This window comes from Panicum virgatum, chromosome 9N (assembly GCF_016808335.1).
Source record: "Panicum virgatum strain AP13 chromosome 9N, P.virgatum_v5, whole genome shotgun sequence".
NCBI lineage: Eukaryota > Viridiplantae > Streptophyta > Magnoliopsida > Poales > Poaceae > Panicum > Panicum virgatum.
The window spans coordinates 6328085-6397979 of record NC_053153.1 but is presented as its reverse complement, the minus strand read 5'-3'; the positions used below and the strand labels follow the sequence as shown (position 1 = coordinate 6397979).

Sequence of the window (69895 nt, the reverse complement as noted above, 5' to 3'; positions counted from 1 at the left end):
GCTAACAATCCAAGATAAGTTGCTGGCTTGTGGCCAGGTGGGGACACCCCTTCAAGCTGGAAGGCAGTTCGGACCCTTAAGGACCTGGTCCGGAGAAGTAGTACTCGTATCCTGGGGTAGAGAAGCTCTGCGTAGCTTAGCCTGGTAATGTACCCTAAGTTTACGTACTTCACTACCCTGTTACAAGTACTCTAGTATCCGAGAACTGCTGTCTTTAGAGGTCCCGAGGTCCCTTCTCGTATAAGGCTTGGTTCCTCGCACCTTACTCTCAGATCCGGTGATATATTTCATCGGATCGTCAGCAACGACTCAAGTCCACTCCGGTGGCCCGCTCCGGCGGAGACTGCTCGCCATGGTCGACTCAAGTCCACTCCGGTGGCCCGCTCCGGCGGAGACCGCTCGCCACGGTCGACTCAAGTCCACTCCGGTGGCCCGCTCCGGCGGAGACCGCTCGCCACGGCCGACTCAAGTCCACTCCGGTGGCCCGCTCCGGCGGAGACCGCTCGCCACGGCCGACTCAAGTCCACTCCGGTGGCCCGCTCCGGCGGAGACCGCTCGCCACGGTCGCCAAGAGCCGGGTCCGGGAAATGGTGCTTGCTCCCTGAGCAATCCGAACTCTGTGTAGCTGCTTAGCTTGGTTCCGCACCCTAAGCCTACACCTTCGACGCCCTGTGGAGAGCATTCTAGTACCTGGACCTGGCAATCGGTGTTCCGGCCTCCAAGGGGTCCGGAGCACCCGCTCTTGACATGAGCACACCGACGCAATCAAATTTGCGTGGAAACACATCGCGATAGTAGGCCCCACCCACGGGTTCGTACCTCTCCCGAGGTGGGCCCGGGGGCCACTGTCGGTACCCCAGGACTGGGGTATCCCCTCTTGCTGTGTCTAGGCAAGAAGAGCTTTGTAGTTATCCTTAACTACGTCCAGCAGCTGAACCCCTGCGGTCCGGAAGCCCTGTTCACCCGTCAACGCTCCCGGACCCGTCCTCTGGTTGGGAAAGGTCCGGGAGCACCACGTGTTCCGGAAGAAGCAGACGCTCAGCCCGAACAGCCGGAGGCTCCGGACCTCCCGTGGAGGTCCAGGTCCCCACGGAATCCCGGACCCCCTTTGGGGTCTCGGACCCCCGGTATAGTAACCGGACCCCTCGCCAAGGGAAGGAATCGACACTCCTTCTTGGGGAGGTCCGAAGCCACCACGTGTCTGCAAGCACAGACACGTATGTAAAGCCGCTTGGTCTCCATATTAAGGTTCACCTACCGCTGTATTCATTGCGGTAGGAGGACATCCTCATTGATGTAGCAGAAGCCGAGGCGATTCTTTGACCAGGGGGCACTATTGATCGCGTATTACCAAGATGCTTAGTGGGGCTGCTGGCGCCGCCCACGCCGCGCCTGTCAGTCTGCCATAACAGGTGGATACGACGGCTCGGCTTCACCCATTATGACGCCTACATAATAGCCTCAACAGGTCACGCCGCAAGCTACGATTCCCCAACGGGCACCTTGCTGACGGGACAAGAGAAGACCACCCTTCGTCAGAGGGCTAGCAGGGCATGGAAGCGTATCGGAGGAAAGATTCGTAACCACTGTAGCCATTTGACTACTCTGCGCAGTATGCTGCACAGTCACATTGGGCCCACTTGTCGGGCCCCAACGTCCTATGTATCCGCACCCCTTGGTCTATAAAAGGGGGCGCCCGCTAGAAGAAAAACTCAGGCTGGGTGAGAGCCAAGCCCCGGCAGAGGATAGATTCACATACAACAGAGATCAAAACTTCTCCCAGTGGATGTAGGGTATTACGCTCCGGCGGCCCGAACCACTCTAGATCGTGTGTTCTTGTGTGCCTATCTCAGAGCTAGATTAGCCTAACCGCCTAGTACCTTCCCGAGCACTCCCTCTCTGGGAATAGGCGGGTGCGTTCCGCCACCCGGCTGTGGGTACACTAGAAATCCCACGACAGTTATTGTAAATCGATAGTGTGGCCCATTGAGGCCTTGTGCGTTCGAGCCTTCGCTTTTGCTACTTAACCCCCATGTTCTCGTATGTGTCTTAGATAGGCTTCAGCGAGGAAGTTGTCATTCATAAGTGACTTAGGTGTAGGGAGGTGAGTGGGGATGTCGTATCCCGGAGGCGTAGGCGATCTCGCGGCTCGGCCGATCCCGTTCCTTAGTCGCTTACGCCTTGCGTCTACCTTTCTAAGTACATGAGAAACTTAGATACGGAAATTTTTCGAAAAAAAGTTGGCGATTTTCGGGGACGTTCGGGGGTTCCCCCCGTAGTAGCCCCCGAGGGAGGCTTGGCTTTGCCGAGGGTAAAGCCGAGCGTACCTCAGTGTTCGTGCGCATCCGAGCCCCCGAGAGTTCGGAGAGTTCCCAAATATAAATAAGTAAAGCATACTCCTTTATTATTTTGGAAAATCATAAATACGAGTACAAATGATGTACAAATAGCTTGGAATTCTAAGGATAGAAGTGACATAGCTGTTGAATGTTCCAAGCATTGGTGAAGACTTTGCCCTTCTCGTTTGCCGGCTTGTATTCCCCAAGGGTGGCCTTCGACGGTGTAGCCCCCGAGGGTGGCCCTCGAGGGTACACGCGATGGAGAGGGGGGCCTGCAGAAAGTCGGTGGCTCGTAGAGCCCATGCAGTCGGATTAGCAATTTACCTTGAACAAGTTTCTATGCGAGAAGACAGATTAATGTAAACCGACAGTGTTGGCCGCTCGAGGCCTTGTGCGTTCGTGCGTGCCATTTTTGTTACTAAGTTTTCATGCTCTCGTATGTGACTTAGATAAATTTCTGCGAGGAATTTCGCATTCATAAGCAACTTAGGCGTAGGGTGGTAAGTGGAGATGCCGTATCCCGCAGGCGTAGGCAGTCCTGCGGCTCGGCCGGCCCCGTACCGTAGTCGCTTACGCCTCGCATCCATTTTTCTAAGTATACGAGAATCATAGATACAAAAAATTTTCAAAAAATGGTGGCGATGCTTTGGGGACGTTCGGGGGTTCCCCCCGTAGTAGCCCCCGAGGGAGGCTTGGCTTTGTCGAGGGTAAAGTCGAGCGTACCTCAGTGTTCGTGCGCATCCGAGCCCCCGAGGGTTTGGAAGGTTCCCAGAAAATACATAAGTAAATTGTACTCCTTTATTATTCTGGGAAATATGAAATATGAGTACAAACTATGTACAAAGAGCTTAGAATTTAAGGATAGAAGTGACGTAGCTGCTAAATATTCCAAGCGCTAGTTCTAGGCGCCGTTCGTCGGTGGCTCAGCTGGTGAGTTCGCCGGTGGGCTTTCCGCATCGTTCGTCACGGCGTCGACCTGTTCCGCCAGCTTGATCATGAAGAACTCCCGGGTGAGATCGCAGTCTCCCTCGCTGGAGTCATCGGAGCAGGCGAAGCAGTAGTCCGCCGCAGCTTGAAATGCTAGAAATGCTTCGCGATCGCGAATTCCGGAGAAGTCCGGGGCGACACGTTCGCACATGAAGACGTACCCCTCATATGCAGAATTGGGGTACGAGCTGTCAGGTGGCGGTGCGATGAGCTTTCGGATCGAGATCAGATGATGACCCGGCGAGTCCTCGTACACGCCTACGTGGGGGCTGATGGATGAAGTGTGGGTCGCAGCGGGAGTGTGCATCCCGGGAGGAAGGGGCGAGGTCGCGATCGCGCCCTCCTCGGGAGGCATCGTCGTTGCAATGGGTGGAGGTGAAGCGGTGACGTCCTCCGCCACAGTGACGGGCTGCGACCCGCCAGCCTCGACCCATGTGGGGGAGGCAAGGCGAGCTGTTTCCCGCAGTCAATGATGGTGAGGTGACGACGTCCTCTGTCGTTGCGCCGGATTGCGACTCGCTTGCCTCGACCCATCCGGGGAGGCAAGGCGAGCCGCGCCGCGCCATGCGCACTCGCCGCGCGTGTCGGCGAGGGCACCTCCCGAGCCAGAACGGTGGTGTTGGTGTGTCGGGGCTGGCTCCATGTGGGAAGATGTCCGTGCCGTAGCCGTCGCCGGTCGCGACGAAGTCAAGACTCCCGAACCGGAGCGTCGTGCCCACCGAGAATGGGCGCGGCTCGTTCGCCATCCAGGAAAAAAGAGAGAACGAAGACAAGATGTCACGCAGCTGTCCCCTACCTGGCGCGCCAATTGTCGTCGTCCTGACCCGGCGGTCCGGCACTAACTAGTAAAGTGCTGTGTGGTCTCTCTTCCTGGATGGTTGATGCAAGAGGCAACACAGGAACGCACGGTTTATCCTTGTTTCGGCCGCGGGGGCGTACGTCCAGCAAAGGGGTGTGCGAGTGCACTGTACTGTCTTGTACCGGGGGAGGCTATAGTAGGGGGTACAGGCGAGGCGAGAGAGGGAGGGAAGCTCCCAAATCTCTGCTAGAGGAGAAGTTGGTTGAGGCGAGTGCCGATATCGGGGCTCAAAAGAGTGTGTGTGCTCTTGTGAGTGGTGCTGAGTGTAGTGTTCTGCCCAGATGAACGTCGATGGAGAAGACAGTGCCCGTCTCCCCCTTTTATAGACACAAGGAGGGGCGGTGTACATGTACGGGAGAAAGGAGAAGTCGTCGTTCTTCCCAGAACCGGGGGCGTACAGTGGCAGAATACTGTAGAAAGTACACTTTGCCGCACTGGAGAGTGAGGCGTCGGGCGTGCAGTTTTCCTGGGTGTCGTCCTTGGACCTGCGGAGGTCGCGTCGGTGTCCTGGCAGCTCCAGCGGGTGGCATGGTGGTTGGTTTAGAGGGTACTGTCCTCTGCGCTCATCGTGGCAGTGTTTCGAGGGTCCTGCAGGCGGGGGTCTTGATCTGGTCAAGGTCCGGACCGCGCCCGAGGGTCGTGCCCACTCCGTTCGAGGGTTCCTGTGGAGGGAAAAGCACGAGAGAAGTACGGGGAGTTGGCAGCACAGTGGTTGGAGCAGTGCCGAGCACGTCTCACACAGCATCGCAGGTTCCCGCAGTGGCGCCGCAGCGTCCGGAATGGCGGAGCAGTGACCGGAGTTGGCGGATGAGACTCTGGTCACAGCCACTGTGGGGAATGGCGGCCTGACGTCGTCTGACCCAGGCGTTGCGTAGGAGTGGTTGGCATTTAATGCCTCCGTGCGGCGGGCAGGCGAGCGGAAGGGCCGTTTGTCCTTTCCGTCGAGGGGTGGCCTCGAGCGAGGTGTAGTCGATCTTCTCTCTCGAGGGTAGGCTCGCTACCCTCGAGCGAGGCGGAGATGCGGGGCGCCTTCGAGGGTCTCGGCGGGAGGCCCTCGAGCGAGGCGGAGATTGCCTCGCGGGTTCGAGGGGGGTGCGGATGGGCCGCACTGTGTACTTGGACCGTGGATTGGGCTTCTTTGAGTCCTTTCCTTTTCTTTGGATTGGAGGGAGGCTGTAGGTCTTCGTGGGCCCGATCGCCTAACATATGTTTTGTGTTTTAAGAATCATTTAGTCCTCTGGTTAGGGTGCCCCTAATCATGGTACCCGACACTATCTAATTCATTCTTTGCTTTAGCAAGACCTATAGTAAAAATTCCATGCTCACTGGATACATGATCCAATGAACACGAAACTTTTACTACAGATCAAGCGTATAATGATTAGCCCGCCATAAAAATTTCACCATAATTAGACTACGAAAAATACCGATATGAATTAATTACAGAAAAATATATATCTAAAAGTAAAAAATAGTTTTTATTATATCATATCATATGTTCATTCTAATCATGTGGAGTCCTAAAAATTGGATTTTCTATTTTTTAATTTTTTTAATTAATTATGTTTGTTCAATGATTCATCCAAAAGAAACATAAATATATCCGTGAATTAATTTCATTGCCTCTCACATATGAAGCCATAATGACGCTGATCGGTTGGCTTGCAGCACCGGTGCCCGGTGGATATAGAGCCAGTGCGAGTTCGTTTCCTCAGTAGTACACTCATGTTTCTCAAAGTTTATCCCTGAATAAAATTTGTTACCTCTCACGTATGAAGCTATAATGGAAATTGACGTGCCCGTCATTCTCAAAGTTTATCCCTTAATAAATTTCGTTACCTCTCACGTATGAAGCCATAATGGGAATGTGATGTGCCCGTTGTCAACGAAGCTATGAATGGTTCCGCTTATCTGTTTAAGGATGCGATCTTCTGAGCTGAGTGTAGTACTTGTAGATTTGGTCATTTACACGTGGGTGAATATGGTATGCGTGCGTAGAGTTAGCGTGAGTTCATACATGAGCAGATTCTACTAGATGAGAGGCGTAAAACAGAAAATTTTAGCAGGGGAATAGGGGATGGATCCCCAACCTCTTTTGGGGAAACTTGGATTTTTGCAGGCCCTGAATGCAGCCCATTAAACAAGTGGGCTACTAGGGCCCCAGAAGTGAGCTGCAGAGGAGTCGTCCTAGAATCTATTGGGCTTCAAGAACTCATCAGAATCAAGGCCATGAACCAATAAAAAGCAGATTCTACTAGATGAGAGCCGTAAAACACAAAATTTTAGCAGGGGAATATGGGAACTTTTTTCTTTTTTATATTTTTAAAAAATAAAAATTTCAAAAATATATGTCCGTTTTGAAATATTTCAAAAATACCCCCCGGTCGCCCCCCATAGGGCGACAGGCCTTAAGTGTAATTTTTTTCTTCAAATTCGCAACGAAGTCCTTGGGAAAAAAAGGGCATGTCGCCCCCGCCCATGGGCGACAGGGGCCTGTCGCCCACCCCTGGGGCGACAGGGGCCTGTCGCCCGTTGGGGGGGGGGGGCGACAGGGTCCCCTCCCCCTATATAAGCCCTGGCCGCCATATGCCGCCATTCTCTTTGTCATTTGAGCCAAAAAATTCAGGAAAAAAAAAGAGGGGTGAGGAGAAGAAAAACGGCGAAGCTCTGCTGAATTGCGTACTTGTAATCTACCGGTAACTTCCGTATGAATCCATTGATATTGTATAACAATTAAATTTAATTAGCAGATTAGCTGAATTAGATTTGGTGCTTTAGAACACTCGTTTAGTATTACAATTTCAGTACTATTACATACTTGTTTTTAAATTAATTATGAATTAGAATAGAATTATGAAAGTACCTTATTGATATTGCAACATAAGGCAATGGCTGCCTCCAATTGTGGAGGATTTTCATGGACCGAAGAAAAATCTAGTATAATATTTGATATCATGACCCATCTTGTTATCAGTAAGAAGTTGGATCCGTTAGCGGATGGTACGATAGAGATGGTGTTGTCCAAAGTAGTAGAGTTTAAAGATTTCATATTATTTCGAGGTATTACGACGCAAGATGTAAAGGGACACCTGCTAGAACGTCGGAAGATATACATGAGAGTATGTGAACTAGCGAATCATCCTAATATCATTGGATTCTTACAAAGTTCTTGTAAGATATGGATGCGGCCAGAGGTGTATGGGATGCACATTAAGGTAACTCTCATTCAGTTGTAATCCCGTCCGTCATTTCGAATCTATATTTATGAAACAGTAACATTGTTTTTTAATTATATGCTAGGATTACCCCGAGGACACGGAGTTGATTAACAAAACGATACCAAATTTGCGTAAATTGGTATGTATCTTCGGTGGACTTATGCCGCAAACTAGACGAAGGAGGCGGATAAGATCTTCGGGTGATAGTACTTGGCCTGCGCAAGAACAGATGCCCGGAGGTTCGTCGAGTCATGCTTCAGCACCTCAACCACCAACTTGTGTTAACTGGGATGACGACATGGATGACTTCATGCCCCCCAAACCATGGCCTCCAACACATGATGTTCCTCCCCCTGTACATGAACCTAGAATCAGAAAGGAGACAAAGGGAAAGGCAAGAGGTTTGTCAAGTCATGTTGCACCACCTGCAGCACAAACTTGTGTTAACTGGGATGACGACATGGATGACTTCATGCCCCCCAAACCATGGCCTCCAACACATGATGTTCCTCCCCCTATATATGAACGTAGATCCAGAAAAGAGAGAAAGGGAAAGCCAAGAGGTTCGTCGAGCCATAGTACACCACCTGCAGCACCACCATCTGTCAACTGGGATGACGACCTAGATGATTTCATGCCATGATCTATAACATATGATGTTCATCGGTTTAAGATGTATTCGCATTTAGTATTGTTAATGTTGTATTATACTTGTATGTATGTCTCGTACCAAACTTGCATTCACTGGACATGTACATAATATCGAGTTTGAATCGTACTTAGTCGTAATGGAGCATCGAAGTATAAACATACCATCTATTGTATGTAATGGAAAATACGAGAGTGATCAGAGGCGAACGTTGAAGTGTATAAAAAGTACTAGGGCGTCGGACACTCTTAGCCCTCTGCTGGGCACGGACATGGCCCTCGGAGATTTTCATGTGACTAGAATACTATAAAGCACACATTTAATTAATATAACGATAAGAAATAAGAACTAAGAAATGCATTACATAATGTGAACCATCAAATTTTACATCATAATACAACGATAATGAAACAAACATCACACATGCAGTGGCATGGCAGAACCCGTTGCAAACTACGGTAAACAGATTCCGGACTAACCTAACATGCCTTAGGTAATTTTTAAAAAATAGAACAAACACAACGATGCAGCAAGTCACTAGCACTAGGGTAGTTCTAGTAGCCGTACCCCCACGTAGCAAACTGCGTTGAGCCTTCTCCGCAGTATGCACCCATTGCAGGTGGTGCAGGCGGTGGTGCCGGAGGCGCAGGGCCCTTCTTCTTGTGACAAGGACAGTTGCAGTAAGGAATAGTGCATGGTTCATCCTGTGAACCGGCAGCATTGCTGGTATCATCAACTTCGTCATCTTTGTTACCCTCGCTCACTTCCTCATAATGGTTCACCTTGCATTTCAGATCAAAGATCTTTATCTGGAGGTACTCGATGAACTCCTGAATAGAATCAATTGGTGTAGGATCGACCCACCTAGCAAAACCACAGTTTTCTGGAGCATCGGAAGACTGCAAAACAAATTTCATGTAAGGTTGTAAGCATCTAGGCCCTCAAGGTATGTTTCGGTGATTAATGACAACCATTATTGTGACTAATGAGTTTGTGCAGCTTAATAGATCATTATCGCTCATTTGGTCATATGTCAAAAGAGGCCCCTCAATTTCTTTATTCAAAAAAGGCGATCTCGGTATTCAACTCTTATATATGTCAAGACTAAGGATCTTTCTAGTCGTAAGTGTCATAAGGTTGAGAAGGACACTTAGGTTAGTATAGGTTTTATAGTTTTGTAGTGATCGCACTATTAAGAGGGGTTAAGGCTAAGTAACTTTAGCATGGACATGGTCATTTGAAAATGGATGCACACAATGGTCACTCAGGTTTCTAGAAGTTCAAATAAGTGGTTCTCAAACTATATCTCAAGAATATTTGGATTTCATTCAAAGACTCAAATCAGAAAAGACAAAATCAGAAAAAGTCTATACACCGGTTTAACCGACGACCTCAATTTTCTATACGTCGGTTAAACGAAGTCAGCAGAGTCTGGACAAGTCAATACACCGGTTAAACCGACGTGTTTGAATTTAACATCGGTGCATTAGTCCAGAGTTGGTTTTTCCAGGGTATTTCAAGTTCTATACACCGGTTAAACCGACGATGTTTGAAATGGGACGTCGGTGCAATTGACCAGTGAGATGGTTTTTCCAAGGACTTCAGAAGTTGTCCTCACCGGTTAAACCGACGATAGGTTTGAGTTAACGTCGGTGCAGTTGTCCAGAGACTTGGTTTTTCAGTTGATCAGTGGACAACTACACTCACCGGTTAAACCGATGATACGTCGGTTAATCTGCCCAAGTCATAACGGCTAGTTTTCAGAAGGGGCAGTTTACATTCACCGGTTAAACCGACGATGACTGTTGGAGGGACGTCGGATTAACCGGCGCTACGCAGTTTTCTGGCAGCTTTTGTCCAACGGCTCTATTCGTGTGAGCTGCCTATATATACCCCTCCAATGGGTCATTTTGCTACTCTTGACACCAGGCAACCTCCATACACTCATAATATAGTCAAGAGCCACCTTGAGCTTCATCATTCACATACTTGTGCATTCAATCAATCAAGAAGCAAGATTAAGGACTTGAGTAGAGAGAAGCTAGTGTGCATCCGTTCTTGGTGATCGGTTCTTGCTCAAGTGAAGGCCTTAGCTTGTTACTCTTGGTGATTGGCATCACCTAGACGATCTTGGTGATCGAGGTGTTTCTCGCGGAGCTTGCCAAGGATTGTGGGAGCCCGGAGAAGAAGATTGTACGTGGCTTGATCTCCACCACGCCGGGATGGTGAACGGAGACTCTTAGTGAGCGCCCTCGTCTCGGTGACTTGGGAGGTGACAAGACTCTTTGTGAGTGTCACAACGTGGATTAGGGGTGTGTGCCAACACATCGATACCACGGGAAAATATCTGGTTGTCTCTTGTCCACTCTCTTTATTCAAGCATTTTCTTTCATGCAATTTATTCATGAGCTTGACTTAGAGATCATAACTTAGCTCTACCTTGCTAGGCTTTACTTCTCTTTTTTATCTCTCTTAGCTTGTGTAGGTAGCTTAGTTATCCGGTTGGTGAATTGGTGCCTTACTAGCATTGCATAGGTTAAGGTTGCTTTACTTTGTTTTAGAAATTGAAAAAGGCCCAATTCACCCCCCCTCTTGGTCCATCGATCCTTACAATTGGTATCAGAGCCTCGTTGCTCATTTGGATCATTAGGCTTCACCGCCTAGAGCTATGGCCAAGATGGGTGGTTCGCCTCCTCACTTCGAGGGCAAGAACTTTGCCTATTGGAAAGTTCGCATGGCCGCATATCTTGATGCGATTGCCCCCGAGGTGTGGTTGGCCACAAAAACCGGGTTCACCGGAACTCCCTCCACGGAACAATTAAAATGGAATGCCAAGGCTAGAAATACAATTTTCGAAGCCATTAGTAAGGAAGTCTTTGCTAGAGTAAATGGCATGGACTTAGCAAGTGATATTTGGAAGGAGCTCATTGAAATTCATGAAGGCTCCACTAAAGTTCGTGAGCAAAAATATCACCTGTTTAGAGCTAAGTATGATTCCTTTAAAATGCTAGCTCATGAAAATTGCAATGATATGTATTCTCGCTTGAATGTCATTGTCAAGGACATTAATGCACTTGAAATATCCAAAATTGACAGTGCCTCCATCAATCGCAAGATTCTCCTGCTCCTCCCGAAGCCCAAGTACAACATCATCAATGCTATGCTTCAAAAGGAGAATCTTGACACAATGGAAGTGGGAGAACTTGTGGGCGAAATTCGCGCTCATGAAATGAGTATCCTTGGTATGTCCGAAGAGCCAACTTCAAGCAAATCAATTGCTCTAAAGACCAAGGCAAACAAAGCCCGCAAGCTCAAGATGATCAAGCAAGATTCAAGCTCAAGCAATGAAGAAGATGATCATCATGAAAACTCATCCAATGTTGAAGATGATGGAGAACTTGCTCTCATGATGAGAAAGTTCACACGCTTGAACGACAAGATCAACAAGAAGGGCTTCAACTTTGACTCTAAAAAGGGAATGTTCCGGCCAATGGATGTCAAGAACAAAATTTGCTATAATTGTGGAGAGAAAGGTCACATCCGTCCAAATTGCCCCAAGCCGGACAAAAGAAATAAGGATAACAAGAGCAAGCATCGCCATGATTCAAGCGATGATGAAGAAGAAGAAAGCAAAAACAAAAACAAGAGACTTGGGAAGAAAAAGAGCCATGACAAGAAGACCAAGCTCTTCCCAAAGAAGAAAGGGCACACCAAGAGAAGCTTCTTGGTGGAAAAACAAGAGTGGGTAACCGATGTCTCATCAAGCGAAGATTCAAGTGATGAAGAAGACATCGTCACCATCGCCCTCACAAATGAAGAACCATCACTACCTCCACCTCTAATGTGCCTCATGGCCAAAGGTAACTCTAAGGTATGTGAGAGTGAAGATGATAGTGATGATGAGCTTGACCCTAATGAGTTTGCTAACCTCATTAATGAGTATACATCCGTCATCAAGAGGGAAAAGGGCAAAGTCAAGGTTCTTGAGAGCACTCGTGCCAAGTTAGAGCTTGCCCACTCCGATTTGCTTGGTAAGTACAATGACTTGCTCAAAAAGCACAATGAGTCACTTGTACTTGCTAAGCAAGTTGAAGAGAGCCACAAAAATCTTAAACAAGAGCATAAGGAGTTGGCTCACAAATATCAAGAACTTGAATTTGCCTATGAAGCAATTGACCCAAGTCTTGAGAACTTTGCTCATGAAACTATTGAGAAGGTCAATGCTTCTACTTCATGTGATGACCTACTCATTAATGCAAATGCTACTAATGCTTTGCCCGAGCTTGTGCCTTCTAGGGAAAAGGAATTGATGGATCAAGTTGCAAGCCTCAAGAGTAGTGTGGAGAAGCTCTCAAGAGGAGAATACATCCACAAGGAGATTCTCTTCAACAATGCCCGTGACTATGGCAAGAGAGGTCTTGGTTCATTTCCGGAGCCAAACATAGCTACTACTCCTTCTCCGGAGATCAAGATTAGCTTCATCAAGGAAGTTGGTTCATATTGCCAACATTGCCAAGTCACCGGTCACCACACTAGGGAGTGCACTTTACCATCGCGTCCTCTTCCTAATTTACCCAAGAATTACTCATCAATGTTTCAAAATAACCATTTTCTCTTGAGTAAAGTGAAGGGCAAGGTGAAGGCCAAATTCATTGGCAAACTCACTAAGGAGTCAAAGAAGAAGCTCCCCAAGCAACTTTGGGTCCCAAAAGCTCTTGTCACACATGTGCAAGGCCCAAAGCTTGTTTGGGTTCCTAAAACTCAAAAATGATTTCTCATGTGTGTAGGTGAACTACAAAGCCGGTGGAAAACATTGGGTACTTGATAGCGGTTGCTCTCAACATATGACCGGCAATGATAGCATGTTCACCTCTCTTGAAGACCCCGGCGATCATGAACATGTCACCTATGGTGATAACTCAAGGGGAAAAGTTTTAGGTTTGGGTAGAATAGCAATCTCTAAAGATTTATCTATTTCTAATGTTTTGTTTGTAGAAGTACTTAGTTTTAATCTCATTTCTATTGCTCAATTGTGTGATCTTGGACTAACGTGTACCTTTGACAAGAATGGTGTTGTAGTAACTCATGAAAAAGACAAGTCAATGTTATTCACGGGGTTTAGGCATGGCAACATCTATTTAGTGGACTTCTCTTCAAAGCAAACAAGCACCATGACATGCCTCTTCACCAAGTCTTCTCTTGGGTGGCTTTGGCATAGAAGAATTGCTCATATTGGCATGAGCAACCTCAAGAAAACCCACAAGAGAGGGATGATCACCGGCTTGAAGGATGTCACATTTGACATGAACAAATTATGCAAAGCATGTCAAGCCGGGAAGCAAGTAGCAACACATCATCCCATCAAGACGATGTTGTCTACCTCCAAGCCGCTCGAGCTTTTACACATGGATCTCTTTGGTCCAACTACATACAAGAGCCTTGGTGGTAACCTCTATTGCCTAGTAATTGTTGATGATTTTTCACGTTACACTTGGGTTATGTTTCTAGGCGATAAGGGTGAAACTCCGGAAATCTTCAAGACTTTTGCAAGAAGAGCTCAAAGGGAGTACAACTCCCCAATTGTGAAGATCCGGAGTGACAACGGCACCGAGTTCAAAAATATGAAGATTGAAGAATGGTGCGATGAAGAGGGCATTAAGCATGAGTTCTCCGCTACCTACACGCCTCAACAAAATGGAGTGGTGGAAAGAAAGAACAAGACACTCATCACCCTAGCAAGAGCAATGTTGGATGATTATGGCACGTCCGAGAAGTTTTGGGCGGAAGCAATCAACACGGCGTGTCATGCATCCAACCGAGTGTATCCTCACCGACTCCTCAAGAAAACTCCATATGAGCTCATCACCGGGAGGAAACCAAATATATCATACTTTCGAGTCTTTGGTTGCAAATGCTTCATCTATAAGAAGAAAAGGCTCGGTAAGTTTGAGAGTAGATGTGATGAAGGTTTCTTTCTTGGTTATGCATCAAACTCCTAAGCATATAGAGTATTCAAATCAAGGGAAAATTCGATAAGTGCCACCACAACTCCGTGAAATTGGGTGTCACGTTCAAAATCATGCCACTCAATGGCATGGATTTCAACATGAAATCCAACTTCAAGAAATTGTAGTGGCATGGATCAAAATGACCCTTCAATCAAACCTCCGGGTTAGTTGAAGAAACATGTGATGTGGAGTTTGATGAATCTAATGGATCAAAATGAACCCTTCAATCAACTCTTATATATGTCAAGACTAAGGATCTTTCTAGTCCTAAGTGTCATAAGGTTGAGAAGGACACTTAGGTTAGTATAGGTTTTATAGTTTTTTAGTGATCGCACTATTAAGAGGGGTTAAGGCTAAGTAACTTGAGCATGGACATGGTCATTTGAAAATGGATGCACACAATGGTCACTCAGGTTTCTAGAAGTTCAAATAAGTGGTTCTCAAACTATATCTCAAGAATATTTGGATTTCATTCAAAGACTCAAATCAGAAAAGACAAAATCAGAAAAAGTCTATACACCGGTTTAACCGACGACCTCAATTTTCTATACGTCGGTTAAACGAAGTCAGCAGAGTCTGGACAAGTCAATACACCGGTTAAACCGACGTGTTTGAATTTAACGTCGGTGCATTAGTCCAGAGTTGGTTTTTCCAGGGTATTTCAAGTTCTATACACCGGTTAAACCGACGATGTTTGAAATGGGACGTCGGTGCAATTGACCAGTGAGATGGTTTTTCCAAGGACTTCAGAAGTTGTCCTCACCGGTTAAACCGACGATAGGTTTGAGTTAACGTCGGTGCAGTTGTCCAGAGACTTGGTTTTTCAGTTGATCAGTGGACAACTACACTCACCGGTTAAACCGATGATACGTCGGTTAATCTGCCCAAGTCATAACGGCTAGTTTTCAGAAGGGGCAGTTTACATTCACCGGTTAAACAGACGATGACTATTGGAGGGACGTCGGATTAACCGGCGCTACGCAGTTTTCTGGCAGCTTTTGTCCAACGGCTCTATTCGTGTGAGCTGCCTATATATACCCCTCCAATGGGTCATTTTGCTACTCTTGACACCAGGCAACCTCCATACACTCATAATATAGTCAAGAGCCACCTTGAGCTTCATCATTCACATACTTGTGCATTCAATCAATCAAGAAGCAAGATTAAGGACTTGAGTAGAGAGAAGCTAGTGTGCATCCGTTCTTGGTGATCGGTTCTTGCTCAAGTGAAGGCCTTAGCTTGTTACTCTTGGTGATTGGCATCACCTAGACGATCTTGGTGATCGAGGTGTTTCTCGCGGAGCTTGCCAAGGATTGTGGGAGCCCGGAGAAGAAGATTGTACGTGGCTTGATCTCCACCACGCCGGGATGGTGAACGGAGACTCTTAGTGAGCGCCCTCGTCTCGGTGACTTGGGAGGTGACAAGACTCTTTGTGAGTGTCACAACGTGGATTAGGGGTGTGTGCCAACACATCGATACCACGGGAAAAAATCCGGTTGTCTCTTGTCCACTCTCTTTATTCAAGCATTTTCTTTCATGCAATTTATTCATGAGCTTGACTTAGAGATCATAACTTAGCTCTACCTTGCTAGGCTTTACTTCTCTTTTTTATCTCTCTTAGCTTGTGTAGGTAGCTTAGTTATCCGGTTGGTGAATTGGTGCCTTACTAGCATTGCATAGGTTAAGGTTGCTTTACTTTGTTTTAGAAATTGAAAAAGGCCCAATTCACCCCCCCTCTTGGTCCATCGATCCTTACAAAGGTGTCTCATTGAAGATAAAGAAATGAAACAACCGAGTATTACCCATGCGTGTGGACATTTAAAGAAACGCCGACCGCCATCCATCCCGTCGGTGCATATCTGCACTAAGCAGTCCTCACCATGTCTGTATTTTGGCCACGGTTCTCTACGGTTATCGTATTGTCGAAGAGGAGTTTCATTGGTAAATTCACTCTTGTGCTGTGGTGGAAACTCAAACACTGGTTCCGGAAGGAAATCAGGTCCAAGAGGCCCCTCCCATATTATGGGGTCTCCCTTTCTTCCCCCTTTTCCTTTCCCAAAACCGTAGTAATTCTTCCCGCTAGACCCACCTCCAGACATTGGGTATACAATGAGGTTTGGTGTTTAAGTACTACTGGGAGTTCACAAACTTCGGAGTATTTATAGGCGCACAAAGGTCTGATACCCGGAGTGTGGAGTGTAAATGCACCTAAAAAGCCTACATGACAACACAGTGAAGAGGCTAGCTGACCAAACACTGAAAAGGCTAGATTCGATTCTCGAAATGACTACTCGATGCATCTCTGTGCATGCAGACTCACAGCGCTGCATTGCTGCCGCTCGGTCGATCGCGCCTAGATGCCGCCTTCCCCACTACACGCCACAGACCTGCGCTGTAGAATGACAGGTCCGTCGTCCTCGACAGAGAGACTGCTTTGAAGGTGAGCTGGACTCCGTAAAAACTAAGTATGAAATTCAACTACAACGTATAAGTATTCATAACTACGTGATGACACTCAAATTCTATACTGCATATGCCAAATTCTATTCTAAATCATAATTGGTGGTATAGTTCTTTGGATTTGAGTTATATTGAATGGTTGAGCCTACTATGTAAAGTGTTGGAAGGCTCAACCTACTAGCTTGTCCCTCCGGGGCTCTAGTGGCCTCCACTATCGTTCCGGTCTTACCCTCCCTCGAGTCCAATCTCGGGAGGGCGCTTAGGCAGGTGACCAAAGGCACCACTAAAATAGATGATCCAAGTATCCGACCAGAGGGAGGAATTCCAATTATAGGTAAACCCTCGATTTATCGAGGTACTGGTTAATTTATAAACACGTCTCTAATAGTACTGCAATTGTAATAATAAATGTGTAGTACTAATTTTCTAAACTAATTTACTACTACGTAACTACAAACTAAAGTATCATTAAACTCCTACTTAAATGGTTCTACTATAGCACTAATTAAATTAAATTACTCACCCCTACTTAAATTACTCCTACTTAAATGCGTAAAACTTAAATAAAAAATTATATAAACTAAATGTACTAACCTGCAGATCACAAGTGCTGAATCCGGCAGGGCTTCGCCGCTTCCCTTCTCCTCACCTCTCTCTTTTTTTTCTAGATTTTTGGTGGAATTTTCGGGCTCAAATGAGGAGAGAGGGGGGTTGGAGCTTATATAAGGGGTTACCCCGGTCGCCCGTGGGGGGGGGGGCCGACAGGCCCCCCCTGTCGCCCGCGGGGGGGGGGGCGACAGGTCCCCCTGCCGCGCCCGTGGGCCGGGCCCAGCGGTCGCTCGAGGGGGGGCGACAGGCCCCCCTATCGCCCATGGAGGGGCGACATGCCTCTTTTTTTTCTAGGGACATCGTTACAAATTTGAAGAAAAAAATTACACTTAGGGCCTGTCGCCCTATGGGGGGCGACCGGGGGATATTTTTGAAATATTTCAAAACGGAAATATATTTTTGAAATTTTTATTTTTAAAAAATGTAAAAAAGAAAAAAGTTCGGAATAGGGGATGGATCCCAACCTCTTTTGGGAAAACTTGGATTTTTGCAGGCCCTGAATGCAGCCCATTAAACAAGTGGGCTACTAGGGCCCAGAAGTGAGCTGCAGAGGAGTCATCCTAGAATCTATTGGGCTTCAAGAACTCATCAGAATCAAGGCCATGAACCAATAAAAAGGAACAAAAAACCAAGATTCCATTGTCGGGATTTGAACCCGGGTCTCCCCTGGGTGAAAGTCAGGTATCCTAATCGGACTAGACGACAATGGATTTGCGGTGGATTCTTATCTTTAGGTTTTATAACAAAAGTATTGCTTTGCGTTTGCCGCCATGAAGGCAGAATCATAAACTATCTTTGCTTCGCATGTGCCCATCACACAGAATATTTTTTAAACAACAACAACAACATGAAACGCTCATGGCATGATATATATTTTTGTTGCGAGACGAAGGCACGATTGGTTTTGGACAGGCTGCGTGCTGCGCTCTCTGAAAGGAACGGACGAATCATCCATCCATCCATCCATCCATCACGTTTCACAGATGACACCACCCGCACAGCCAAGCGCGCAAGAGGGGCAAGAGTAACAAGACGGCGCATGGGCGCACGGGCGTTGGGCGGCGTCGCCGGCATGGGCGGCACGGCAGTCGGCAGCGGCACGCAAGCAAACAGGGCACCTCCTGGCCTGTCACCGCTCCCAGGTTGGACGACGCGCGCCGGCCGCGAGCGCTGTGGCACGCGCCCGTGATGCCGGCGCCTGCACGCCCGCGAGGAGATATCCCGATCGAGCCGAGGACAGAGGAGAGCGGCACGCGGTGAACGAGGACGACAAGGAGCACGGGTGCGCCGCGAAATCATGCCCCCACCTGCTCGCTCGGCTCACCCGCCGTACGCGCCAGGGCCGGAGGGCCCTCCCCGCCTCCCGTCACGCCAGCCGTCCCTGCCCCAGGTGTCTCCCATTCTGCCGGTGCCGGTTCAGGTTTAGGTCCAGCCATCCTGCCCGAAGAGCAAGCACGGGTCGCACCATTTACCATTCCAGAATCCAGACTGGAAATGGGCGATGAAGACAGTCCAGATCAAACAATCTGGTGGTGTGACAGAACCATCAAATTAAACTGGTTTAACTAAGCATAATAATCATCAATTGAACACATTAGATGTATTAGCTTGATTAAATATAACTTAACAGACTGTTTCAACTCACGGCCCAATCGAAACGTCACCAATAATCCCGCATAACGGCGAGCGCAAATGATGCCAACATGATACAATTTTACAAAATAGATAATAACATAAATATTTACAAAACAATATTAAATTTAGAATTTACATACAATAGATGACATCATAGGAAGAGAATAAAACCTGAGAGAATGAAGTTTGACAGAGAACTAATAAAACAAAAAGACAACTGCTAAAACTGGAGGACATCACATCGAGCCCACCGATGTTAATCATGGTTAACTTCTATACCTGAAATAGGGTAAACAACAAACCTTGAGCAACTAATACTCAGTAAGATTTACCCGACTATGGGTATACTTAGCCCATTATCTAGACATACAAGGCTTTTGGCTGGTGGGTTTGTTTTGCCAAAAAGCGACTAACAATGGATCCTTATTTTCAATATTTTAACTCAAGATTCTATATAGATTAACCATTATCTAATATTTGCATAAGTTAACTAGAGCAAACATGATAGAATATTTAATCACAACTTAAAGTATTCATCCTCATATATAGTCCTTATTCCATATCATATCACTTAAGGCTCTCATAACCGTGAGACACGGCGAATTGATCTGATTTAACCTTGCAAGGTGGACCTAACCAACACGGCCCGTAATTGCCCCGTCGGACTATATGAACCAACCATTCCCCTCAGTGCCTCAAACTACAGGACCGCCCCAATTGCATATGGTCAGTCGAGCCCTACGAGAGACCACCAAAAGTAAATATATGCATCCCAATTCTCCGCGGCCACTCGACTACCCTAAAGGGTGGGTAGAAGTTCTGTACTTTCGAAGTGAAGCAGTACTCAGCTTACCGGTTTCGACTACCTCCTACTCCCGGCATGCGGTTAGTACAGTTCAATCCCCAATAGCACAACCAATAACGGTACAGTCCTTAATCGACACAGACAGGGCTAAGACGCCCAGGAACTCTGTCTTGTTGCCATACCTACATCTCATCATCATTTCCTGTCCGGTCTCAAATTTCTGTTCGTTCCATCTTAAATATAATAACTCATGTACGGAAATATAAATACTTATATCTCCTGAGTAATAGAGAATTTCTCGACTTATAAAATATCATATATCTCGCGAGTGACAGGTACTTACTCGACTTCTACCAAGACCTATTAAGCATAACAGTGCTACTGACCTATCCATACTAGTATAACACCAAGGAACCTAGAGATCATGCAACTATGTTTTCAAACAATTCCTAACAACGTAATGCACACATACTACTTATATAATGATTCATAATTTAAAATAGTATGTTATGCACCGGGATTGCCTGGGGTAACATTAAGTTAGTAGGCATTGGGCCTTTCCGACTTTTGGCCAGGTCTTCGGTTGCTCCAGCTGATCCTTCCATCATCTGGATATGTCCACCAAACATCGTCTTGTCATTCGACTCCAACATCGCGTGCTTCACGTTCACACGTTGTACATCTAGCGCATCTACATGAGATGCATATGAAATGCTGATTACTGCAATGCAAATATTAGGGCAGCGGTGGCATGATATGATGCATAAGTGCTCATGATGCAAGGCAAACTGAACAATTTAAGATCTATAAACATACACATAGCTTATGAACATGAAATTTTTTTACAGTGAATTACACATACAAAGATTAGGCTCTTGCATAAATTTCATAATTTTTGGACTGATACAATAGCAGATATGAGAAATATAAAAGCTACAAGCTTAAACAAGCATTAATCATAACTTTACAACACATTATAGAAACATTAATCAAAAAACATATTTAATATTTTTTCTAAGTAATACATGTCAAAACAAAGCTAATCCAACTGGTTTTACATTTACAGCTTTGCCCTAACTCCAGTTATGCATTTAACAAGCTATAAAAGCATTTCATCTAGCATAAATAAAACTGCATAGAAAAAGTTGTCTGCGTAGAAAGCATTTCATAGTTCTATCATATAGAGAATGAAGATACGAAGCTAATAAAATTGATTTTGTATTTTTTTGATTTTTCTACAATTTTCTATACATTTTACAAGCATTGAAGGTCTGTGCTGATCGGAAGTTCTGACTCGGGGACGGAAGTTCCAACAACCTCAGAAATTTTGAGCTTCTTCCGACAAGGGGTGCTCGGCCTACCCAATTTAATTGTGTCGGAAGTTCCGACCAAGTGTCGGAAGTTCCGACAATCAGAAAATTGGTAGCTAACCGCGCACGCCATGGTGGGTGGCGGCACACAAAGTACGACCGCTTGCCGGCGCTCCGGCGAGGGAAAGGACGGGAAAAATGGTGGGGAAGGTGGAGGGCTCACAGGAGACTCGATTTCGGGGATTGATGGGCGAGGAAGAGGGCCGGAGAAAGGGGATCGACGGCGGCTCTAAGCTTCAAGCGGGCTCCAATGGTAGTCGGCCGGAGGAGGATCGATTCCAGTCGACTCGGTCGTGGAGGAGCTCAATTGAGGGATGGGAAAGGTGGAGGAGGTGGTGGGGAACATGCTCACGGAATGAATCGAGGCATGGTGGCCGGAGGAAGGAGATCGATGGCGGTGGTGGTGGTGAGTCTGCTCTGCTCGGCTCGGCTCGGTGTGAGCAGGAGGAAGAAGAAGGAGAAACTGAGCGCGCGCGAGAGAGAGTATCAGGACATCCAAACATAGGTCTATCAAGGCAAATACCCGGACTATCCTGAGCTATTACCGGTCAGACTGGTCCGGCTAGGCCAAATAAATCTGTAGTAATATTTGTTCAAAAAAATTTTGTGAATCCAAATTTTTATTTTGAATTTCAAAACTGTAGTGTTTTAAAATAGAATTCCTCATCCCATGGGTTAACATGCTAGCAAAAATTTAATTTCAAAACTTTATGTGTCTGTGATTAGCACTAATGAGTAATGATCATTCACCCTCTTCTTCAGTAGGTGGTCGCCTCTTTCAGCAGAGAACGGAATGGTTCGTTCACCCTCTTCTTCCACCTAGAAAAGTGTTCGGTTTTATTTGCTGTCAACGGATCCCATCCAATGGATTTTATCATCTCAGCCGTGAAAAATAGTAAGGCTGAATGCATCACTTCACCTAGTCATCCACCTAATGCATTTCAGTAGACATTTACAATTTTTTCTCCTGGCACAAATGAAAAGCTGGATTTCGCGCCTAATTAATTGATCGGACTTTTCGAAAAGCGAAAGGCAAAGGCGAATTTTAATAATGGCGCCCAACGAAAGCCCAGGTCGCCAGCTGGGCTGGAAGCCTGGAACCATACGGTTTCAAACTTGAAAACCAAAAGTTCAAATCCAAGAGCAGCAGCGGCCAGTGTGCCCCAGATTCCGTTCCCATGGTCCTTGTCTGTAACAATGATCAAAGCGACGAGAAAAGGTTTCAGGTTCGAACGAAAAGCAGAGACTCAAGGCTGGCACCAACCTTCTGCTGCTGGCCTACTATCAAATCGAAACACCGGAGAGGATTACAAACTTGGCCTGACGAGAGCTTTAGGCCAAAAGAAGAATCAAGACTCCACACGCTGTGACATGCAGAATCGTCGTGCTGTTTTGAGTTTTGACCTTCGATGCCGCGAAGCATGCCGTTGCGTGGATTTGAACTGGGGGTCAAACACAAACGCATCGGTTGGGCCGTTCGAGCACGCAAAACACGCTGCCATCCCGCCGTCCGATGGCACGCAACGCAAGCCGTGCTCTCAAACTGGGCTTGGAGAGGTACTCTAGTCTCCAGCACGCAAAAGCACACCGAATCCGTTCCAAGGAAAGCACATCGAATTCGATGCAAATTTATCATTTGGTCGAGGAGGATCCGAGAGCAGACGCCAGGCTCCAAGTGCTAGCCCCCGTACAGACGAGTGCGGTGAAAACCAAACAGGCAGTTGGCCTTCTGTGGCGTGTCTGCAACACTCGAGCGCCACCACTGTCTCCTCTGCGCTCGCCTGCTTTGGCTTTCGATAGCCCTTGGATTTCCTGCTGGCCCTCGCGGTTCCCTCCTTGCCAGTGTCCTCTTCTCGTCCTACGACAGTCCGGTCTAGCGCTCGGTGTTGCTGCCCTACTCTGCTTTTAGCAGCGGGGTTTGATGGGTTTTTTGAGTGGGTTTTAATATAGATATTATTGAATGGGTGGAAACGGTTGATACTATGAAATGGATTGGGACGGGTTGAGTTGATGACACAGACGGGTTGGGATGGGTTGGGGCGCTATGGTAGTAGATCGACGCGTAAGTCACACATCATCTTCCGTCGTGACTTCGGGTGGGAACGGGTTGTGGCATTGGACTGACGGGGTGGGTCGGGACAGGTGATAGTTAGGACTCTTGAAATATGGGTAGGGCGGATTTGGGACGGGTTCGACCCCATTAGCAGGCGTATGCTGCCCGCTTGCCCCCCTACTCTGTACTTTAGGTTAGATTCAAACATGGGCAACATTTTTTTTTTGAAAAGTAAGGCAACTTAGATCCTAATCCAGCCATTACAATTCTCATGCCAAACTAGGTGTCTCCGCACCTCTCGAGCAGACGATCACTGACACTCCAAGCGTGTACTTAATTGGCAAAGAGGAGTGGCCTTTACTCAAGGAAACGCCATCAGCTCGCGTACTCCACTCCGCAGATTGCACGAGGAAGCAACACACCCCTAAGCCCTAGGCCCATGATGGACCATTTGAACGGGCGAGTGAGCTGGGCGTGTTCGTCGTTCGTCCTCCTGTCCTGATGATGAGTTCCAACTCACGAAACCGTGCCGACATGCTTCAAAGTGGCCGCAAGAAAGAATCTCCTCTCTAACATCAGTGTTGATCTGGCGCGGATCGTGTGATGCGCTGCACACCTGGCCTGAATTTTAATCGAGGGGCGAGGAGGAGCACCTGGTTCCGGTGATTAAAAACTCGTTTTAATGCTGCAACGACTCAACGAGCGGTAAAATCAAGCGCGTCGCAGCACGAGCTATCTCCACTTGTCATACTCTAAATTCATTCTCTAAAAAAATATTCTATCCTAGTCATCGATATTCTCTACTTCATATTCAGTATCTCCGCACCCATTCATCCTCTATAACTCTCCTCTATACAAACTACCAAGCTATAGCTATAGGTCCCACATATCAGATTTGTCCCGAGCACGTTTCGTCCCGTGTCGCAGGTCCCACTGTGTTGCCACAGCGTCCGGGATGGCGGAGCAGGGACCGGAGTTGGCGGATGGGACCCCGGTCACAGTCACTATGGGGAATGGCGGCCTGACGCCGTCTGTCCTGAGCGTTGTGGAGGAGTGGTTGGCACTTAATGCCTCCGTACAATGGGCGGGTGAGCGGCAGGGCCGTTTGTCCCTTATACCGAGGGGTGGCCTCGAGCGAGACAGAGATGCGGGGCGCAGTCGAGGGTCTCGATGGGAGCCCTCGAGCAAGGCGGAGATCGCTCCGCGGGTTCGAGGGGGATGCGAATGGGCCGCATGCTGGGCTTCTTTGAGTCTTTTCCTTTCTTCCAGATTGGAAGGAAGCCGTGGGCCTTCGTGAGCCCAGTTGATTAATGTGTGTTTGCATTTTTTAGGGTGACCTTAGTACCCCGGTTAGGGTGTTTCTAATCGTGGTACTCGACATAACTCTAATTATTTCGTGCGGGAGCACGAGTTGATAGGCTAGTTAGTCCATAATTAGATATTAATTACTAAATAACAACAAAAATGCTACAGTATCCAAATCTAAAAAAATTCATAAACTAAACACAGCCGCATCATCGTAGAGTGGGGTTACTGTAGTACTAAGGGTCTGTTTAGATCTTTACATGTAAACGCAAAAAAACCGTAAACGCATTAAAGTGAAACGAAATCTTGCTAATTTGAAGCACTAAATAAAGTCTATTTATAAAACTTTTTGCATGGATGGACTGACTGTAAATCGCGAGACGAATCTAATGAGACTACTTAATCCATAATTTGCAATAGTGATGCTACAGTAACCATCCGCTAATTATTGATTAAATATGGATTAATTAGCATCATTAGATTCGTCTCGCGATTTACAACCCATCTATGCAAAAAGTTTTGCAAATAGAATTCATTTAATACTTCAAATACCTTATTTACATCTTTACAAGTTTTTGCAAAATGAACTAAACACACCCTAAAGCGCAAGCCTAATCGGACGTGACTGGCGAGGAAGAGACGTGACACTGCCGGTGGGTCCCGCGCTACGCGCCGGGCACAAGTGAGAGCTCCTCGCGAGAACCGATGGGGACGGACAGGGGTGTAAAAACCACGGGATGGCTTGTTTGGATAAAACCATGAATTTTTTTGCACAAAAAGACAAATGCATGCATGAAGTACTAAACGAAGTTTATTTGCAAAACCTTTTTAGGAATGAGTGTAATTTTTCGAGACAAATCTAATGAGCCAAGTTTCATCATGATTGGCTACAGTGATGCTACAGTAACCGCGTTCAATCACCCTCTAATCGTACAGTCAAATGCCTCACTACCTAGAGCAACTGCTACAGTACCACAGTTGTGGAGGTAATTTTATAATTAGATTTTATTTAATACCACTAATTAGTGGTCAAAGCTTCATTCCTCTCTCATCAAAACTTTTCTACACTCTAACCAAACATGGCCATATGGTAGAACCTCATGCCCAGTTAGGATACTGTTGGGAGTGAGGTGTCCGGAGCACACACAAAGCAGCCGCCGCTGCAGCGGCAGTACTCCGCACGCAGTCGGTGTCACAGCGGGATAAAGAGGAGGGGGAACGCCGAGCGGGAGGAGGAAGAAGACGAGCAGAGGTGGGGGAGGAGGAATCCGAGAAGAAATTCATAGAGGGGAGTAGGGAGGGCACATGATGGCAGGTGTGGCGTCGTAGACGGTAAAGCGAGGACATCAGGTAAAGCTCAAAAGAAGCTGCTGCTGCTCTCCCCTTTGCGCTCTTTCCCTTCCGTTGCTTTTTCGCTGCCTCCTTCCTCGTCTTTCTCCGGCTGGCTTTGGGGGGAAAGAGATGATGTGAGGTTCCCGTCTCTCGCGCCCGGCTGGCTGGATAGATTGATGCTGCTGCAGCAGGAAGGGCCACGTCTTTATTATGGCTGCCGCCGGGTGAGGAGGAGGGTTTCCTGCGCTGGCCTCTCGGTGGGTTTCGCTCGCGGATGCTCCTGACGGGTTGAAATTTTGAGGGGATTTTGTTTCTGGTTTTGGATGAGAGATAGACTATAGAGGAGGATCGTTTTGGTGAGGTATGTATGTGTGGCCTTGTTGGTGGTTTTTCAGTTTTTGCCCTACTGGGGGTCTTGGGCGCGTCAGTTACTGATTTTTTTTATTTTTTTGGTTTGGCGACGTTTTTTGGGGGTGTTCTGTGATGAACGCGACAACTTGGTGTAGAGGAATTTGGTATCCATGTATCGGGTTATAGAAGAGCAGGGACGTTTAGTCTTGTTGCATGTTCGATTCTATTCCAAGATGGTTTTGCTTCTGAATTTCCGTAGTAATTCCTGATACTTTTGGCAATTTTCTTCATGATTCAAAGATTTGGGGAACTGCATAATTTGGCACTCTAGGTGTTTTGGTTCATTCAAAATTGCAACTTCAGTTTCGTCAGTTTAACTCCTGCGCGTTGCTGCTCAGGTATATGAAGGACTCCTGCTTTTGTACTTGGTATCACAACTGATATTAAGGGGATCCCGATATTAATATTAAGGGGATCCCGATATTAAGCTTCCGAAGGAACATGGCGGAATTGAAGGCTGCAACAGCGAGTCTCGATGCCCGAACAACAAAGATCAGAAATGTCCCCATTGCTGTAACCCCAGAAGGGTTCTGGTGCTGCCCATCCCAGGCCGTGCTCCAGAAGACGGCAAAGAACCAAAACCAGCAGGCAAAAACCAAAGGCGGTGCCTCTCCTCCTGCATCAAAGGCCTCGTCCATTCAAAGGGCACCAACAATCTCATCAGAGAGACGAACACACTCAACTCCGATAAGGTCCAAAATCAATTCAGAGGAGCAGAGGTGCTTGTCAGGGGAGAATGCCGCGACTAATCCGCCAAAGACAGTGAATGAAAGGCCACAGAAGCAGCACAAGGTATCTGTTGGATTTGGCCAGCTTGAGATGAGTGACTTGAAGGTTGTGCTGTATGGTAAGGATGGAGTTGTAGTTAAGATGAGTGTCCACAAGAACACCCTAGCTGAAAACAGCACCTTCTTTGCTGATAGGCTCTCAAGGCAGTCTCCAGTGTCGAGTGTGGAGGTTACTGATTGTGATGATGTGGATATTTATGTTGAGACTGTTGGGTTGATGTACTGCAGCGATGTCAAGCAGAGGCTGATCAAGCAAACTGTTCCGCGCGTCCTACGAATCTTGAAGGTTTGCTCTTTAAACATTTCATCCTGTAGTTTTAACCCTACTACTGCTGACTAAAGTTAGTATGATTTGCATATTTACTGTCATTATTCAGTGTCAAGGCACCACCCTGGAATTTAGAGTTCAAAGTGTCATTATTCACTTTTACAAGTCTAAAGGCCATTTATATTTTACTGGAGGCAGTATTTGCCTTAAAGGCAACTGTTTTTTTTATGGAAACTGTTAATGATAAACTAACAATCCTCAGATATAAAAAGAAGCCATTATTCAGTGCAAATGAATGGTGCCTGCATGTCCGGTTCATGCTGTTACATCAAATGGATATTGTCTGCTATACCCATAATACTACAACATGCCACTTAATTAAAGGAAGCCGACAAAGACTGCATCGTCCTATATATTTTGCACATACCAGTTGGTGGGGGTTGGGACAAATTTCGAGCTAGGCAGGCTGTCGTGCATTATGTGATTGCTTTATGGAGCACAAGCGGCACAGAAAGATAATTGCACCAACACCAACAGACCCATGACTAGATGGACCCTGGCCATACCATGCTAGTGTGGTGTCTTAAATTAGGATCGACCAATCTCGAGCCTTCAGAAGTCAAAATCAATGATCCTTTTCTTCTACTTATATTTTACTGTTCTCTTAGTGATTTTTTCCCTTTATGCTTTGCAGGTTGCGGAGTTGTTAGGTTTCCGAGCATGCATCATTTCATGCTTAGATTACTTAGAAGCTGTCCCTTGGGTCGGGGAAGAAGAAGAGAATGTGATCTCATCTGTTAGGAATCTGCAGAGTGAGAACTATGGTGTTAGTCCTGTACTGAAGAGGGTAGCATCTGATCTAACAACCCCACCAAATGACACATTTTCACATATCATTGAATTAGTTTTGAGAAGCAATGAGGATAGGGGGCGGCGTGAGATGAAATCCTTGGTACAGAAGCTTCTGAAAGAGAATAGCACTACCTGTACTAGTGGATCTTCTGACTTATGTGCTGAGACTCTTTACAAATCATGTCGGAACTGCCTGGAGTCCTTGTTGACCTTGTTTCAGCAAGCAACTGACAGTGATTTTGCCGAGCTATCTCTGAATATTAAAGAACCAGTTTTCCGACAAATTGCATTGGAAGCAGATAATCTTCTATGGTTAGCTGAGATTTTAGCTGACAGGAATGCTGCTGATGACTTCGCGGTCATGTGGTCTAGCCAACGTGACTTGGCCGGGCTTCACTCCAAGTTACCAGTCAAGTCGCGTCACCTTGTCAGCTGTGTGACGGCCAGGCTTTTTGTGGCGATTGGGAAAGGAGAGATGCTTCCTTCAAAGGACACACGACGGCTTCTCTTGGACATCTGGTTGCAGCCTCTCATGGATGACTATAACTGGTTGCAGCACGGATGCAGGTCATTCGATCGGAAAGTGGTGGAGGAAGGGATCGGGCGGACCATCTTGACGCTCCCGCTGGAGGATCAGCAGACTATCCTGCTCTCATGGCTTGGGAAGTTCTTGAAGGTTGGGGACAGCTGCCCAAATCTCCAGAAGGCCTTTGAGGTTTGGTGGAGGAGGACTTTTATAAGGCCTTGTGTCGAGCAACAAGGTAATCGATCACAATCGGGTCGGAGTTGAATATCAATTGGTTGCAAAAGAAATAGCCTTGTTTCCTAATGTAGCATATTGATCAGAAATTAGAGTGCTAATTTCTTACAAGGCAGGCTGTTTGGGAGATCCCCAGTATGTGGAAGGAAATGGGGTGTAGGGTAGGATTAGTGCTTTTGACTTGTAGGGCTTGAGAAAATGTGTGCATTGTGCTTGGGATGCTTCATATGCTTGTGAAGCTCTCTGAATTCTGGGTACAGAATTTGTTCTCTGGTCTGTATATCACCAAGCATGCCAAAGGGCCTCCACCTGAGATGGTTAGAGGAACCCAGCGGCACTCCTCAGGTCCTGGGTTCGACTCCCCGTGGGAGCGAATTTCAGGCTGAGGTTAAAAAAATCCCCTCGTCTGTCCCATGGCCAAAGCACAGGTCTAAGGCCCGGCCCCGGTCGTGGTCGTCTCACATGGGCTACGGTGCCGCTGTGTAAGGATGGGGCAGGGGTTCGGGGGTTTTCTTGACCTGCGTGAGAAGGTCTTCTCTTAATGCAATACCCGGGGGCTGTCTTACCCCCCGCAGGTCAAGTTTATATCACCAAGCATCTGTTTGTTGCTTCTTACAACATCGTGGGATATTAATGCTGCTGCATTAAGGTGATCTTATGTACAAACTCAATGTCGTTGATGCAATCATGCAACTGTAAAGATTTTTGCAGAGATTGTGTTCTTCTAAAGTGAAAACATATGGGTAATTGTCTGCACGCTTGCCCAATTGATATAGTGAGCTACCAAGCCACTTTCTGTTGAGTCCAAGTCCATGATCATTTCCACATAAGAAACACATGACCTATTTGAATCCAAGTTCAAGATTAGCGTGAAAAAATATAAACTTGAGCAGTAAAATTATATAAGTATCTTTTATCCACTACCTTACGCAGGTGAAAATTCTGGGGAAAAAAGAGAGATAATTTGAAGTAGTTCTGAACAAATATCAGTGCTTGAATTGCAACTTTACTGATACACTGGTGTGACACACCAAACAACACAAGATGAGACAGCAAAGTTGCTTCAGGCAAGCAGGTCATCCAAGTAGATGACTCCTTTGCCTTGTAACAACTTGCATTGGCTTTGGCTCATCTGGATGCAGACTTATGAACAACCCTTCCATTCTTCAGGGCTCTGAAAGTGGGACGAGCCTCCTCTGCAGTACTGCAGGGGGTCTCGTCCCACTGAAAGTGAAGACTCTGACTATATAAGCTGGTTTCAGTTAGCTCATCATCCTCTGGAACTCGTGGAAATCGAGGCCACCGTCGCCATCGACGTCGTAGGCCCGGATCATGGCCTCGCAGTCTGCGACAGAGCGTTTGTCGCCGAGTTGGGCGAGCACCCTCTGCAGGCCCCTGGCGGTGATCCTGCCCGCGGACTCCACGGCGTTGAACACCTCGAACGCCCGCCGCAGGTCCTCCTCCTGGCCGCCCTCCCTCTCCATCAGCGCCACGAACCCGGCGAAATCCAGCATGTAGCCGCCGTCGCCGCACGACGACGGCATGTCGTCGCCCATGGACACGAAGAAGGCGCGCAGCTCGGCGCCGGAGATCTTGCCGTCGTTGTCCCGGTCGAAGTGCTGGAAGATCCGCTGCAGCTCGGAGTGCCTACTGCTGGAGCTGGAGCTAGACCCGGAACCCCTACCGAACGACGATGAGGACGACCGCGTGACGGCCGCGCTACGCGGGCTGGCAACGTCCGACTGCCCGCACATGAAGGGCAGCCTGAAGCTCCGTTTGATCGACACCCGCTTCGCCATTGGTGTGCTCTCGCAACTCAACTCTTGCAACAACCAGGAAGATATAGTCCTGTACACTTGCTTGTCTGTGTCACTTCACTTGTGCACTGCAGGTATACAGGAAGCAAGTGCAGCGGCCTCCTTTTATAGCCGAGCAGGGTCAGCTGCTGCCTGCTGCTGTTCGATGAAGAAGAAGAGGCTGCCGCCCATGCCATGCATCTTTGTGTGGGGGGTTTGACCGGTCTTGATGAGAAGTTAGTTGGGCCTGCCGCCTGCGTCGCAGCTACTGTCAGCTTGGCATTATCTAACTCCCATCAGACAACGTGACCATGTGCTCACGATCCCCGCGCTGCCGCCCACCGAACAACGATATCTCGGAATCCGTGTGATTTAGTTATGGGCTTCGAGATCCCGGCGGTGGTTCAGCATTTGAATTTCCCGTTTGGGAGCGCCTGGACCTGACAAGTGATGGGTCAGACTTAATTTCAGAAAACTTCGGTGTTGGCAGGCATGCAGAAGCTGCTGGCAAGATGCAAGACAAGTGATGCAGCGAGGCAGTGATCTTTGCAGCAGAATGCAGACATGGCATATGGCATGTCTTCACGCTTTCAGATACAAAGAACTGAGAAGAAATCTGAAACTAGAAATGCAATCATCTTGGAGTTCAAAATGATTGTTCTTGGTCTTGCAATTTTCAAATGCCAAGTTCAGATTTCCATTGCAGATACTGAGATTCCAAGAGAGATCTGGCCATGTTTCGGGGAGAAAAGGAAATAAGTAATCTCGATATCACTCAAGAACGAGCAAAGAAAAGTTTTCCTTTTCAAATGCAGAGCTTCCATGTGCCTCTCATGGAGGTTACCAACAACTTGAGCATAGGAATTGCCCACGCCACATGTTTGTGAGGCATCACCACATGGCAGTAGATGCTACTGGCTGTTTACTTACTGATAAATGACCCACCTGAAACTCATCATTGGGTTCGGGCATCGAAGATGACCGGCAGAAGCATCTTTCCTGTTAGTTTTTGTTCATCCTTCTGTTTGACGGACCAACAGACTGACAAACAGTTTGACACTCCAAGTTCACCACACCACCGACCACAACAGTAAGGACGACATGAATGGAATGGAATCTGCATCCTATGCGACGGAGGCATTGTTTTCATTTTCTCTTTTTTTTGGGTGTACCAAGTTGTATTTCTGCACTCTGGGTCTAGGCTACATGTTCTTTAGGACATATATATGCTACTTATTTGCAATAATTTTGGTCCGATGCATCCTCACTAGAGGATGGCGGTAGCTGGAAACTTTCCATTATCTGCACACAAAAAATACAAGGGAGGAAATTGCCCACACACAGATCTCAAGAACAATCAGTCTGATGTGCTTTTGAATGATTATGTATTTTGAATCGTGCTCCCCCAAAAAAATTCAGTTACACAACAAAGGCTACAGTTTTTCACTTTGTTCTAATGTATAGCAATACAATGAGCTGTCAATTATACTTCTTTCCAGCAATAACAACAGAAGCCTTTACCAGTGTTAAGTTTGTACAGGATCTTCTGATTCAACGATGTACTGAGACTCCAATTGCAGCATGAGCTATCTTCTACTGAAAGGTAATATGAGTTCTCTAATCTTGAAGGCTCTGTTTCGGGAATTCAAACTTCGGCTCACCTGAATTGAGCATGTGCATCTTCAGCAATCTCAACAGGCAAAATGTTCTTATGTAGCAGTGGATTTGCTATCTACTACGTTCTCATTATTGGCACCGATCAACTCTGGTACTTTATCGAGTAACTGGTTCATCTCTTCAGAAAATTCAAGTTTGGCTCGATTTGTCTTCCCTCCAACAACTACTGTACTTCCATCTTGCAATGCCCATATCTAGTGCCGTGGAAAGAAAAATAAAAATTTGCAACAGTAATCAAATTATTGTGTACAAGCCCTGTGGCAAACAATTCCACATATGCACATACCTGAGAGTGCGAAAGATAACTAATGCAGGTCGTTAGCATGAGTGCACCAAATCCAGCGTACACAATAGGAACTCCTGGATCAGTCTGATGTAAAGGAAAATGAAAGACGTGGTTAATTTTACTACCAGTACCAAATAAGTTCAATTGTCTTCAAGTGTAAAATTTGAAACAATGAATCACTAGGCCTTACCTTAAGATCCAATCCAGTACTGCCAATAGCGTCTTCAATGAGTATTTCATTACCATTGATCTCAATGGGGAGTTTCGAGCTTGGCCGACGGACCCCTACAAACTTGCCATCTTGATCATATAGCACAATAGACTGCAGATCTCGAGCAAGCATTGATCTGCAGGGCACCAGGTAGGCAAAACAAAAAATTAAAACAACAATTTGATGACCCACAGTTAATGGTTCAACTTTGTTATTTAAACCAGAAAAGAGAAATATTAAACATACATTCCTTTGACACTCGGATTCGAAGAGTCTGAATCTTCAAGTGGCAAGAACGTTCCAAAAAGCTTCTTATCGCCATTCAGCTTCAAGGGGGCCATGGCTAAATTGAAAGGTCCTTCGCCATTTTTCCTCACTTGCAATGCTGAAAATCCCCAGTCCGTTTGGTAGATTGTGATTCCTCCGTACCTGAGGGGATCATTCACTTTGATAGTCTTCCTCATCACCTCTTTACCATCAAGGTTAAAAAGTGAAAGATCGCTATAAAATTGTAAGACCTGACAGTTGAAAAATATTTGCTTGCCAATCAGACAAGTGCACATAACTGCACAAAATATTTGAAATCTGGCAAGGAGTCTACCTCTCCACTATCATAGTACTCCATGTAGAACCGGTTGACATGAATTTCAGTATTGAAAACATCAGGCGCGACGGAGAGGACCCCTCTGGGTTTCATAACATCCCCTATAACAAAATTCAGCCCTTGAGGCACATCCACTGAGCCTTTGAAGCTTCCCGTTGCGCTAAGCGTGGCTCCAGCCATGATGAAAAGCATTGCTAAATGCACGCCTATAGGCGCATACCGACCTGCCAGCCCTTTGAAAGCATACAAGGACGGCCCCTTTGTGAATACCTGCAACAGATCAAAGTCAAACACACACACACACACCTAATACAAATGCCAAGGATGCTAGAACAGAAATTGGAGCAGATCAAGTTCTGGAGGTGTCAATCACCTCATATCCGGCACCCATCAAGATGACCCCCAAATCCTGAATGGATGCTCGGGGAAGAGAATCCGCAAACTCCTGCTTCTTGATTCTTTCTCCGGATTGTGTGAACGACCATCTGCAGCAACACGCCGGCACTTGATGTGTGTCACACGATTCTCTGAGCGGACTAGCAAGCAGTGGCCTACACAACAGCAAGAGCTTACCTTCTCGCGACCTTGACCATGGGGAGCTGGGTCGTGTAGGTGCAGGCCATGAGGGACAAGGCGAGCAGCGCGAGGAGGCCGAGGAAGACCGGCGAGGAGAACATGTGGTCGAACCCGGGCGTCAGGATCCACCTCCACGTGATGAAGCCGAAGACTGGGTTGTCCTCGGGGAACTTCTCGAAGTAGTAGCTCGGCGCCTCTCCCTGGTCGATCACCGTGCCTGCGGTAGTTGCAGAGTTCGCAATGCCAGCACAAGAAAATGAGCAGGATTGCAGTTGCAGTCGGCAGTCGGTACCTAGGGCCATGAGGGCGGCGATGGCGAACATCTCGGAGATGGCGAGCGGGAGGTTGGACAGCACCGCGAGCGTCTTCTTGGTGGCCCTCCTCAGCAGCGCCAGCGCCGCGTTGCCGCTGCCTGCCTTGGTCGTCGCCTTCTCGCCCTCCCCTTTCTCTACGGCGCTCCCGCCCTGCTGCGGCTGCGCCACCGGCGGCGCGGCGTCGAAGAATACGATCTGCTTCTTGGCCTTGCTGGCGCCGGCGGGGATGGCCTCGCGCCTCCCGCCGCCGCCGGTCCTGCTACCGCCCCCACGCTGGGCGTCGCAGGAGACATGGGGCCGGCGGGCCTGGAGGCGCGGGGACGGTTGCGGGTGCGAGAGGCGGCGGAGGGAGAATGACTTCGCGGGGTTGAGGAGGAGGAGGTAGGACGCCGGGGACGGCATCGCGCCGGCCGGCGCGGGGGGCGTGGTGGGAAGGAGCGCGCGAGCGGCGAGGGACGGAGTGACGCGTCGTCGGGTTTGGATATCCCGCCTCGCCGTCACGACACCAAGGACGGACGGGGTGATGTGGATAAGAGGCGTCGTGTCGCGCGCGCTGCACACAAGTGAAGTGACTCCGCGGTTGGGCTGCTGATCTTTATGCAGATTCGTCGGGCCGGCCATCCTAAGGGCCCGTGCGAAACTGATGGGCCATAAGACGAACGGATTGCGTGTATATGGGCTTATCAGCAGTTCCCAGTCGACCGTCATGGCCCAGTTTAGGCCTGATATATTGCCAGGGCTTTTTCGAAGCCAAAACGCCTAAGGCAGGGTTTAGTTCCCAAACTTTTTTTTTACAGTTCTTGTCACATCAAGTTTTTGAATACATGCATAGACCATTAAATGCAACGAGAAAAAATAAATAATTACACAGTCTAATTGATTCATACGAGATGAATTAGTGATGTTAATTAATTCGTGATTGGACATTAACTAGTCTATCAACTCGTGCTTCCGCACAAACTAATTAGAATTAATATAAAAATAAGGTTAGTAATTATAATTAGCTATCTCACGCCCTTTTCATCTATTAAATATTATAACACATACTCTAAAATATATATTTTTATTATTTAGTTACAATAAATTTTATTTTGTACAACTCCATATGTATTTAATATATTTTTAGTTGAAATATTTGTTTGTGAATTGATATTCTTATCTCTTTCATCATATATGAATATATTGTGAGATATATCGTGAGTATTATTTTTATATAAATAATAATATTAATAATAATAGAAATAGTAATTTTAGAATTTTTATATTGGTGCACTTTAATATATTATTATAATTATATAATTTAGATTCAGATGATTAGTTTAACTTGTAATAATAATGACATAATTAGATAATTTATATACAAATTTAGGGGGGTATTTGTATTATTTTTATAATGACATAGGTGTGTAATTTACATAAAAATTAGGGGTTACTTTAATTTTTTTTATAATGGTAGAGGTGGGTAATTTAGATACATGTTTAGGGGGTTACTTTAGTCTATTTTTATAATGACAGAGGTGGGTAATTTATTAAAAAAAATAACAGATCCGATGGTTATTATAATTAGAGTTGTTGGATTGATAGCTGGATGTTTCTGATTTTTGTGAGAATTTATAGGATTTCTCTATTTTTTAAAGTATCCACCTAGAATTCTAGGATAAATGTGGAGAGTTGGAGGCAGAAGGGAACATTTTGTTCTGCAAGGGGGGAGACACGCGGCACCAGGCATGTTCACACGAAGGCCCTCTGGCTGACGTAATTTTTCTCCCGAAACATCCAGCACGCACGAGCTCTCCAAGAAAATTCCAGGTCCGGAGAACAGAATTCAGAGGCGTTTTTTCGTCCGACAACCAGATAAGCACGTCGCCCCCCTGATACCCTGACTGATCGTCCCTGTTACAGTATATGAACGCACGCATCCGAAAGAATCGTCCTCCCTCCCTATTACCAACCGATGATGATTGGTTGGAGGGATCTTGCGCGCGCGCGCGCCTTCTAGAATCGAGTCATCGACTGGTGTGGTGAGTCAGCAGCACCACGAGTAAATCAGTGATCTGTTGCCTGTTGGTCCGTCCGGCGGGCCAATCGCCGCCGAGCAGGCTTCCAGCGCGCCGCGCATCATGCTTCGCACGCGAACGCCAGCCACGCGCGGTCGGTGGCCGGCGGCTGCCCGGCTCAGCAAAGGCTTCCACTTCCACGTTGGCTCGCCGTGGCGCGGCGATTGGATTTGGATATAGTCGATGCCAAACGGCGCACCGCACGGGGCGGGTAGTGCAGCTCCCTTGGACTCCTTTTGGCCCGCCGTTTTCAGAAGCCGCTAGCTTGCTCCGGTGCACGACTGCGCACGGCAACACCAAAGCTGAGCGCCTGAGCGAGACGTCGCGCCGAAAGCCGACGGAGAATCGAGCACGCGCGGATCCGGCTTCCCGTGCGGAGAATTCAGCTGTCTTTTTTTGTTGCATCGCAACAGTCCTACAGTAAGTAGATTATTTGTTCCGTTTAGCTAGCTGTGGTTGGTAGCTAGTACTGATTTATTATCAGAGAAAATACTATTGACTAACTGGTGGCTGATGATGATAATAATTTGGTGTGAGAAAAAATCACTATTAGCTGGTTGGCTGACAGACGACACTGTTGTGCATAGATGGGTGAGGACTTTTGTTGCCCGAAGAGCAGGTGACAGGGCATAATTCGTGTCTCTCGCGCTTTCATTCCGCAAGGCGCGCCTGCACATGAGCCGTTGAGTTCTCCGATCCCCAATCACTTGCACACGTCAGAAACACATGAACGGACAAAAGAACGACGAGTTTCCGTCTCTTTCAGAGTCAGCGAGCTGGAGTACGCTCCACTGCACGTTCCACGGCCACACTCTGGTTTTTTTTACTCTCACTCTTCTTCTAGAAGGCCAGCGCGAGCCGCCGAAGCGGCGAGTCTTGCCGTGGGATCGCATGAAGCCGCCCGCAGCTTTGGCAAGCCAAACCCGCAGTTTCCCCAGGCTGCCCGCGCCGACGTCCGTCACGTCGCCTTCTCCTCCGAGCTCCCGGCTCTCACCCACCTAACCGCGCGCCGGAGGGTCCCCGACCCCCGCCAGCAAAGATTTATATATATACATAGGACTAGGAGGCGCTCACCAGAAACGCTTAGGACTCGAAACCACTCCACCATTTGTTTTCAGCAAAAGCTCCGCACCGAACAATTCTCCAAGCACTCCGGCTGTGCTTGCTTGCTTGCGATCGCTGTGCTCCAGCCGGCTGTGGTGGGGGATGAGCCGCGGGTGCAGGCTGCGGTGGCTGTGGCGGGCGCCGGCGCGGGCGCTGGGGCGGGCGCGGGACCTGTACGTGCGGGGGCTGACGGGGTGCGCGCGCTACGCCCCCTCCGACGCCGCGTACGGGTACCCCGTGTTCGCGCCGGCGGCGTCGCTGTCGAGGAGCCACAGCGCCGTGGGGTCCGACTGGGGCGCCGGGTCCGCGGCCGACGAGGACCTCCGGGAGCTGGTGCGCGCCGCGTCGGAGCGGCGCGCGGAGCAGCGCCAGGCGGAGCTGCGGGCCGTGGCGCGGAGCCAGAGCATGGCCGCCGCGCTCACCATGTCGCGGATCGACGAGGACGCGCCCTGCGACTTCGGCGACGGCGCCGCCGCGCTGGGCGCGAGGAGCCAGAGCTGCGCCGGCGGGGACGCCGGGAGGAGGGCCCGCGGGCACCGGAAGGTGCCGGGCCTGGTCTGACGATCCGGCCGTCCGTGCCCAGTGCGCCCGATCGTGTCACGCACATGTCTTTAGTGCCAAGTGTGATCATGTCAATACTGAAAAAACTGGGATTATTTTTCGCAGCCTGTCGAGTGCGCAAAGCATCTCGCATCGTTTCAGCGTTGGATTGCTCCGGCGGTTCATGCACTAGCGGCATTCTCACCTCATCAATTTTGGGCTTTTTGGCATCACTTGCCACGCTCGGGTTTATGCAAGGAATAGCTAGCGCGTCATCATTCGCGCGTCGAGGTTGGCCAAGGACCGCGCTCAGGCGTGGAGTTTGGTCGACCGGTGTGCTCGGTTGGTAGGTCGTCCTCTTCCTCCCGCCGAGGATGCCACCAGCCCGGGCTCAGGCCCCGTGGCGTCGCACTCCAGTGTACGGAAACACTTTTGGAGTATGAAAGCAAGCAACAACAAAAACTAGAAACATTGGGGGTGCGGCGTTGCCGCGCCAGTTTGGGTTGCCAATTGGATAACCTGTCATCGTGTGTATGTATTGTACAATTTATCTTTCAAGTTCAATGGTTGTCGTGGACCATAGGTTCCCTTGTGGTAGAAGTTGTAATAATGCGTGGTATATATTGTACCATTTAATTATGTTCTATGAAACTTTGTTTGATACATGGAAAAAGAATGTACTTAGGTTGATACATTCTTTATTTTTTTAAGTTTGCAACGAATGTGAGGCGAATTGGTCAATTTGTTTTCTCGGCGTAATTTTTTTTGTTCGCCGGTTATCCTGCGCTGGTCATACTATATTTCTCATTCTCTACACCAGCTACCAGCTATGGAATCCACGTATAAGGATTTTTTTTACCCTCTCCTCCCAACGCCCCCCTCCATCCCTTTCATGTTCTCTCTCTCCCCACGCCTCCTCCCTGCTCCCATCCGGCCCCCCCTACTCCTCCGCGCCCTCCCGACGGTGCACCCCATGGCTTGCGAAATGGAGATTTAAATTTCTTCGGTTCATGCCTCATATTTTTTAGTATGTAATTGTCCGTGTTCTATTTTTTTTTACTGGATTGTGTCTTTTAATAGACTTCCTGTTTGACATAAGATCAGTTTTTGTATTTTATTTACTATGAAAGATGTCGAATCACTGCAATAACATAAGATTAGTGCAAAATTCTGGTGTAACCCTAAGTTTTCATTATATATAATCAAGTGACGCAAAATACCTTTTGGATCAAATATAAAGAATTTCCATGCATCACTTTTTTATCGTATAATAATATACAAACAAAAAAATGTAATTAACTGTGAAGACTTGCCGGCAGAACTGAATCTCAAAAAACATTAGTATGAAGTTCTTGGTTAATATATTTCAAATTTTCCTCAGCAGCTTCTGTATCCATGTAAGTGGCTTCTTCATGGTATATTTGACAAATATCCCGCTGGCCACACCTGAAAAGTGCACAATATACAAGCAGGATGGTAAGTGGGCTTGTTGGACCCCATTTCTGTTATCACGGGCATAATAGGATGAGACATTAAATTTGCAATGGCAAATTTTCATAAATTAGAGAAAAATGATCATGACGAAAGAAGCAGCATATATAAGAGGGTAAAAGCTTGAAGGAACATTGTCAGGGTGTTGCACAGACTGCCTCCTGCAAGGAAATGACAGTGTCACTATTGAAATAGCACAGAGGGAGCCTAGTTTCACTTTTGCTCGATCATGCTTGAAGAGAGGACGAGATTAGCTGAAATTATAATCAAGAGGGGATGGGAATTAGCTGAAATTAGAATACCAACAGATACCTGGATTGCTCAATTCAATGCAACTCAGAAAATGTTAAAACATCATCAGTTCTCTCCCTTGCATTTTATCTCTTCTATATGACATCCTAATCCTTCTCACACTGTTCATCCAAGTGTCACTAAGGTGGAGAAGACGATTAGTAGAAAGGCATACAGAAGGCAACATCAGCGAAAACAGATAGACGCGTTTGATGTGGTGGCCGTAGCAATCACAGTAGAAAACAAGTTTTAATTTCATGCAAACGGAGCAGTTATAATTCATGATACGTTTTTGTAGAAGGCTTTTCCATAGGAGCACCAGTAGGCTGACATGAGCTTTAATTCCATTTTCTATTTAGTCTTGCACAATGCATGTATCAGTTTGCTTGTGTTTATCTTCAGCATGAATCTTTTTCACTTCAATTTCTTATATGCCTTTAGCATACTGCTTAAGTGTATCTGTTCATTCGCTTATGAAAAATATGTAAATACAGGCAAATATAGTATAATAGGTACAAAATGTTATTATATATCTTATAATCTATGTCATTATATCTATTTGCTAAGATCTGCACTATATATTTTCTTTTTACTCCAGCTAGTAAGCCTAGAAAAGAAGCATTTCACTGCTCAACTATTTCGAGATAGTTTGGTGCTTGATAAAGTGATATAGTTTGCATTGAGGGAAATTGTAGTTATAACTAATTTTCAAACTTCTGACTTCTGAGATCAATAGACGCCATAATTCGTTTGAAAAAAAACAGAGGTGCCCTATGTAAGTGGTACATAGCATGATAAGATGCTGAGTTTCGGAGATAAATATATAAAACTCCAAAATAGCTTCCACTCATCAACAGTTTTATAATAATCTATTCAATGATTTAGATTGGCTTGGTGTCAATACTAAGAGTAATGTCCTAAGGTCTAAATCATGGATAAACATCGTGCTTAGCAGTTTAATGATTTATTGGACAAAAGATGTTCCATACTTATGGTTGGCATTTTACCTAGTGATCTCATCTAGATGGATCAATGTCAGAAGGCTTTCTTCCTGCAAATCACAAACAATTGAAATAGAAGAAGCTTGTCTATTTTACTTGTCAGTTTGGAAATGTTTCCCCAATAGCCCAATACACAATATGGATAAAGAAACAACATGATAAATGGCAGCTGTTGGAGTTAGAGCACCGTAGAGTAAGGAACAGAAAACTTAAACCTTGCATGTGCACTCCGCTTGTCGGTGTTGCCCTCCCTCTACTGTCTCCTTTTCGCCTGTGGCCATCTTGTCCTCATCAGGCTCTTGGGGTATTGTCATCCTCCAGAAGCAGCATCTTGAAGTTGAACATTGCTGCCATCTGAAATGCAGCTCGGGGTGGCATGCGGCCGCTCAGCGCGGCATTTCGTCGAACATGTCGTGTGCACACGAAGTGCTATGCCTTCGTACGGACTGGGCACTCGTGGACCCTCTCCACCTTCTGCCCGGGGTTACCCGTGCCGGAGACGACCCGGCCGCGGACTCCCCCCGTCGTCGCCGACCGAGCCGACTGCCGCATCCGTCCACGCCGACGGCTTCTTCGACGCGCGCGAGGCTGAGACGCTCACCAAGGGCCGCCTACCGTTCTCCTCCCCGAATCCGCTCGAGGCGTGGGAGCTCGTGTATCAAGACGGCCGCGCCGTCCCCACGCCGACAGGCGACCCTGTCCTCGACCCACTGCTGGACTTCCTCGCGCGCAAGGCCGGCGGCGGCGGGCCTCCTGCGCGAGGAGCAGGCCTCGCGGCGCGCGGCGCCGTTGTGCTCTGCGCCCTCCCCTCCCTCGGTCCCTCCCCACTCTCTCTCTCTCCGGGCTCGGCCGCGGTGCCGGTGGGCGCGAGGGCGAGGACGGCGAGGACGAGCAGGCGGAGGTGGGCCATCTCGCTGGCAGGGTCGGGCTCCCCTGCTCCCTCCATCCCCATCCCCTGCACGGCGGGCAGGCGAGCGGCCTGAGCGGGTCGGTGGGCCATACGGCGGCGGCCGGCGCGGGCGAGGGCTGCACGCGCCGTCGTTGTGCCCTGCGCCCCTCTCCTCTCTCCGTTCCTCCCCATTCTCTCTCTCTCTCCCTCCCCGGGCTCAGGCGCGGCGACGGCAGCCGTGAGGGCGAGGACGAGCAGGCGGCGGTGGGCCATCTCGCCGTCGGGAGGCCATCCCCTACGTGGCGGGCGGGCGGGCGGCCAGAGTGGAGCGCGGCGGCCGGAGCGGAGGCGGCAGCAGCGGCGCGCGTGCGGTGGGGCTCGGGCGGCGGTGGAGGGAGTTTCCAGGGCCGTTTGATGGCCCGATCCAACGGCCGTTCTATTTCCGGCGACGTGGCGCGCTCACAGGCATGGGAATCGACCCAGGTTTCGATTCTTTAGATTAGATTCCTGCAAGAGTGTCCCTATCCTGGGTATTTAGATAATGATTGTAAGAGTGTCCCGTAAGTGGACGAATTGGCCTTGGATGGGATGCATCCAGATATAATGCGCATTATAATTTTGAGGTTGCACTGTCTAAACCGTGCATATATATCCATGACAAGAAAGTAGAACCCAAACTTATATATACCAGTGTTCATAATAGTTCATGGTTTTATATATTACATATAGATATATTTCATAAGAGGTACATTTAGTGTTGCAAGTATCACAGAACCCCACTTTGAAGGGACACTAAGCAGAGTGGCATTATATATACCACAATGAGAGGCACTACAGAATTGACGTGGATATGAGTTGTGTTTGGCTGTCACACCAGAAGCCACAAAAGGCAGCGCTGTCACATAGCGAATATCTGGGAAAAAAAGAGAGAGGATGCATTGTTAGAACAATATATGTAAAAAATAGACTACAGGATTGTGGCAACTAAATTTAGAAAATCTAAGCTGAAATGTGATATTTTAATGTGGAATGCGGAAAATTCAGCAATTTAATATGGCAGCAAAGTTTTATATGTATTCCTCTTGTATCTTTCAAGTAGCAATAGACAAAAGTAGAAGACCCTGTTTCATATAATATGCTTATCAACTTTTTTCTAGTTCTCTAATTTTAAACAGTAGGTATGTATAAAGTATTAATTATTGAAGTACCTGTTGTAACTTGTTACTTGGAAGAGTGGCATTATATACACCAAAATGAGAGCCACTGCAAAAGTATTGTGGGTATAAGTTTGTTTGGCTGTCACACAGGAAGCCACAAAAGGCAGGTCTGAAGAGAGCACCAAAATAGTTGTCACATGGCCAAAGGCGTTGTTGAAACAAGTTACTTGGAAGAGTGGCATTATTATATACACCAAAATGAGAGCCACTGCAAAAGTATTGTGGGCATAAGTTTTGTTTGGCTGTCACACAGGAAGCCACAAAAGGCAGCTCTGAAGAAAGCACCAAAATAGTTGTCACATGGCCAATATCTGGAAAAAAAGAGAGAAGGCGCCGTTGAAGCAATAGATGTATTCCTCTTCTATGTAAGCTGAAATGTTATATTTTAATGTGGAAAGAAGATTGAACAATTTAATATAGCAGCAAAGTTTTATATGTATTCCTCTTGTATCTTCCAAGTAGCAAAAGTAAAAGATTCTTGTTTCAAATAATAAGCTTATCGACTTTGTGTTTAGTTCTTTAATATTAATTGTCTGTGCAATAATATGCTAGTTCTAATGATTTTATTTAGCTAACAGGAATGTAGAAAGTATTAATTATTGTGTTACCTGTTGTAACTTGTTACTTGGTTGATGGCTGCATATGAGATTTCTTGCCTTTCTTAAACACCTGTTTGTTGTCATCATCCTCAATATCATCATAAGGCCTTCTTTTAGCTGCAGATGGTGTATCATCCCAATCTCTGTATTGGAGATGAAAAATATTTAATTAGATTATGTATTATTAAGTAGAGGTATAGATAAGAATATTCAAGTGAATGTTTACCTTGGCGACTTATCAATGTCCATATCATCAAATTCTCCAAAGGATTGAGTTAGCATTGCAAGTTCCTACAGTGTAAATAATATATTAGCAATGTATGAATATGCTATTTGACTATGGTATAATTAGCGCTTGTACAATCTTACCTGATCTGTTGGTGTTTTCGAAGATATAGTCATTAGTTCAGGTAGATCCTTGGTTGGAAGTAAATCTGATGATGTTCCTATTTCTTGTGCTGATGATTGAGTGTTTAACAATGGGAGTACTGCTTGCTTTCCATGGCGATCTTTTATCAACAGAACCTCAAATGATGGATGTTCAGTCCTCATACTCTTTTTATATAAAATCCTTACAACAAATGTGAACTTGTGCCCAATCCATTGTGAAATTTCGTTTGGAATTATATCTGGGTCATTGTATTTCCTTAATGTTTCAGCACTTTTACCAATAAGTTCGGTAGCTCTTCTTTCGAACATCATGAACTCAAGAGTATATGTGCCATCTGCAACTATAAATGGTATTTTGTACCTGTACATGAAAGATTGCACATATTTGTATGATTATTTTAATTTAATAGAGTGGCGAAATAAGTGCAGTTTTATGTAGGCTTAGTATTTCTTACTTCCATTCAAATTGTTTTGAAGGGCAGCCTCCATCCTTTGTACACTGGAACCCATCAGGTGCTGATATCATTTTTGATGAGCATACACGACAAGCACGATAGCACCAATGTTGTTTCTCTGGTATTCGTATGATTGTTACAGTGCACTGATATCGTTCATCCTATAAAATAAAGTATTTTAAGATTATAGGCTTGGATATGATATATAAGATGGAAATTGTACATGGCAATGAATTTGTCAATACGTACCTTTTGAGTAAAAGGATCTATGTCGTTCAGTTGTAACAGATTTCTTTCTTCAAAAGCTACATGAGTCTGATCTTCATTTGGTAAATCAATTTTTTCAACAGGTGTTGCGTCTACTGGTAAGCTGGAAAATAAATAAATTAAGTATAAGTATTTAGAAATACCTTGTATAAATAGAGGCGTAAATACAAGTGCTTTTAGTACTTGAAGGGTAAAAGTATTTCTGATTTAAACTGAACACAGGAAAGGCTTAAAAGTATATACAATTTTGGATGTATCACCCTTGAAGTAAGTTATTAGAAAGGAAGTCTTTGTTGTCGGCACTTAGACATACATGCGAAATGTCTGTATGCTCAATATGATATACTACTTATGATTGTTTGCTGCAATAGTTTTTATATGAAAGATACATCACATTTTTATTGACCTGAGGTATAATTGAACTTATTGATCTTTTTTTCCATAGAGATTGTACATGGCCTAATAGCAAAGTCAATAGTTTATCTGAATTGTGGTTAGTTTGAAGAAAGTAATTAAATATACGTGCAAAATTCTAGGGATATAAAAAAATAGTTGTAGAGAAAGTGTGTACCTTCTTTGAAATGCTTTTATAGCAGGTATATCATTCTCGTTGATGTACCAGCGACAAGCTGATGTTCCGCTTAGAAATTGTGTTCCATCTTTATACTGTTTCATTAAGGTGCCAACAAAGATAGCAATTATGTGATTCTTTTGTCCAATTTTAAGGACAGCGTCACCATCGAACTCTAAAGCCCGCATGCCAGATAGAGATAAATCCATTGTATTTCCGCTGCATAAAATTTGTTTGATACTTGTATGAATGATCATACGTGGGGTGGAAATATTAGATATCAAATATTGATATAGACTGAAGATATACCTTAGGTTCTGGAGTTTTATTATTCTTCTCATCATGAGGTCCCCTGCAGTGTTGCGCACTACTGCAGGATTTGATACAGCGGTGATTTTTCCAAGCACATCTGAAATAATATTTGTATGTCAGTGAATTGCAGTTGCATAAATTTATAGAATAATTATAAAAGGGTTATTGATGGTGAAAAGAGAATATACCTAGGAAACGTTCTTTGTTTTTAACAAATTGTGGCAATATTTCGATTGGAGTTAATGAGAATGTGTACTTTGGAAAATCCAAATCATTAGCATTTGATGTGGCAATAGTAGTCCTTCTGTTAAGCCTCAGCATATATGGGTTTTGAACCACTTTATATCCAGGTTTAGCTTTTTCAACTATAAATTTGCCAACGAATATGATTAGTTTTTCTCTTAGTTGAGGCTTCAAAATTGGTATGACATCTGGTGGTATTTCAGCATAGATTGCATCACCCTGCATGTGCAAATTTTTGTGACATTGATTAGGAATATTGAAATATATACATACTTTGGGTTTCCAATAATAGTTGTATTGATAAAGAAAATACCTTGAGGTCAATGAGAACCAAGTCAAGGTGTTTTATATTTCCTTTCTCATTTCCTCCTTCTCTGAATTCCCACATCCTTGAAACTCTTACATGTAAAACAACATTGGTTGTTGATAGACGCAGATCAGATATTGTAGTTAGCTCTCCCTGTATTGGTATCATTGTCAACGAGCTACTCTGCAAAATAAAGTTAGAGATGAGTATAGATTATGCATGAAAACATTCATGTATTTTTGTTGTAGAAAAGAATTGTTAGACCATTTCTAAAATTTCTTTATATACAATATTTGTTGTTGTGTTTCCACAGGAACCATCACTATTCTCTATTAATATTTTTAGGCCTTTTTATTGTTTACTCTTGAGATTGCAACATATAGTTGGCCATGTGAGAAAACAGGCCTTTTTAGGTATAGTCCAACATTTGTAAGTGTTTGTCCCTGGCTTTTATTTATAGTCATAGAATAACTTATTTTTATTGGGAATTGACGTCGGCACAATACAAATGGCCAGTGAGAATTTTTTGTAGTAAGATTTATTCTTGGAATATGCACCTTGTTACCTATGTGAGTGCCTGTTATGATAACTGCTTCAATAATATGGTCTGCTAAGTTTGTTACTATAAGTCTAGTTCCATTACATAGTCCTAGGCTTTGATTTAGATTTCGTAGTAGCATTATAGGAACGCCAATTTTAAGTTTTAGTCTATGTGCTGGAAAATTATTAGCATTTAGAGTATTTAGATATTCAGTTGGATAAAGTATTTGAGCATCATTAATAGAATCCATACACTTAGATATTGAATCTGCGCTAAGATATTCTTTTTCGGAATTCGGTATTAAGTCGACCATGTAATTATTAATGTCTTCTACTATATCATTTGTTGTAGCTAAAATTGCTCTATTTTTTATATATTCTGGGTTGTTGTAGTTACTAAGAAAATCTGGATATGTACATTCGATTAAGACTTGTATTTTATTTCCGGTTGTAGATAGCAACAAATCTTGAGGTATTTGAACTATATTACTATCATTATCCTCTTTAGTTTCTGGTATCATATTTATCTTCTCAGATCCATTTCCAATTCGAAGTATCCAATCATTGAATTCACTCAATTCTTTGTATTCTAGACTATTATTTTTAATTTTCTTTAAACGCATATTTTCGTGCAAGATAATCTTTGTAACATACTTCCATAGGTATGATCGAAATATTGATGCATTTATAATTTGTGCTTTTGAAGCATTTTCTATTACCGGTAATATTTGCTTTGGATCTCCTCCTAGAACAACTACTTTTCCTCCAAATGGTATGTTATCTAGCTGGTCACCTTTTTCAGATAAGATATCCTTGAATGATCTATCAAGAGCCTCAAAGCATTGTCTATTTGTCATTACAGCTTCATCCCATATAATAAGGTCTGTTGCGATGAAAAGATCAGCTAATTTTGTTCCTCTTTTTACTTCACATATTGATAATTCGTCAATATCGATTGGAATATGAAATCGTGAATGTGCTGTGCGTCCATTTGGAAGTAACAGTGAAGCAACTCCAGATGAGGCTACGGTTAACACTATCTTTTTCCTTGCTCTTAGATAGGACACTATTGCGTTATATAAAAATGTTTTTCCTGTCCCTCCATGTCCTGCTATGAAAAATATTTTTGGTTCATGCCTTAGTACACTGTCAATTACTTTATGAAATGCTTCTTTTTGTTCTGTATTAAGCTGGTTATAAGATATATTGGCCTCATATTCAAGTTTCACTGTGTCATAGTTCAGCTCTTCTTCAATGAAATGGTTACTTGGTATAGTTTTGGGCGATGTTGTTCTCTGTGGTAGGTTATGTTTTGTAATATTGATTCCATTTTTAGCCAGAAGTTGTTCTATTTCTGCTAGAACTGAATCGTAAAGTTCAGATTCTGTAGGATTGTATACGAAAGGATGGTATTGTAGTTTTAGATTATGTTCAATGTCTTCTGACATTTTCCTCCAATTTGTATCAAAAAATTTTTGTTCATCTTGTAGATTGCAATATGTTAAGAGAGTGACAAATAAATTTCGTAATTGTGGAGCTGTGGCCCAATTTATGGCTTCATTAAATGCTGCGTACCATTCATTGTCATCTTGTAGTAAGCCTCGTGCTGCACAAGCTTCTTTGAATGTTCCATATATTATGCCATTATATGTTTTTAAATCATTATATTCTCTAGCTCCTTTTACTATCATAAGTAGTAGTCTTAGATAAAATCTTTCTCCTTCTATTGGATTTACATAATATAAGCGGCCGATTTTGTAGTTTTGCTTACGTTTTGTCCATTTTCTGTTGTGGTCATCCCATGTCCATTTCTGTGGGAATTCACAATAAGTCAATTCTCTCGCTTCTGGATATTGTTTGTTTGCTTCGAACCATTCAGTTAATTTGGTTTTTTGGAATTTGGGATCTTTTGCTATTATATTTAATTTGGCTTTTTTACATATCTTTACTACATTTTGCAATGGTAAATGAACTGGTAATCTCTCAACAGCTGGCCAATGATGGTGTATATCATAGCCAAGTAATCTCCAAATTGCATCTTGTTCACATATATACCTACATTCCAAATATTCTTTAATTTCATCTATATCTTTAGGTTGCTGGTTTATAGTGTGTTGTTCATTTGTTTCTGTACGCTCAAATAGAACTATTGCTTTATCAGGTCCTTTATGGATATATTTACAAAGATATTTGAGTAGTCCACTTTTATTTACATATTCTACATTTATGTGAGCTTGATATTTTTTAAGTAATTTAATATTATGAGGAACTACCCATCTATTATCTAAATTATGATTATCTCTACATATGTAGACACCAGTGTCTCGACGACGATATTGAGTAAATCCATTTTCAGTAAAATTAGTTTCATTTTGGAATTCCTTTGGATAGTATTTAGAACATTTTCCCTTTCTCATACAAGGGCAGTTTTGATTTTTTTCTCCACATGGCCCATGCATCATATGCTCTGCTACAAGAACATATCCTAGTGGGTCTACATGTGGATTAGGTATTTCAGCTGATATCCATAGGTCAATCATGTCTGGGGTTATTTCACTACCTTTTTTATCTATCCATTCTAAGATATGGACATGAGGCAAACCTCTTTTTTGGAACTCTATTGAATATAAAATAGCTATTGCTGGACCAAATATAGAGCCGGACCACAGATCGTTAAGCAATTCTTGAAGTTTTATATGGAATACTCGTACAATCACATCAGGTCGATCATTTGGTTTCTCTCCATGAAGTATAGTTGAAGTTATTTCACACCATTTAGGATTGCATGTAAATGTTATGAACAGATCTGGAGGCCCATATACACGGCATATTGCTACACCATCATGGTAATTCTGTATCATATAACGCCTTGAGCCTATATGACTTGATGGTAGTAAAACTTTTTTGCCAATTTGGCTACCATCAGTTATTCCTTTTTCTACAGCATCAAATATACCTTGTAAGTATTCAGCTCTTAGTTTGTCTTGATTTCTTGAAATGTACATTAGTCTATCTTCATCTTCCATTGCTCGTGCATCTACTATAATTTGCTTTGATAATCTACCATAGCACAGGAATGGATTTGGTTCTCCTGGTCTATAGTGCATATGGTATTTGAAAAACTCATGCATAGTGATTGTTTTTCGTTTTGTTTTAGTTTTGCAGTTTTTTCCTTGTTCGTAGTAAGGTATGCCAAGTTGAAATCCTCTTTCTCCGTATGGAAATAATAGAGGATATTGTAATGCCAAGTAAGCAGGATGGAGAATTGATATACGTTGCAATCCTTTTTGTTTTGTGCTTACAATTATATCTCGTTGGCATTTTTCTAAAGTGAAATCTCCAACTATTAGTAAAGCAAGGTCTTCTGTATGTGGCATTTCATATTGTATTGGGTCACCCTTATCAGCTCCTATAATTCGAATGCTAATATCTATATCTTTATATTTTTCTAGTATATCACGTGCATGACGAAAGATTTTTACTAGTGGATTATTTTCATCTAGCATCTCTTTTAGTTGTCTTACTATTTCAGGATCTATATCTATTTCAGAAGGTTCTTGTTTGCTTAATGCTTTAATTCTGTTTCTTATTTCATTTTGTGTGTCAAAAATATATAGTTCAGCATATTGTGGTTCATTCTTGTTTGAAGGTATTAATGATCCTATTCGATGGTGTATTTGGCCATTTATCTTGAATACATATGGTCCATCTCCTTTATTTATTTCATTTATAATAGTTGCACCCATGGACGTAAAAGAAAATAAACTATTATATTGTCTGATTTTTTGAAAGAAATGTTTTGATACAGGCTGATCTCTGTTCTGTAAAAGGTTTAGTAGGAATTTAGGGGGATCCCTGTATTTTGGTATTTTGATAGTTCCATTTTTACAGCAGTTTGAGTATATTGGTTCTTTATTTTTATATGTGTCTTTTTTGTTTCTTTCGCTGTACCAGAACATAGCATTACAATGTTTGCATATATATTCTGGTTTTCCTATATATGATCTTTCTTCATATGATTCTTTTAGATATTCAATATATGTAGGGCTAAATGAGACCATGCCTTGTTTATTATATAGGTATGAGTGAGATATATTTGGAAATATGGTGTATATGTTATTTTGTTTTATTCTTTTAGCATTGTCATCCTCGTTGTGTTGTCTTTTTCTTTTTTTATCTGCTATTAAATTTGATCTGTTTTGTCTAGCTTGTTTTGTATCAGGATCTTTCTCTATCGGTGTAAATTCTGCAAATTTCCTTTTAGTGCGTGCCATGCTAACAGTATAATGGTGTGGAGGGAGGAATATTATATTAGTAAATTTTAAAAAAAGGTAACATAATAATACAAAATGCGATGGATACAGGGCGGAAATTAACGAAGACAAAAGCTGTGTAGTAGTGCTGATATTTACCTTGGTCTAGTGTCCCCTTTTTCCACCTTTTTGTTTTGATGTAAATGTTGTCTGCTACAAGGAAAACAGACAAGTAAAACTGGTTTAGTATGGAAAGTTAGCAGAAGGTGGTGCAAAGGAATTTTGTACAGTATACTTAAATATGTTTATATCAGCACAAATGAGCATAGTAGGTACATATTATTACACAATTGCTTGGAATTTATCTAACAGTTAGTACTAAGCAAGAATAGCATTCTCATATGGAACTAACATTTTTGTAATGTGAATTTAATTATTCATATGCATTTTGAGTGCCCAGTTTGGAAGCCCTTTGATTTGTAGAATTGAGATTGGCCAATTGCTTAGGCAATGTCTCCCAGAGCAGCATACAACAGTGGTTTTGAAGAAGAGTGGAAGGAAGCCAGCAGCTCAAGAGGAAGCAAGCAAGCAGATCAACATGCACGATGGGTCTGACAGACATTTGGTCGAGCACTTGGTGTGCAGCAGCTGATGCAGGGCGATCAGATTGGAGCGGAGGACAGCACAGGAAGGTTGCCGATACAGGGCGGAAATTAACGAAGACAAGCTGTGTAGTAGTGCTGATATTTACCTTGGTCTAGTGTCTCCTTTTTTCGCCTTTTTTGTTTGATGTAAATGTTGTCTGCTACAAGCAAAACAGACAAGTTAAACTGGTTTAGTATGGAAAGTTAGCAGAAGGTGGTGCAAAGGAATTTTGTACAGTATACTTAAATATGTTTATATGAGCACAAATGAGCATAGTAGGTACATATTATTTACACAATTGCTTGGAATTTATCTAACAGTTAGTACTAAGCAAGAATAGCATTCTCATATGGAACTAATATTTTTGTAATGTGAATTTAATTATTCATATGCATTTTGAGTGCCCAGTTTGGAAGCCCTTTGATTTGTAGAATTGAGATTGGCCAATTACTTAGGCAATGTCTCCCGGAGCAGCATACGATAGTGGTTTTGAAGAAGAGTGGAAGGAAGCCAGCAGGTCAAGAGGAAGCAAGCAAGCAGATCAACATGCACGATGGGTCTCACAGACATTTGGTCGAGCACTTGGTGTGCGCAGCTGATGCAGGGCGATCAGATTGGAGCGGAGGACAGCACAGGAAGGTTGCCTCCACACGTCTCTCTTGTAGATGTGATCTCCAACCTTTTTCCTACCGGCAATGTGTGAGATGGATCCTGCATTTTCAGCTGTTGGCTGAAGAAGATGGATAAGGAGGACGCTACGGTGCAGCACCTCCCACCGGCCAGGCGCACCGAATTGGCTGCAGCTACAGGTCTGCAAGGAACGCAGGCCGAATGCCCGCATATGGGCGCTCCGCTGCTGGAGTGGCAAGAACGCATCAGCACAGCAGCATCCACCCGATTGGGCGTCAAAAAAAAAAAAACATCCACCCGCTTGGGCCCGCGCGCGTGCGTCCACGCCGGGCAGGCCACGAGCGCGTTGTCTGCCGCGTTTCCCGCTTAATTTGGTCGTCGGCCGCTTCTTGGCCTGGTCCCGCGGCCGCGTCACCTGGGTGTGTGCTAAATCGACACCAAGTAGACAGGAGAGGAGGAGAAGGCCGACGCGGAGTCTGCGAGGGATGAGGGTCATAGCCGGGCTAGCTATTTGATGTGCCGCTGTTGGAAGCTGCCATGTCGACACCGTGATACGGGAGTAGAGATGGTAAAGTACGCCATGATATGCTAGTAGAGAAGATAAGGGACTGTACCTAGCAGATCGTGGAGCACCGGCGTTGGCAGAGAATGGATGAGTTCTTGTTGGTAGTGCGCAAGTGGAAGCAGTGAGGAAGAGGGAGCAGTGAAGAAGAGGAAGGAGTGACAAGGATTTTTATATTTATGGTTCCTTCAATGCGGCTGTTCTCGATAGCTGTGGAAAGGAGGATTCTGGATTTCTCGCGATGGGCGGGCGACCGGTTGTTTATTTGCGGCCGCTGAACGGGACGTCCGATGCGCATCCAACGGCAGCTGGAAAATTTGCTGTCGTGGCCCAATCCCAGCCCGGGGAATAACCCAACTTTCGATTGTTGGAGTTTTCAGCTGTTGGCTGAAGAAGATGGATAAGGAGGACGCTACGGTGCAGCACCTCCCACCGGCCAGGCGCACCGAATTGGCTGCAGCTACAGGTCTGCAAGGAACGCAGGCCGAATGCCCGCATATGGGCGCTCCGCTGCTGGAGTGGCAAGAACGCATCAGCACAGCAGCATCCACCCGATTGGGCGTCAAAAAAAAAAAACATCCACCCGCTTGGGCCCGCGCGCGTGCGTCCACGCCGGGCAGGCCACGAGCGCGTTGTCTGCCGCGTTTCCCGCTTAATTTGGTCGTCGGCCGCTTCTTGGCCTGGTCCCGCGGCCGCGTCACCTGGGTGTGTGCTAAATCGACACCAAGTAGACAGGAGAGGAGGAGAAGGCCGACGCGGAGTCTGCGAGGGATGAGGGTCATAGCCGGGCTAGCTATTTGATGTGCCGCTGTTGGAAGCTGCCATGTCGACACCGTGATACGGGAGTAGAGATGGTAAAGTACGCCATGATATGCTAGTAGAGAAGATAAGGGACTGTACCTAGCAGATCGTGGAGCACCGGCGTTGGCAGAGAATGGATGAGTTCTTGTTGGTAGTGCGCAAGTGGAAGCAGTGAGGAAGAGGGAGCAGTGAAGAAGAGGAAGGAGTGACAAGGATTTTTATATTTATGGTTCCTTCAATGCGGCTGTTCTCGATAGCTGTGGAAAGGAGGATTCTGGATTTCTCGCGATGGGCGGGCGACCGGTTGTTTATTTGCGGCCGCTGAACGGGACGTCCGATGCGCATCCAACGGCAGCTGGAAAATTTGCTGTCGTGGCCCAATCCCAGCCCGGGGAATAACCCAACTTTCGATTGTTGGAGATTCCTGCAAACTTCCTTTTTCTTGAGTCAACCCCGCCGTGCTGCTGCTGCATACCGTCGGACTGTGAACGAGCGGCCGCACCCTGTCTTGTTGGCCATTGATCAGTCCTGTTCTCTGTGTTCATACACGCCTCTGCACAATCTCATGAATGAAACAGTAATGCACAACATTCGGCCTGTTTGGCTGATCGGTTCTCGGTTTGTCTCGTCTTATTTTCTCTCACATAATACTATTCATTCTACCAGCCGAACATTATTCATCAGATCAGCCGAACAGCCTCATTGTAGAACACTAGAGCTCTATAAAACTGTTGTGCCATTGATGTCTTGCCATTCTGGGTGGTCATAATTAACCGAGAATCGAAAATCAAACCGAAATAGCCGAAATCGAAAATATCGGTTCTTGTTCTGTTTCAGAAACAATGGAACCGAAATAATCGAAAAATTTCAGTTCCTACTCTAAATAAATTGAAAGAACCGAATTATATAAAACCTTGCATTTTACTCCATACGCACTCTGAATAACTGAATTGTCGCATTCTGTGCTGCGGGAAATCTCTTAATACGATTTGTGCACCAAAAGATGCCCAGCCAGCGTGGCCACGTCACCTGCAATTCCCATCCGTCGGATCGGGCTCGCGAACGGCCCAGATCGTTTGTTTTCCAAAAATTTTCGCGAACTGCCTCGAACTTTAGTGAAATTAACCCGCAGTCCTCGACACGGCCGCCGCCCCGCCCCCCGGTCCCGCACCTCCGCCGCCTCGTCCCACATCGCCGCGGCGAGGCGGATCTCGCCCTTGAGCGGCGGGCGGAGCTTTCTCCCCGCCGCCCTATGCTCCTCCCCCCCTAACAGCTCGCGCGCGCCGGGCGCCGATCCCTCCGCTCGCGCCGGCCGCGGCGGAGGAGCCCCAACTGGCGCGCATGAGGGTGGATATCGGCGGGTGCGGGCAGATCTCTCTCTCTCTCTCACGTCCCCTCCCTGCTCCTTCTGCCGGTGCGTGCGAGGCCGCGGCGGCGACGCGACCGCATCACTGTGTAGCCTCCATCCGCACCCTCCCAGGCCCCCTCCACCGGCGTTGCTGCTCGAGCTCGGAAACAGCCGCGGCGGCAGCCGGCTCCTGGCAGCGGCGGCTTCCGCAGGGCCGCCGTGGAGGAGAAGAGCGGATGAAGAGGAACTGCCGCGGAGGAGCCGCCGCCGTGTCCCCGCGCCGCCGGGCCCCTGGATCGCCGCACCTCCCGCCGGGTAGCCGCGATGCCGCGCTGAGCTTCTCGCCAGGCCACCGTGTCGCGCCACCGAGCTGGGTCGCTGCGCCGCCGCCCATCTCGCCGAAGCCCTGCTCGCCGCCATCACCGGGACGGGTCGGCGTGGCCCAACCCCGACGCAGCGACGCCCTGCTCGGTGCCGTCGCCGGGCCGCGCCGGTTGCACATCTGAGGCGATGGGTGGAGCGGCAGGCGGAGGCAGTCGCCGGAATGACAAGGGCGAGGGAGGAGCGCGGGTTAAGGGCGGCAGCAGCGGCGGAGGCGAAGGCGGCAGCGGGCTGCAGCGGCGTGGGCGACCCATGGCGGCAGCTACGCGTGGAAGCCATGGCACCCACCCAAGGAACCACACATCGGGAACACACAAAGAACTGCAACAGCACGATGATAGTGCAGGTGAGGGGCAAGGCTGACAAGAGAGAAGAGAACGCGGCCAGCGGTGCTGCGGATGAAGCCGGGTAGTGCTTCATGGACCCGAACCGGGTGATGGAGATGGGCCTGCCCCTGTTGTCGCTGGCGACCACTAAGCCGTGCCGGGCATGCCGGCCTGGTTCTACTCCTGTGCTCCAGGTATTCTTCGCTACCTTCGTAGTGCTGCTCTAGCATGCACTCCACCTGTTTGCTCAAATGCTTGTGGGAGATGGAAGTCCGTTTTGGCCTAGACATCACTCTTGATTCTGACTGGGCGATACAAGAGGTGCATACCGATGTATCCACACTAATTATAGCTGTAGTGAATGGTAATTAGCACATGCAAAGTATATAGGCTGAACATATCGGTCGAGTAACAGAGCTGTAATGAATGGTAATTAGCACATGCAAAGTATGCAGAGCAAGATAAAATTTCATTAAGGTATGATTCCGCAGTTTCATTGACCTATGCCATTACTTTTTTGAGTCTGCTAGGCTTAACTGAAATGCAGGTAAATTAGGGCTAATCATCCACTAGAAAGCTTGGAGCATAGCTTAGTTGTTATTCTAAATGAACTTTTTTTAAGTACAGATAAAGTTAATATTTGCTCAGCACTGTATTTAATAACTTGGAATTACAAAACTTTCACTTTCCTGAAGTCTAAAACGTTGCTCCAATATCTGTTCTCTTTATAGTTCTGCTTTTCTTCACTTAGCAACAACTGGAATCATATGAGGAAGCAACTATACAATTTTTTAATATCTTTGCAAATTCTTTGATTTCTTGGCACTAATTTCCATTTAAAACACAACAGTCGGCTCAACAAACATCCCAATTTACCATGACCATTTCTGAAAATGGGTAGTCTGAGGTTACACAAATGTTTCTGTCTCTGAGTATTTTCTAATTCTAACATCATGTATGTACCGTGCTCTCCTAGAAATGATGATGTGGAATGTATCGTCGTTATCTGCACATTGTTGAATCACAGCTTGAAAGCTACTATTCTCTACCAAAGAATATGTCTTGGATGTCATTTAATTCCTGAAATTATTGTCTACTTTCTGCAGGTTATTGATCTTGAGATGGCTGCCTCAACTGAAATTGTGCCCTTTAAAGACTTTGAGTATATCCATGTACACAACACTGCAGGGTTGCTTGAAGCCTCTGTTATCATCGGGGGCAATCATCGGAGGTGCCATGGATGAGCAAATTAAGTTACTGAAAGTATTCAAGGTCACAATAACGTTGTTGTTCCAAGTGGTTCGTAGCATGCTTGATGTGAAAATAGGAGGGAAAGACTATGCAAGTGACAAAATCACATACCCCAAGTTACTAAAGTTAGAGATATCTCATGACTTTACACAAGAGATACAACGAAGCAGCTTACTGGTTTCACCAGGCAGGACCTCTGTTGCATTAAACGAATTAGATCGCCTTTATACACAGAACTAAGGTGATGTTTACCAGCATTTGTAATCATCTCAATCATATTCTGTAGCTTTCTATCTTGGTGTGTAACAGGGATATTTATCAGTGACACCTAATCATTAGTCGTATGAATGATCGTTGAAATGCTCGAAACAATCTTATCTACAAAATATTCAGTTGCAAAGCACTTCTACAATCTGTTTTTTCTATGCAGTATCAGTTATTGGCCGCCTACAAAGGAAATATATCTCGGTACATGATATCAAATGTTATGGAATGTTGTTGACTAAATAGAATTGACTGGTTGTATCCAATTGGCGATAGTGTTAATAAGAAATGGTTGTTTAAGACCCTATACACACTGCTAGAAAACGAGCCATTCGTCCCTTCAACTAGCCAGTAAGTGTATATATATAACATTTCTTGTATCCATATGTATGTATCAACAGTTTCCACTGGATCCTACTTGTTATCGAAATCGATCGGTCCCGAGTTACTGTGTGGGACTCCTTGAAGAGGCCACCAAAATTATATCAAAATCTCGTAGACATCATGCAAAGGGCATGGTCTTGGTTCCTCAAAACACAATTAGGAGTCACGTCAACACCGACTGAACTTGAATTCAACCATAACAAGTCGGTACGAATATCGCACATCTACTTTCATTTATTCAAAACATGTATATACGTATATAGTGTTTGAGACAGAACCAAGGAACCAACCTCTGCGGATACTATGTATGCGAGCACATGCACTTTTTTTGCAGAGATACCAAGAGGGTGACACAAGAAAACTTTGAAGTACGTATAACATTAGTAACAATTTCTTTTATCTAATTCCATGCAGGTACTAAATTAAACTATTGGTGTTTATTTGTTGTTGACATATTTGGAATATGAAAGAGAACCTCATCGAACTGGAAAGAATCAGGGCAATTCAAGAAGCACTATGTGGATTCCTGTTGGATGAGGTGATAAATCCAAAAGGTGAATTTCATTCCGATCCAAGGATAAGTGTGGCTCGAGCTGATCAACTCAACAAACGCCGCAAGAAGGATGCCGGTGCCGATGACGATGCAGATGATTAGAATTATTGAAGAATTTGTCGGAAACTTATGAGAATTCATACTTGTAAATATTATTGTCTTTTATCCATGTATGTATATAATTTCTAACATTTCTTTTATCCATGTATGTATATAATTTTCTTTATTTGCTTTGCTCTATATACAAATACAAATTCTAGATACGAGTACAAATACGAATACACAAACCGCTGCGAGTACGACTACTAATACTAATTAATTGAAATTGAAAGGAAAAGAGAACAAATATAAATGATCAAAAAGAAAAAAAATCTTTTATGGCGTGGCCAGCAGTTTAGTACCGGTTGGTGTTACCAACCGGTACTAAACATGCCGTTTAGTACCGGGCCAGCTGACCGGTACTAAGTGCACGTGCACTTAGTACCGGAGTAGCGGTACCGGTCGGGAAACCGGTATAAACCAGGGGTTCCCGACCGGTACTAATCAGAGATTTTCTAGCAGTGGCAGTTTATCCATTAACCATAGAGAAAGTTCATAGACCTATAGAAAATTGGTCTATTGCATTGCGAATCATGGATTTTGTAAATTCATACCTTATTATTGTCACGTTTTGCATGAACTATACTTAATTGGAGCTATAATTTTGGATCTTGCTATGAGCTCAGAATTGTTTAATCATAAATTGAATCTTATTAGTATCAAATGAAAAGTAAATAATGCAATTCTAAAGAATAATTAAATAGTAAATAACTCATTCACTGAAAGAATATGACAAAACCATCACGTGCAGAGAGGATAGTACATATCCTAACTCAAATATACTATGAAAAACAACGCGGCAACTTCACCGGGCCCACGCGGCAACGCCGCGACCATTTCTAGTCCTGAACAGATAGTCAGACACCAAAGCTTAACCTCCAGGTTGTTCGTTATTAGTTTTATGCGAGGATGGTCTGAAAATAAAAATCAGACTGGCCACTTCGAGCGCATCAAGTTCCAAGCTTTGGCTGTCAGTCCAGGTGCTTCGATCGTATTTGGGCCCTGGCAGGACCTCGAGGAGTATGGGCTTCTCGCTTTTTGTTGCGTCCAAAATTCACAACCACCTTATGTTATTACGAGCCTTTTCGGCACATTAAAATTAGTTGGGCTGGCCCATTTCAGTTGAAAAATGTAGCCCTCCACTCCACGGAAAATGTTTTTCGTTCCACGTGATATGCAAATTGAGCGATGCATGGATTGCGTACAAAACTAAGGTGAAAGTGACCGCGGCATGGGGGAGATGTTCCGTATGATCCGAACACTGTCGTAATCTTTCTCAGGTGGTTATCCTTTGTATTGGGTTGTGAGCCGGCTATCCTAATCTTTCCCCTTCTGCAAATACTCCTACATATTAGAAAACATATCTAGTTAAAATCACATTTTTTATAAAAATTCGTGCAAACTATGATAAAAAAGTCATCTAAATTCACAAAAAATTATACATTTAGATATTATGATGATACACAACCTTGTAAAATATCTTGTCCAAACTCGACTTCGTTTATGAGATATAAAAATAACAAATTTCTAACAAATCATTTGGACAGTTTTTTGGCTTGAAATTTTTTATTTTTATATCTCACAAACAAAATCGAGTTTGGATATGATATTTTATAAGCTTGTGTATCATTATATCATCTACATGTGTGATTTTTTTGATGAATTTAAACGACTTTTTTTGCTATGATTTGTACAGATTTTCACGAAGATTGTGGTTTCCACCACATATGTTCCATACATATATTTTTTTTTATAGAAAAACTCTAAGAAAAACTCTCGGAACATAAAGTTGCGGCACCCGAGATTTGAACCCTGAGTAGGAGCACTCCAACCAGTGGCCTTTGCCACTGCGCTGTGAACCCCTTCGCATGTTCCCTACATATTACCATACAAAATGCACATAAGGGTTATCGAGTAAAAACAAAATTAACATTTTCTTCGCAGAATGTACATTTTATCTGCCGCGAAATTTCATCTCAAACTCCTTCGCATCTGACTTTGAATGCGCGTTCGTCAGATTCAATCTGTGCCCACTTTGAAGGCCGGATAAAAGATGTGAGCTAAAATACGTTTTTTTAAAAAAAAACTAGAATACGTGAGTACGTGACGCGCACGTCCTGGACTTATCCGACCCGGCTCAGTTCTCACCTCTCCACACGGTCCGCGGATCACATTCACACCCGAGTACCCGACCACGGCGAGGCACAAGCGCCGCAAGGGCCATTACTAAAAAAACGAGCCCGGCACGCTACGCCCACCGCGCCACCGTCCCACGCGGCGTCCCCCACCCGACCCAGCCCAGCCCAGCCCAGCCAACCGCTACCCTCCGGCGACCGGGGGATGGACCGCCTCGTCGCCTTCTCCCGCCGCCGCCGCCGCTGGATCCTCCTCGCTGCGGCCGGCGCGGCGGCGGCCGTCGGCGCGTACAAGATCTACCACCACCCGGCCGTCGCGGCGCGCCGCCGCCTCCTCGTGCGCTTCGCCGCGGCCGTCGCGGCCTTCGCCGACGCCGCCGCCTCGTCCGCGGACGCCGCGGCGCTGGTCGCCTCCGACCTCGCTGACTTTGTCCGGTCCGACGCGGACGAGGTGCCCCGCAGCGTCAGGCAGCTGGCCAAGCTCGCCGCCTCCCCCGAGGTCTCCGCCACCGTCTCCGCGCTGTCGGAGGCGGTGGCCTCCGGGGTACTTCGCGGCGCGGGGTCCTCTGGCCCCGCCCCCGGGCCCGGCGGCGCCGTGGCCCTCTCAGATCGCCTCGTGGACAGGCTCTTCTCCGACTCCGGCGAGCGCCTTGCGTCCGCCGTCGCCGGGAGCTTCGCCCGCCATCTCGTGCTCGCCTTCTACTCCGCCCCCTCGGCTCCGGGGGAGGCCTCCTCCTCCCCCACGACGTGGGTCAACGTGGTGGCGACAGGGAAGTGCCGTAAGGCGATTAGCAACTGGGTCGAGGTCTTCGTGGGCGCCGCCGTGAGGGAGTTCGTTGACAAGACCATCCATATCAACACCTACGAGCAGCTATTCGAAGGGCTCACCAATCCGAAACACGATGCCAAGGTCAAGGAATTGCTTGTTTCGGTGTGCAATGGAGCGGTCGAGACTTTGGTGAATACCACCCATCATGTCCTGTACAATACCAATGGCAAATTGGATGCCAGTGGCAATGGAAACGGTGGAGTTGAGGAAGGGTGGGTGGAGACAGTGTCGAGCACGTTGGCAGTTCCTAGCAACAGGAAGTTTGTGCTTGATGTTACTGGGAGAGTAACATTTGAGACAGTGAGGTCGTTTCTGGAGTTTGTTCTCTGGAAGCTGCAAGACGGGGCAAGGAAGGGCGGGGACACCGTGGTCGATAGTGGGCTGCGTGTCGTGAGGTATATGAGCGATAAGTCTATGGTTATTGCTACGATCTGCATCACATTGTGCTTGCATGTCTTGAATGGGACTAGGCTCTTGGTCACAGCTTGAAGGTGTGGACGGCAGTTTGGGGATCATTCAACTTGCATAATTTAGCACATTGTTTGTATAAAACTGTAGGTAATCATACTTGAAAGTGTAGATCCAAATACGAAGAAGAGTGGAAGAAGATGAATTGTGCGGCAAGATTCTGGTGTATCAGATGTCTGGGATTGATTTAGCAGGTATAAGGAGAGGAATGGTTGATCTGTTGTTTTGCCTGTTGGCAACCATATTAACGGAATTAATTGGCATTTAGATGTGTGGGATGCTTTAAGAATTCTTTTGAGTTGCCATTAGATGACATCTTAGTATGATAGTGTCACAGTATGCTAGTCATCTAAGTCACCATATGTTTGGTGCGATATTCCAATCTAGAATCTGGTAATTTGGTTATCTTGTGTAACATGTGTCTACCAGAGGCTGAGATTAATTCGTTGGAGCTGATTCAACAATATTTAGACATTCTTTGGTTTGTGGGTCCCCGTGATTTGCTTCATGTTACTATTTTATATAAATGTCGATATTAATTTCACCACCTGGTTTTAGATCAAGACATCTTTTTGCAACTGTTTAGAGTTCCATTTGTCGTGGCATTTCCCTTTGGATATGACCTGAAGGTATTGAAAGAAAATAAAAAAATGTACTACACATAACTTAGCAGCATGTTGCCATTTTGTGCATCTTCCCCAAAGCATCCATTGATTTTCCGTGATCACTCCGCAACAGTCTATAGTTGAAAGACATTCATTACTCTCATAACTAAGTTACTGTGACACTATCATACTAAGATGTCATCTATGGCAATCTGCGATTCATTTGTATACTAAGATTTTAGACATTCATTGGTGGCTGTATATGCAAGTGTATTCCAAATATTAGGGTATTTTGTACGATCTGAGCTTCTCCATCTGTAGTTTCATTTGAGGTCACTTCTGAATGCAAGTAGATTGCTTTATTGAGCATTGGCTAGATGTACATTCACATTTTCACATCCTGATCTCAAGCCATGTTTCTGTTCCATTGTTAGGGCCCTTTTTTACTTTCTGATATAATATAAATTGTTGTCCTTCATATATGGTGCACGAAAACAAAATGAATTGTTTATGGTCCAGTAAAGTTGGCCGAGGCCTCTTGTGTCGATGTCTGTCTGTCGTATACTACCTTTATTTGCACATTCGGAAGTTATCCGTGTTCGTTTAATCTTTCCTGTGTTACTCCTTAAAATCTGGGGACTTTCCATAACATCTTTGAATCCTGCGATCCGCAACATCTTTGTAGAAGTCCGGAGTTACTGCTTCAGGTTCTAACCAGGTGGCTTCCAAGGTTGAGGCTTGAGGAATCAAGGAGGTCGCTTCACAATGTTTACTCTGACCAAAGATTTGAACTTACCGAGTAAAGCTACTGCAGGCAGTCCAGACTCAAGACCAGATTGGTAGTTTGGTGCAGAACTGCGGCCTGCGTGTGTGTATTTGTTAGCCGCCTGGTTAACCTTCATTCCAGAGTTAATTCTTCCTTTGAAGTTGCGATTCGCTTCGAGTCCTCGACGCAATGGCCCAATGGCTGACGTATTCTTACTTCAAATGAGTATGTATGCTGTTCTAGAGCTTTTTGCTTCCCTGCAAACTCTGTAGATTTGTTTCTACACCGACCGACCGGCCGACCGGTTGGCTCGCCGGGCTGAAAACAGTTTACAACCCACGCAGGTGGTCAGGCGAATTCATGCCGTGTTTTTACTGGCCCGTGAGTGCGGAAGGAAGCGAAGGCGTCGGCCTATCCCACATTAGGGTCGGTCCTAATGAAGTCCTGACGAAGGTTTCATAGAGGGCTTTATAGCACTAAATATATCAATTTTGCTGCTATGCCATGAAAAGAGAAGGTAGAGTTTCGTAGGATGGGGAAGAGTTTCGTTATCATAAAATTTATGCAAAAAAAAAAGAAGGCGCCCTGCGACAAAGAAAGATAGTGACGGGCCCGCTACATCTGCGGAGATGGGCCCAGTAGATACGGTGGGTTGTTCGTGGTAGGGTCACAAAGAAGCCTCGGGCCAGATCGTGGGCCAGGCTAGATTTCAGCCTATCGTTCAAGATTTTTCAGGGCCTGCATGGGCCTCATAAAAGGCAATAGGTCCGGTTCTGGTTCAGAGACTTTAGCCCTCGGTTCCATCCAACTCCCACACACTACCTCAATGACGAACAAGGAAGAAGGATGGTCGCATGAGCTCCAAAACTCGTCGTCTCAGTTATGTTTGAGTTTGACTATCATCTATCACTTGGCTCCTTTGTCCACATTCCAGTATAAGCACCAAGCGGCATTCACATCCTAATCCAGTGATCGAGTGATAATTACAGCACGTTTCCAATGCAGAAACGAGAGAGAGAGAGAGAGAGACCTTTTCGTGCATGCAAATTGAAGACCGACAATTTTACAAGGGCTGACAAATCCTTCAACTTTTAAATGACGAGCGTATCATATAAAAACCGTTGTTAATGTAGGCTGTGCCACTGCCACATCATCCTATTCTATACTGTCCCGCGCTACGGCAGCACTCGATCTTGTTCGGCTCGGACATCGCTCTCTCGCTCGCTCGTCCTCCAGTAGCGGGGACAGCCTATGAGAACCGTCGTGCCAACGAGCGGCCGGCCTGCAGACACGGTTGCGGACACATATCGCGTCGCCGCCGGCGGGGGTTAAAAGCCCCGTCTGGTGAGCAGCCTCGCCGCTGCTTCCGCTGTCACACCACCCGGCCGGTGATGACGCCGCGGCGCGCGGGAATCCATTGCCGTGATCCGCTTGGCCTGCCTCGACTGCTCACCTCAGCCCGCAACATAGCGCAGCCGCGCCGGACGGACGGAGACCCTCCCGGCGCCGCAACGGCGGCGGCGAATCCGCCGCTGCCACCGCCGGCAGCCTTGCGGGTCCACCTTTCCCGGGCGACCACTCCCGCGAGCTTGCTTATCGCGCCCGCCGGCCGATCGGCTGATCGACCTGTCGATCGATCGGGAGAAGTAAAGCTAGCAGAGAACCTTAAAATCAAAAGGCCGGCCGGGCGTGGGAGCGCATGAGATCCGCGCTGAAATCTTTGCTTTCGCCGATGGTTCCAATCAAGCCTTTGGCCTGCCTATCCGGACGTTACATGTAAAAGGAAGAGGGAGAAAGAAAAAAAAAGCAAAGGCCAAAAAGCTATAGCTCGCCCTTGCATGGCTGCCGAGGGAGCAGGAACACCCCATGTGTGAGCTTCCATCCATGTTCCACCCACTACCGGTCTCGCGCGCGCCTTTGCGGCAGCTGGTTGGGTTCAGCCGTTGGCGATGGAATTTGTTTGGAAAAGAGAGGGTGTGGGGTTTTCGGCCTGGATATGGATCATCTATTCTCGTCTCTTCTTCTTTTCTTTTTTCTCTCTCTCTAACGATGGAGTTCTTATCCAGAGATTAAAGAGAGGTTCGTAGTGCCCTCTGGAGTCTGGTGCTGAGTGAGTGTAGTGGCAGCAGGGTCAACGCTTTGTGTTTGTGCACACCCCCAAAATGCTGGAATAAAGATTTGGAGCGGATAAGACGAATGTCGTGTGAAAATTTGCCACGGACGTTTATTTGGAAAAAAGGCACTTTCATTTGGTTGCGCGCTGGTTTTGTTTGAATCAGAAGCACTTTACTTTTAGTTTTTAAAAAAGAAGCGCTTTGATTTCTCATTGTGGTTGTATAACTACAATTTACACAGACACGCAATTTTTTTTCAATCAAGAACGATATACTCAACGACAAAAAAGGATGAGAATATTTTGTCTCAACAAAAGCACATTTTCGATGGAATCAAGGTGCGACAGCCATCAGCTCTAAATTCTGGTGAGATCAACATCCAGCCCGGTTATGCTCAAAGCCAGACGTTAAAGACCCCAAATAATTCCAAAGCGCGTGTGTGCAGCTACATCTTTCAAACTGACCAGTTCTCATAATTTGCATCTTTCGCTTTACATTGCGTACTTCACCATCCTGTTCTTTCCAGATGCTGTCTCTCCATTATTCGTTCTTCACTGCTCCTTTCAGCCAGCATACGTACGTGCTTGAGAGTTGAGAGATCAACTAACCCCTTTGTGTCCCTGCCGAGATGCGCATGCACCCGCTGCTTGGTTCTGCTTCGAGTCGCACACGCGGTTAGTGCGCCGCGTTAAGCCACCTGTCCGGAGGTTGCTCGACCATCGGGCTCAAAAGGGCCACCAGTGTGGTTTCGTGACTTTAAGGTCAGGTGAAGCAAGACGGCAGACTAAAGCGCGCGATGCTACAATCTGATGGAGCTGAGGTTGAGGGAAGGGAAGACGTTGGCGGTCGAAAGCAAAAGGGATTCTCCCAACCTCCCACTGATTCCATGGACCAGAAAGGATGACTTGTTTATTTAATCTCTCAAGCAAGCAAGCACTAGCTAGCAAGCAAGAAAACGCAGCACACAGCACAGACGATTTTTTTTCTTTTTTTGCGCAATCCACTCGGTAGAGCCATATCATCTCCTTATTGCATGTCGTCATGGGCCTCACCATCGCTGTGCGTAGCTGTGAGAAGTAAACAATAGCTATGTAACACCTGCCTCGCGGACGGTCCGCTCGGGGTCGGCGGACGGTCCGCCAAGCAACGCACAGATATTTATCTAGATGGACGTGGAGGTGGGTGGCACGGCGTGGTGCTGACGGCAGGGCGCGGTCTTGTCGTGGGGCCGACGTGTTGCGGGTGCGCGAGCGAGAGCGAGCGGGTGAGGACGGCAAAGGGGGGGCGTCGGCTTCCAGGAAATGGAGTAAGTGCTGCCATAAAGGGTCATTTCAAGGTCAATGGTGTGGGTACTCTGTGGCTTCCAGGGGATGATGAAGTTATGGCGAAGGAGGTAGGCGCTGCCATGATTGTCTGGGAATTATGGCGTGGTACGTTGCCGTCGAGGCGTGAGTAATAGCGAGTAGGTGCTGCCATCGGTTGACTGTGAGTTATGGCGTGGTACGGTGACTCAAGAGGCTTCTATGGAAAGAGACGAGATGATATTTGTCGCGGGTGCAAGCATGCGTATGCTGGTTACTGGAGGGATCGAATGTACTAACGCAAGGCAAGAGTATGAAATAGTTTGCCTACTAATTATGTAATACCTCATATAACATTAGTATTATTTTACGTTACTAGTTTAATTGCAACATAAGTTTTATTTTAGTGATTGTTGGAAATTGAGGTGGCCCTACTAAGTTGAGGATCTACACCAACTCACTTCAGAGTCGGTCAGCTTCTAGTTACTTAGTGTACCAGATCATTTTGACGGCAGAGCCACCTTTTGCTTCTGGGAGGCAGAGCCTACCAACAGATGAAGCTGGCTTCCGGGTGACAGAGCCAACCTTCGATGAAGCATAGACCCTTTTGTGATCCCGGGTGACAGAGCCAACCTTCGATGGATCACAACTTATACACTAAGTACTAAGCTTAACCGGAAGACTAACACTTATAAAGACACTTGCCTTATTGGAGCAACAAAGTTACGAAGGAACACACCTTGTGGTGGCTAGCCTAGCACACTCTACCTATGCTCACTTCTACCATGCCCTTGGATGTGTGTGGGATAGAGTGGAGTAGTATGGCATGGCAAGGGGTGGCACCCTCCTTATATAGGCACTCATACCCTCTTGGATGAGTGACACATGTCACACTCTAGGAGGTTCCCAACAAATATCTATTTCTTGAAAATTCTAAATGTCGGTACCCTGTAGCAGGGATACCCACTTCTACTGCAGCAAGGCAGGACCTGCGTAGGTAAAGGGTGGAACAATCAGGGCCCACAGGACAGGCTCTTACCTTACCAGGCCAACGGCCCCGGACCCGCTCCCCGCTCTGGTATGGGTCCGGAGATGCCACGTGTCCCCGAGGAAGGGAAGCTCCGAGCCAGCCACCGAGATCCCGGACCTACCCACGCCCGTCCGGACCTCACGCGCGCGTAGAGCTAACCTACCACCGGGGGGGTCCGGAGCCACCACGTGTTCCGTGGGCGCGGGCGTGAGTCTTCCGCCGGAAGGCTCGCCCACCCACCGTATTCAATGCGGGTGGTTGAGGAGTACACTGCCGCCATGGCACGCGGGGCAGCTTTTGTCAGGCCTCACTGTAGACCGTGTATTACCAAGGTACACAGTGCAGCCGCTTGCGACGCACCCGTGCAGAGCCCGTCTGCCGCATTAATTGGATACGACGGCACGACACTTTTCCATCATGCCGCCTACGCCGCAAGCTACACGGCCCGTTCAGCTGCGTGGCAGGCGACGCCGCTAGCTACGTCTGATGCCGTTCCGACAAGACAGCGCCTAGACATGCTGAACAGGGGATTCCAGGAGCAGGCAAGGAAATCCAGGAGAGAGATCTCCTTCACCTGTGACGCCATAATGTATGAGCAGTACGTTATTTTGTACTATGTCGATGGGCCCATCTGTCGGGACCCAACGGCCATGTATGCGCCTCCCTTGAGATATAAAAGGGAGGCGCTCGCTGTGCACAACAGGCACGCTAGAACACTCACACGGAGAGGCATGCTAGAACACTCACACGGAGACACACGCTGGACTCAGCTCCAAGCCCTTCCAGACACAAGCAATACAACTCACAGTGGATGTAGGGTATTACGCTCCGGCGGCCAGAACCACTCTAAACCAGCTGTGTTCATCGTGTTCTTGAGTGAGATCGAACTAGGCACTAGCTAACCCCCGAGAACTCACCCTCTGGGCTTAGGAGGATGCATTCCGCCACCCGGCTGTGGTTTGCCATACCACAACATTTGGCGCGCCAGGTAGGGGCCTATAGCTGGTTTCGGTTCATCTCTTTCTCGTCTCCATGGTTCGGGTGGACGATGTGGAGATGACAGAGGGTGTGGTGTCCTCCACGCCACATGCCTCTTGCGTTCCTGCTCCAGGGGCAACCGTGCCTGTGGAGCAGCCACCGTCGGCGGCGGTGCGCGCTGCTCGTCGGTAGGAGTCAGGGCGCCCGTCAAGGGCCCTCTCACAAGCTGCTAGCGGCGGAGTGCTGGCCGCAGCTAGGGAGTTGCTTCGCAACCCTCCGGCTGCTGCAGCCTCGACAGACGCCCTGAGGCAGTGGCGGGACAACGTTGACCATCTCCTCCATCTGGCTCAGGCCTCCCCCAGTTCTGCAAAAACTGGGCAACGACCACCGCCTGGCAATGCGGTGGTACCCTACCACCGGCGCCAGGGCGGCGCGTCGGCATCCGTGCTCTCCCCCACAGTGAGGGGTGCACGGCAAGAAGACCTGCGGGCGGAGCTCAACCGCAGGCGTGCGGGTGAGGACGCCCGCATCTCCGTGGAGAGGGCGCGAGAGCGCCGTCTCAACATTGAGGGCCGCAACCTCAACGCCGACTTGGACGTGGTGGCACCCAAGCCTCCGGTGAACGGTCAGATACAGACGGGCGCCCCGGTGGCTGGGGTGGGCTGTGTTGTGTTGGCGGAGCACCTCCGTGCGGTTGCATGGCCATCCAAGTTCCGCCCGTACCTGCCAGAGAAGTACGACGGTACCACTAACCCGTCGGAATTCCTGCAGGTGTACGTTACCGCCATCACAGCAGCTGGTGGTAACGACGTCGTCATGGCGAGCTACTTTCATGTAGCCTTGTCTGGGCCAGCCCGGACCTGGCTCATGAACCTTACTCCTGGGACGATCCAGTCCTGGGAGGAGCTCTGTGTGAGGTTCACTGCGAACTTCGCCAGTGCGTACCAACAGCATGGTGTGGAGGCCCACCTCCACGCCATGAGGCAGAAACCCGGTGAGACACTCCGGGCATTTATCTCGCGCTTCACCAAGGTACGGGGTGCCATTCCTCGTATCTCCGATGCATCTATTATCACTGCTTTCCGACAGGGGGTACGTGACGAGAAGATGATCGAGAAGCTGGCGACGCACGAGATGGAAAGCGTTACCATGCTTTTCTCCCTGGCAGACAAGTGTGCCAGGGCCGCGCATGGCACTCAGCCCCCCAAGACGAAGACACCAAAGCTGGTGGCTCCGGTGCTACCGCCCAAGGCGGTGGCAAGAAGAAGAAGAACAAGAACCAGAGTCGCGGGGAGCCGCAACCCGGCGGCCCAGCCGATGCAGCAGCGGCACCAGCCGCCGCGGCAGCGACTGGGGGCCAGAACGCGCATGGCAAGCGTCCACGCCCATAGGGTGGCAGCGGAGGTTCATGCCCGGTGCATCCCACCGCACGCCACAGCGCCACTGACTGCCGCGAGATCCAGAAGCTCGCCAAGCGGGTCAATGGGCGGCGTGAGCAGTCCTCCAAGGACGGCTCACCCCCTCCTCGACAATGGCCTGGCAAGGAGAAGGCCTCCGATAGCGGGGCCGCGGGCGGGGAGAAGGAGCTGGGGTACCAATCCCCCGCTCGGGAGCTGAAGGGCGTGTACCACGACGACAACTCCGACTCCGACAACGACGACCGCTGTAAGAAGCTGTACGTAATGTACGGCGGAAGCTGGGAGCTTGTCTCCCGGTGGGACATGAA

General features: G+C 46.5%; 6 protein-coding genes and 1 long non-coding RNA gene across 26 annotated transcripts; 4 read left to right on the top strand and 3 right to left on the bottom strand.

The window, feature by feature from the left end:
* Nucleotides 1-25431: 25431 nt before the first annotated feature.
* LOC120689962 (BTB/POZ domain-containing protein At3g50780-like) lies at nucleotides 25432-29273 on the top strand. Of its 3 annotated transcripts, none has more exons than XM_039972453.1 (3): nucleotides 25432-25647; nucleotides 26379-27114; nucleotides 27791-29273. In XM_039972453.1, the coding sequence occupies exons 2-3, from the start codon at nucleotides 26482-26484 to the stop codon at nucleotides 28736-28738; spliced, it is 1581 nt and encodes a 526-aa protein (XP_039828387.1). In that variant the 5' UTR covers nucleotides 25432-25647; nucleotides 26379-26481; the 3' UTR covers nucleotides 28739-29273. The 3 variants fall into 3 exon arrangements, with proteins under 3 accessions (XP_039828387.1, XP_039828388.1, XP_039828385.1); XM_039972454.1 differs by lacking the exon at nucleotides 25432-25647 and adding an exon at nucleotides 25664-25886; XM_039972451.1 differs by lacking the exon at nucleotides 25432-25647 and adding an exon at nucleotides 25664-25990.
* A 279-nt stretch (nucleotides 29274-29552) lies between these two features.
* On the bottom strand, nucleotides 29553-31712 carry LOC120689963 (probable calcium-binding protein CML41). Its single transcript, XM_039972455.1, has one exon. It carries the CDS (start codon nucleotides 30505-30507, stop codon nucleotides 29971-29973), a length of 537 nt encoding a protein of 178 aa, XP_039828389.1. The 5' UTR covers nucleotides 30508-31712; the 3' UTR covers nucleotides 29553-29970.
* Nucleotides 31713-31870: 158 nt separating this feature from the next.
* On the bottom strand, nucleotides 31871-34707 carry LOC120689961 (cytochrome c biogenesis protein CCS1, chloroplastic-like). Its single transcript, XM_039972450.1, has 8 exons — nucleotides 34151-34707; nucleotides 33856-34075; nucleotides 33656-33767; nucleotides 33280-33552; nucleotides 32925-33196; nucleotides 32658-32814; nucleotides 32468-32551; nucleotides 31871-32375 (listed from the first exon to the last, which is right to left on the bottom strand). Exons 1-8 carry the CDS (start codon nucleotides 34572-34574, stop codon nucleotides 32214-32216), a joined length of 1704 nt encoding a protein of 567 aa, XP_039828384.1. The 5' UTR covers nucleotides 34575-34707; the 3' UTR covers nucleotides 31871-32213.
* A 2451-nt stretch (nucleotides 34708-37158) lies between these two features.
* Nucleotides 37159-38539, top strand: LOC120689960. Its single transcript, XM_039972449.1, has one exon. It carries the CDS (start codon nucleotides 37436-37438, stop codon nucleotides 37892-37894), a length of 459 nt encoding a protein of 152 aa, XP_039828383.1. The 5' UTR covers nucleotides 37159-37435; the 3' UTR covers nucleotides 37895-38539.
* A 3661-nt stretch (nucleotides 38540-42200) lies between these two features.
* On the bottom strand, nucleotides 42201-52735 carry LOC120689959 (probable replication factor A 73 kDa subunit). Of its 18 annotated transcripts, none has more exons than XM_039972443.1 (15): nucleotides 52589-52735; nucleotides 51451-51501; nucleotides 50859-50912; nucleotides 45913-46089; nucleotides 45545-45818; nucleotides 45354-45453; nucleotides 45045-45263; nucleotides 44456-44576; nucleotides 44207-44367; nucleotides 43731-44112; nucleotides 43588-43652; nucleotides 43371-43504; nucleotides 42885-43073; nucleotides 42754-42808; nucleotides 42201-42458 (listed from the first exon to the last, which is right to left on the bottom strand). In XM_039972443.1, exons 4-12 carry the CDS (start codon nucleotides 46072-46074, stop codon nucleotides 43384-43386), a joined length of 1605 nt encoding a protein of 534 aa, XP_039828377.1. In that variant the 5' UTR covers nucleotides 46075-46089; nucleotides 50859-50912; nucleotides 51451-51501; nucleotides 52589-52735; the 3' UTR covers nucleotides 42201-42458; nucleotides 42754-42808; nucleotides 42885-43073; nucleotides 43371-43383. The 18 variants fall into 18 exon arrangements, with proteins under 18 accessions (XP_039828377.1, XP_039828379.1, XP_039828380.1 ...); XM_039972445.1 differs by having other exon boundaries at nucleotides 43048-43073; XM_039972446.1 differs by having other exon boundaries at nucleotides 42885-42970.
* Nucleotides 52736-55212: 2477 nt separating this feature from the next.
* On the top strand, nucleotides 55213-57015 carry LOC120689958. The gene is made up of 2 exons (XR_005681520.1): nucleotides 55213-55586; nucleotides 56499-57015. It is a non-coding gene; the product is annotated as an uncharacterized LOC120689958 (long non-coding RNA).
* Nucleotides 57016-60179: 3164 nt separating this feature from the next.
* On the top strand, nucleotides 60180-61859 carry LOC120689957 (protein PHLOEM PROTEIN 2-LIKE A10-like). The gene has a single exon (XM_039972428.1). It carries the CDS (start codon nucleotides 60284-60286, stop codon nucleotides 61394-61396), a length of 1113 nt encoding a protein of 370 aa, XP_039828362.1. The 5' UTR covers nucleotides 60180-60283; the 3' UTR covers nucleotides 61397-61859.
* Nucleotides 61860-69895: the final 8036 nt, after the last annotated feature.

Bases quoted from the DNA above. Each gene is read 5' to 3' on its own strand.
- LOC120689962 (XM_039972453.1), top strand. From the start codon at position 26,482: ATGGCGGAATTGAAGGCTGCAACAGCGAGTCTCGATGCCCGAACAACA. The intron at 27,115-27,790 runs GTTTGCTCTTTA...TATGCTTTGCAG, and splicing joins GCGTCCTACGAATCTTGAAG to GTTGCGGAGTTGTTAGGTTT.
- LOC120689963 (XM_039972455.1), bottom strand. From the start codon at position 30,507: ATGGCGAAGCGGGTGTCGATCAAACGGAGCTTCAGGCTGCCCTTCATG.
- LOC120689961 (XM_039972450.1), bottom strand. From the start codon at position 34,574: ATGCCGTCCCCGGCGTCCTACCTCCTCCTCCTCAACCCCGCGAAGTCA. The intron at 34,076-34,150 runs GTACCGACTGCC...CAACTACCGCAG, and splicing joins CGCCGCCCTCATGGCCCTAG to GCACGGTGATCGACCAGGGA. The intron at 33,553-33,655 runs GTGATTGACACC...GATCTGTTGCAG, and splicing joins TGATGGGTGCCGGATATGAG to GTATTCACAAAGGGGCCGTC.
- LOC120689960 (XM_039972449.1), top strand. From the start codon at position 37,436: ATGAGCCGCGGGTGCAGGCTGCGGTGGCTGTGGCGGGCGCCGGCGCGG.
- LOC120689959 (XM_039972429.1), bottom strand. From the start codon at position 46,074: ATGATACCAATACAGGGAGAGCTAACTACAATATCTGATCTGCGTCTA. The intron at 45,454-45,544 runs GTATATTCTCTT...ATATTATTTCAG, and splicing joins AAACAAAGAACGTTTCCTAG to ATGTGCTTGGAAAAATCACC. The intron at 44,368-44,455 runs GTACGTATTGAC...TTTATTTTATAG, and splicing joins TAGATCCTTTTACTCAAAAG to GATGAACGATATCAGTGCAC.
- LOC120689957 (XM_039972428.1), top strand. From the start codon at position 60,284: ATGGACCGCCTCGTCGCCTTCTCCCGCCGCCGCCGCCGCTGGATCCTC.